General features: G+C 36.2%; 2 protein-coding genes and 2 non-coding genes across 4 annotated transcripts in view; 2 read left to right on the forward strand and 2 right to left on the reverse strand.

Moving 5' to 3' along the window:
• Nucleotides 1-18,487: 18,487 nt before the first annotated feature.
• Nucleotides 18,488-18,594, reverse strand: LOC141669778 (small nucleolar RNA R71). The gene has a single exon (XR_012554038.1). It is a non-coding gene; the product is annotated as a small nucleolar RNA R71 (small nucleolar RNA).
• An 8,803-nt stretch (nucleotides 18,595-27,397) lies between these two features.
• Nucleotides 27,398-27,504, forward strand: LOC141670104 (small nucleolar RNA R71). The gene has a single exon (XR_012554351.1). It is a non-coding gene; the product is annotated as a small nucleolar RNA R71 (small nucleolar RNA).
• Nucleotides 27,505-67,847: 40,343 nt separating this feature from the next.
• On the forward strand, nucleotides 67,848-69,801 carry LOC141666556 (uncharacterized). Its single transcript, XM_074472621.1, has 4 exons — nucleotides 67,848-68,143; nucleotides 68,326-68,583; nucleotides 68,669-69,463; nucleotides 69,612-69,801. The coding sequence occupies exons 1-4, from the start codon at nucleotides 67,987-67,989 to the stop codon at nucleotides 69,653-69,655; spliced, it is 1,254 nt and encodes a 417-aa protein (XP_074328722.1). The 5' UTR covers nucleotides 67,848-67,986; the 3' UTR covers nucleotides 69,656-69,801.
• Nucleotides 69,802-70,043: 242 nt separating this feature from the next.
• Nucleotides 70,044-72,089, reverse strand: part of LOC141666555 (ribulose bisphosphate carboxylase/oxygenase activase, chloroplastic-like) — a 4,028-nt gene continuing 1,982 nt past the window's right edge. The window contains exons 5-7 of the mRNA XM_074472620.1: nucleotides 71,646-72,089; nucleotides 71,279-71,560; nucleotides 70,044-70,380 (exon numbers count right to left, since the gene is read on the reverse strand). The exon at nucleotides 71,646-72,089 is cut by the window's right edge and continues 32 nt beyond it. Of these exons, the coding sequence (XP_074328721.1) occupies nucleotides 71,280-71,560; nucleotides 71,646-72,089 (725 nt within the window). The 3' untranslated portion in view covers nucleotides 70,044-70,380; nucleotide 71,279. The remainder of the gene's footprint in view (nucleotides 70,381-71,278; nucleotides 71,561-71,645) is intronic.

Here is a 72,089-nt window from a genome sequence, read left to right on the forward strand (position 1 = left end):
AAATTTCAGATTATTATTCTAAATTTTAAGGGTATTGTGAAGATATATGGGCCTAATGGTGCAAGTGAGAGTCGGCTTTCTTACTTTTCTTCAATAGTCCAAGCCATTTCAATGAGAAGAGACCATCTGCATTGTATAGCATTCTTTTATATTTAGTTGTATATTGTTTAGTCATAAATCATTAATATATTCAAGAAATTATATTAAATTTCCCGCTGCTGATAAATTTCAACAGTAATGTAGTAATAATGAATAACACAAGTCTGATAAAATTGAAGATGAAATTGACCCCTCTCATCCTCTCCACTCTCCACTCTCCACTCTCCACTCTGTAGGTGTAGATTGATAAATTTACTGGTATATCTTATTATATAATTTTATTGAGTTAATTGCATTTTGCAACCCCTACCTTTCATTCAATAATAAAACTATATACTTACTTTTAAAAATACAGTTTGCAACCCCTAAATTTCGACATCAAATACAATATGCGTCCCTTTAACCATTTTGTTAAAAAAGTTATATTTTGAAGAGTAAAATTGAAATTTAACAAAATATTTAAATAATAATTTTATTTTTTTAAATTAAACTAAAAGTTAGAATTTCAAATTAATATTAATATCAATTATTTTATATTTTACTCAGTATAATTTTTAAAATTTTAAAATATAAAAATATTTAGAAACTTTAGGATTTTATATAAAAATATATATTTTTCTTGATAAATATATTTTAAGTATTTAGCATTATGATTAATTTAGAGCATTACTAATGGAAAATAGCTATTCCCTTATTTTTTACTTACTTTTTCCCGTGCTTGGCACGCATTAAGGCTACTACAAAATATATTCTATAATTTATTTTTAAAATTTTCTTTTTTTATGTAAAAATTTAAACATTATATTTTTATTTAAAAGAAAAAATAATTAAAATTATTTAATTGTGCATACTTTACGGAAAATTTAAAATTCGTGCCGATTTTCTGTCACCAAAGTAAAGAACGAGTGGGGTATAAATTTTTTTAATGTAAAATATGCATTAAAATAAATATTTTTATTGATTTGAAATTTAAATTATTAATATTAACATCTCAATCTCAATTTTATAATCGGAAGGGATGCATGTTGAAGTTAATATTGAAAGTGAAGGGTTGCAAACTGTGTTTTACAAAGTAGATATACTATTTTGATTTTAATTGAAAGGTGGATGTTACAAAGTGTAATTAACTCAATTTTATTGATAATAATGAATTTTTATAAATAACTTTTTTGTTTATATGGCCATTGGCCAACTGATATACAAAACATCCCCCTAAAATATATAATAGAGGGTCAAATATAAAGGCACCAAATATATCCACATTACACTCCATTCAACCAAAATCTTTCTATGTACCTGGCTAAACTACAACAGGAACCGAATACTTATAACGACTCGTATTTTTGTATTATTGTAAGTGTAAATATAAAATTATTAAATAAATAAAAATGTGTATTGGTTCTGCGAGCTGTGTGATGCCTTATTATTAATTGTGTGTGACATGTTTGTGTTCGAGAATTGTTATGGTTAATTGTTGAAGTGATGTTTTGTTTTCATTTTTTTTAAAAGTGATTTTACTGAAAATTTATTTTCATAAATATTTAGTTTGTCTCTAAAATTATTTTTATGATTTTATAATTTCAATAATTATTTTTAGGAATTTATGAAATTTAGAAAATAATATTTCATCGATTATTGATCTCAAAATGATTTTCTGATTATCTTATAGTGTAAATTCATTATTAAATTCCAGGATGTTTCAAACATTATGAAATTCATAATTTATTAACTTTGGAATATTTCGAGAATTTTAAAGTTATTTTGGAAATTTTTGGGATTAAATTCACCAGCGGGTTTATTCGTTAAATAGTTAAATGCGGGTATACGTTGCGTTTCAAAAATGGTCTAAAAATTATGAAAAATTTATTTTATTAGTTTTAAAATATTATAGAAATTTTAAAATTAGTTTGGGATTTTTTTTCAAATTTTATTTATCCGCACGTTGTCCTTCAAATTGCAAAATGCGAAACAGAATTAAGCTGCCTGGTGTTAAATTTCATACGTGTTAAATTTCCAAGAGTTGTTGGCTTCGTGTATTGTTATGATTTGCTGTAAATTAATAAGGATATAGAAAAAAAAATTAACAGCAACCCACCCCCACCCCTGTTGCTTCTCTTTCTCACATTCCTCGTCTCTCTCTTTCGTTTTCAATCTTTGCCCTGTACTCTCTCTTACTCGCCCCATTATCTTTTCTATTCTTGCGATTCCCGTGAGTTCCCCTCCCCCACGTGGTTCCTCCCCGTTTTTTTCTAGTAATTGTCGCTTGTGTTCTTATTTTCCCTCGCCGCCGGTGTACTTTTCCGGCGAGGGTCGATTGTGTTGTTATATGTGTATGTATATGCGTCTGGTTATTGTTGATGTGATGTTTCTTTTGATTTTTCCGGTGTTTGCCTTTATTCCGGTGACCCTGTCGATTGTTACTTGGTTCCAATTCTTTTTAATTTCCAAATTATTATGTATATATTAATTTGGGAATTTCTTATATTTTTTTCTGCCAGAAATCATTGAGTAAACTTAGTGATATAAAAATATTTCATGTGGGAAAATTAAGTTAATCGGTAGAACTCGTTAGGAAACCTGATTTTATCGGGCACCAACGAATTTTGCCACCGTCGACGATGAGCCTCGGTGAGTCGGCGGTGGACGGTGATGAACATTTCTGAGTCCTACGAATAAAAACATAAAATACTAATAATTAATAATTGATTTACATCGATGGTTGGGAATTTTAGAATTGTGGATTATTGTGGTTGTTGTTGTGTATTGACGTCGATTTTGGCTCGACGGGATGGTACGATAAATAGAGGAAACGCTGCCCGATTTCCAAGCAATTAAATTACGGAAATACGGGGACGTATCCTGTAATCATCGTGACGTCGAACGATTATATATATATATATAAATCTTATAAGAAATCTGATTATTTATTGTGGTGAAATATTTTGCAAAAAATACCCAATAACCCTAATTTCCAAAAATAACGGGTATACGTATTTTCTAAAAATGAAGACCAAACCGACTTTCGATGATGTGAGCCCTAAGTGATACATGTATTATAATAATACGTATAATTACAAGTTGGGATTTGATATTGAATTGGTAGGTTTGTTAACGAGGATATGTCGAGCTTAACCGAATGTCTAAATTATGGTGTTTCGACTCTGTAGGTTTTAATCGGAAAACCCAAAGTTGACGTCGGACTAAAGATAGCCTAGTGATCAGTCGACAAGCTCAGCGAGGTTCCAAGCGATGGAACTGAGTGTTGAAGTTGGATCCATGATAGTTTAATAGTTAGACGATTTAGCCGAGCGTCCAAATCGGTTCAAGGTTAATCAGAGTTAGTTGTAAAGATCTGCAAGGCAAGTACCCCTGAACAAATCTTTTACAGTTCAGTATATATGAATAATTGTTGATTTAATTTACGTAGTGGAACATAACGTTTGAAGTTACTTATCCCATGTATTTAAAAATATTCGTTCATATTGTGTTTTGGGGAAAAGTAATTTCTGAAAATGTCTATCTCTAGATTATGATTAAAACTGGAAAGGTTTTGGATATTGTGTTGTGATATAATTGTTTTAAAAGAGATAGGTGAAAATTATTTTGGAAACTGGATAAAACAGATCAGATATTGGATGGTTGTGTAAGAGGCCCGTAACAGCCCAGCGGGTTTGCGTAAATGGCTAAGTCGGTTGCGCGCCTTATTTAAACCACTTAGTCCAGCGTGGCAGAGACCTAACTAGTCTATGAGTTTCGGAACATGATTGTGGTGGGATAGACTGATCAGCTGTCCCTAGGATTCGTCCAAATATATATCTAATTTTGGGTTTAGTGGTTCCCGTAGCGGAACAGATGATTTTGTATTTCCTGTAATAGAATAGTAGATTTATAAATGAAAATAGCATGCTAAAATTGGACTCTGGTATTCACACAACTGATGATACATTTTTATAGAGCATGATAGTTGTTCATATCCAGTTTATACCTGTTTTACTTATTTTGTAACAAGTTATGAATTATGTTCCTATAATTGCTTTGTCATAAACTGTTTTACTTGTTATTCATATAGTGGTACTGCTGAGCAATTGATTGCTCTCCCTTGCAGAATGTTTTGTATATTCATTGCAGATAGCTGGGGGATCTTGTCATTATAGTCAGGGCAGGATTCCAGATCCTTCCGCACCAGGCTCCTCCGAGGTAGTTGTGTCAGACCAAAGATGGTCTATTGAGTTGCTATATTAAGTTAGTTATGTCAGGACTGTTTGGAATTATGTTGGTTGGTAATAAAAGCTGTAACCTAAATCATACTTGAACCTGGCAAAGATTTTGGTAAGAAAGGGGTCGCGTTTATGTATTAATATTCAATTTGGAATATATTATGTTTGTCATTATTATTGTTGGTGACGTCAACTCCTGACCCCGGGTTGAGGCCATCACAGTTGGTATCAGAGATACAGATTTAAGTCCCTGATTTAGGTTAGGAATAGAGTCAAAAGAGTGTAGGAAAGTTTATATAATGGTGTGAGTCAGCAACTCAATTAGAGGAGCGAGTCTAATAGTTCAGTTGAGGGCTTCGAAGGCGTAACCCTGATGTCCATTGAGGATTGGCTGGAACTGCCCTAGCTTTTAGAATATCTCCTTCGTATATATGTATTATTGGTAATGTCCGATAGAGATTCCTAGTTCTTCCTCTCGAGGAAATGAGTTTGATTGCGAGAAGTCAGCATCTAAGCAGACCCTTGATGTGTCGGCTGAAGAGACATCAATGTTATTCCTAAATATCGTATTTTTTGTGTCAAGTAGTGTTGCTGGACCGAGTGTGCGACCTCGGTGAGTGAGTTCAGATGGAATGATAGTAGTCAGCGGCTGCTATAACAACCAAGTCTCATGGTGTAGATGGATCAGTATTGTTGTTTATATCTTGAACCCTTACACGCATTTCTTGAGACGTATTTTATTTCCAGTGAAATTGTTCACTATCCAGCAAGTTGATTGTTTTCCCCTAAGAATGTCAAATCTCGAATTAAGCAACTTAAGGTTCTGTTGATTTCATCATAAATTAGATTTCCCCTTCCTATTTGTGAATTCTCTATCCAAACATTATTTCTTTCCTCGGTGATTCTATCAGTTGATTGGGGTAGACAATGCATATGATTTGACCATTTGTCTGTGTAACAAAGGAGTCTGGTGGGACGCCACCGAATTATGTGTTGTAAACTCTGCGATACTAAGACTTGCCATCTTATGTACTTTTATGGTTGCTCTCAGTCATATTTATATCTTCTTCACCTTTCCTTCATCTATAATTGATTCCTTGATTCTGAGATTCCATTTAATGTCCCGTGGCAATGAATCTTTTCAGTAATTTCTATAGTTAGACAATCCTAGTTATTGAAAGTAAACCATAGTCGATGGGCAGAAGAAATAAAGGCTCTCTACTAGGTTGCTATTTCAGAATGAAAATAGCAGTAAGGATTTAGGATCTAAAGGTGAAGGTTGCAGTTTTAGAAAAGTAACCTAATGGTTAACAAGTTGCTTGCAGGTGATAGGAAAATTACCTTTGGAGGAATGATTGGTTGAAACTCAGACTAGTAGGCCCAGTAGGGTCCAGAATTCCTTAAGTTTAATTTGGTGGGTCAGATTATCCTATGCAGTCTGTGGCTAGTTTAGTCAGCCAAGTTTTTCTTGTATATTGGAATAGTTACCTGTGGTATTTGAGTGGTGGTGAGAAGTTAATTAGTTGTTGTTATATTAGGGAGTCATGCTACGGTATTTAGTGTTTTTATATTTCAGTTTTCTGCTATATAGTTGATTCTACTGCTGTCATTGTTGCTATTATAGTTAGTGTTGTTAATCTAGATATCTTTTATAAATGGACCCCGATAATTAAGACATGGGTATTCTGTTTGGGCAGCATTTTCCTGATACACGTGCACCGTTTAAAGGGTGATATTTCTATCATACATTCTTGTTATGTTTTTGAATAAATCCACTGCTATATTTCAGGAAAATGCCACCCATTCTAAAGAAAATAGCATTGGTTGTGTTGAGGGTCCAGTTATAAACGAAATTCTAGATTTGTTATGCCAGCATCAGCAACAACCACAGCAGTTAATTCAACAGATCCAGCAACAGCAACTTCTGTTGTAGTAGCAACATCAAGGAGTGAACTGTTCTGTTAATTTTAAAACCTTCCAGAAATTAACCTTCGGGGAAAAAGAAAGTAAGAAACGGAAATTGGGTGTTGTGGAAGAAAAACAAAAGCAAGGGATTTCAGAAAAAGTTTGGAAGGAATAGAGATAAGGGATTTGGAAGACAAAATCTTTCTCAGAAAAATTTTAATAACACTTCAGTCAGTTCTAATCAAATCAAGATGACCAGGTCATAAGTAGCGGAGTGTAAGCATTGTGATAAAAGACATGGTGGAAGGTGCAAAAAGGATGTTCAATGTTTCAAATGTGGACGTAAGGGTCATTATGTGTCGGAGTGCAGGCTGGAAAATTCAGGAGTTACTTGTTTCAACGGTGGAAAGGTTGGGCATATTGCGAGAAGTTGTAGAACAACTACTCAGGGTACTGCATCCCAAGGACCAGCATCCAGCACAGTCAGGTCCAGAACCTTCAAAGCGATCAAGAAGTCCAATGCCTAGGACTTGGACGTAGTCGTAGGTACGCTTTCTCTCAACTCCATACCTGTTAAAGTTTTATTTGATTCAGAAGCGTCTCAGTTCCTTATATTAAAAGAACGTGTGAATAAAAGTAATTTGATATTGGAAGATTTAGTCGAGCCCTTGACCATAGGAATGGCGAATCAGGATAGAGTTTTAGAGAGCAATTTTGTCTTAAGTGTTAATAAGAAATCTACGGGCATTCTTTTTCGGCTGATCTGATACCCTTCGAGCAAGGAGAGTTCTATGTGATTCTAGGAATGGATTGGTTATCCCAATATAAGGAAAGTATTAACTGTAAGAGAAAGAAGATTGTGGTGGTAACAGAGGATAACATCAGGGTAAATTATCCAGGACAAAGGCAGGAAAAGAAATTTCTCTCAATATTGAAGGCCAAGAAACTGTTAAGGCAAGGATGTAAGGCTTACTTAGCCACATGGTAGACATTGAGAAGGAGGCACATATCCGGATGAGGTTCTAATAGCCAGGGAACTTCAGGAGTCTTTTCAGGTGAGTTACCAGGATTGCCAGCAAATCATGAGATTGATTCTTCTACTGACTTACTATCCGGAGCCAAGCCAGTGTCAAGGACTTTATATTGTATGGCCCAGTAGGGATTGGAGGAATTAGTTAAGAAACTGCATGAGTTATTATACATGGGGGAATGATAAGACCAAGTGTACCCCGTAAAGTACACCAGTATTGTATATGGAAGAGAAGAATGAACGTATGGGATTATGTACCGATTATCGAAAGTTTAACAAGTTGACGGATAGGAATAAATAACCCCTATATAGAACTGATTACTTATGTGACCTAATTTAAGGAGTGTGTTATTTCTTGAAGGTTGACTTAAGATCAAGCCTGAGGACATATCAAAAACTACGGTTAGAACGAAATATGGGCATTACGATTTCTGGTGATGTTGTTTAGATTATCAAGTGTACAAGTGATTTTCAAGGATTTAATGAACATGAAGTATAATGAGTACTTGGATAAGTGTAATTATATTTATTGATAACATCCTCGTCCATTCAAGGACTAAGGAAGACCAAGTCGAACACCTGCGGATATATCTGCGAGGTTTTGGAAAGCAACAACTATATTCTAAGTTTTCAAGGTACAATTCTGGTTAAGATTGATTAAGGACTACAATTGATCTATTAAATTACCACCAAGCAAAGCCAATATAGTGGCAGATTCATTGAGTAGAAAAGGGAGAATAAATACGATTAGAATTGCTGAAGAATCAGCAAAGGAACTAGAGAAGTTAAAAATTGAAGTTCGAGTGCTAGGACGTAATAAGGAGCAATTATATGAAATCACTTCTCAACCAGAATTAATGGAAAGAATTAAGAAGTGTCAAGAAGAGATCATGAATCAAGGATTGAGCAGTTTGACTGAAGAAGAAATATGTACTCAAAAAGGAAGCAAGGGTATATTCAGGTTTCCTCGAGGGTATGGATTGCCAATATGATTGAGCTAAAGAATGAAATTTTACGAGAAGCCTATAATTTCAAGTTTTTTATCCACCGGGGAGCACTAAGATGTGCCAGGACTCGAATCAGAACTTTGGTGACTGGAAATGAAAAAGGAAATAGTGGATTGAATTATAAAATGTTACACTTAACAAATAGTAAGGGCAGAACATTGAAGACCAAGTGGATTGTTACAACTCTTAAAGATACCACAATAGGAATGGGAAGAGATTGTGATGAATTTTGTAATAAAATTTCCAAGGACTAAATCGAATTGTGATACTATTTGAATGATTATTGATAAATTGACGAAATCTGCACATTTCTCCCTATCAATGGAAAGTATTCTTTGGATAAGATAGTGAAGTTGTACTGGATGAAATTCCGAAATGGTTTGAGCACTAAATTGAAAGTAAGTATTGTTTGTCATTCCCAGACAAAGAGTCAAAAAGGAAGAACAATTTATGTAACTCCCCCAAATCCGGGGTCAGAGGATTTGGTCGTTATTATAAAACCTCAATCCAAAATAACCTGTTTAACCAATAAATAAATGCTAGCAGAAGATATTTAGCATCTATGACCCCAAACTAATCCAAGATCTTTTAAGGTTACAGTTCTAGAAACAGTAATTCCAAATTCCACAAATGAATTTTTCACTTTCTTTCCTTTTAAAACTCTTTTCAACAAATTCCAATTCAATACTAACCCGCTAGTATAACTTCGAAAAGAAGTATACTAGGCCCAACTATAAAATAACCCAATTATAATATAATATAAACAACTTTTCATAACAGAACTTATACTAGCCCGCAAACCCTGGACTAACCACCTTCCAAGAGCTTCTTCTTTGCTCTCTTGAATTACGCGGCTAAACAGCACAAGCTAATCCTTACTGGAGATTAAATTTAAAAATAGGCAAGTATGAGCGGAAGAAATGCTCAGCAAGTTCATTATAGCATATATATATATAGTTTTTTATATATAAAACCGACATCTGCACTAGGGCAGAACATTTTAAATCATAATTACTGAATCAAAAAATTTGTTAAGGAATCCCAGAATTGGTTACTTGAATGTATTCAAAACCATCTTGATATTTTTGAGCGAAATGCTTCAGCAATACTTTAAATCTCGATGAGAATAAAACTTATAAAACAGTGTTTACAAAATTATCGTAAACAATAATTTGAATATCAACACCAATTTTTAATGTAAACCATGCACTGACAATTTATGATAAATCATCTATCTATGATTATCAAGAACATGATATATACGAAAACAAAAGCTATCACAAGCTATCATAAGCTTAACGATTAAATGATAAGTTTTTAGATTGGGAATCACAATATTCCGGTGGATGCCTTATCACATGCTGATCAGCCACTGTGATAGAGCTAGATCATAATTCGTAGAATTTAGATCACAAATATGAGTACTCCACAAAGCTACATACCGGCCATAACCGATACATACTTTAATAAAAAGGCACATTGTGGCCAAAAGACAAAATTGTATTAACATATTTCAGTTAGCACAACGCCCTAAATGCTGGACCGTCCGCCCTGGCCACTTACGCATCTTCCAATCAAAATAATTTTCCTTCATAAAGGAATCGAATCAATCGATATCCTATCATAATCTACTCCCCATTTCTCATGGTCCGGAGTAATCTCAGCAATTGATGGCGAAATAACTAGAATGATTAGTTATTCGCTAAATATCTATATCAAGTTCTACTGTATAGAGTGAAATGAGATAGCATAGTTATTCACTATCTATTTTGAAATGAATTATATGCTAGAAGAACAATTGCTAGAATAACACGACTTCAATAATCCCAATGATTATATGCATGCAATGTCTTCCAAAAGCTTTATAAAACAGTTTTATCCAGATCTATAAACATTTAACTATTCTGGAAGTAGAATAGCGTATAAAAACTTGTATAATCAAAATCAATCATTTTGGTGTCTAAAACATATAACTATTCTTGAATTTGAATAGTACAAGAAAACTTGCCTTTGGTTTTTAGCAGTTAAGCACACTCGCAGTAACATAAAACATCTCATCCTGACTTCTCATGACATCACTGTCTTCCTATTTCGATAATTCACTGATATGCTGCTCCGGTGATTGCTAGAAGCCTGATTTGTATTACTGTTCAACTTTACTCTGGATCTCAAAGTCTCGTCTTGATCTTCTTGAACAACTCGCATCTATAATTAAAAAGATACAGTCTTAATTGTCTACACGATAATTACTCGACGAGCTGCACATAAAACTCTATCGTTTACCCAAACAATAACCCGCAAATAAAGAAAAGAATTAGACACAAGACTCTTGGCCCATATATGCACGTAGACATGTTTCAATGATATATAAACTGACAATTAAAACAAGATAATAAATAAAATAAGATTAATTCAATTAATAATAATATTGATTGAAATTTAAATACCTTTAAATAATTTTAAAAGCTCAAAATAATTTTAAAATATTATTTGGCTCAATTATAAATAATTACACTTCATTCAACTAATTATAAATAAAATTAATCGATTAAATGAATTAATCAATTAATTAAATTAATAATTAATTAATCAAAATGAATTATAAATAATTAAAACAAATTATTATTTCGAAAATAATAGAAGATAATAATTTGAAATTAAATAACTATTTTACAAAAAAAATTGGAATAACGTCTTTATAAAACGGACTTTTCCCGGGGTCAGAACCTCTCAAAATCAATCCCAAACAATACAATCCAATTGTACTCTAATAAAATCAATAAATTTAAAACACACAATATGTTCTATCAGCACATATAAACACGCCAGAAACGAAAAATACGGTCAAAAGCGACTTCTACAAAAACTTCTAAAAATTATGAAATAAATATATAAACACTAACATGTTATAATATACATAAATACGAAGGCGGAATTTTGAATCGTTACCCAAAATAAAATTCTGATCACCCCGAAGTGAATATTTGATGTCCGGTAAATATCTCCAGAAAAATCCGAAATTCATAGCCATAGACATATACACACTGAGATGCTATATGGAGTAATCAACGTCGTCAAATTTCTTTTATATGCCCCGAAAATAAATTTAACACGGAAATATGCCACACAAATTATCTTCTCAAAACCTTGCAATATATATACTTATGCATAAATATCGAAGCACTGATCGTTTATATATATAATAATTGAAATTTGGATGGACGGTTGAGAAGATATGAATTTTTAAAAATTAAAAATTTAAATTAGAAGGGAGACGAAGAGAGACAGAACAGTATTGTGAATATTGTTTTTGCTTAACATGAAATTGGGGGGTGGTGTTTTAACGCGGGGGAGGGGGTTTGGTTTTCCAGGTGGGGTGGGGGTTTTCTACCACATTTTCTTCTCTTTCTTTTTTTTATAAACTAAAATCAAAACAACATTTAAACAATTATACCAAAATTAATAATTAGCGGGGAATGATATTTAATTAAATAAATATAAAATTTATACCAAAATTCCCTAAAATTTATGGATATTTCAAAAATACAAAAATATAAAATATTTGGAAGTCCCGCGATTTATAAAAATAAAAGTCTGATTTTTGTGGGGTTTTACGACCCGAAAGGGGCCCGGTCCGATAATTTTTATGAAACTAAAATACTTCTAAAATTCTTGGAATATTTAAAAACTAATAAAATAAAATTTTCATAATTTTTCAAATATTTTTGGATCGCGCATCAGACCCGCATTTTACGATTTAACGAATAAAAGTACGGGTAAATATAATCCAAAAAATTTCCGAAATAATTTTAAAATTCTCAAAATATTCAAAACATAAGAAAATATAAATTTCATGATTTTTGAAACATTTTGTAATTTAATACTGAATTTACACTTATATATCGGATCCGAAAATAGATTACTTAGCCACTAAGTAACTATAAAAACGATACAATTTAATATCAGATTTAGATAATTATCAAAACCAAATTTCTTATAAAACATCCAATGAGAAAATAATGTAAAAATATCCCGTCTCTCGAGAATACGGATTTTACTGATCTACCAAAGTGATTATCACATCGAAAATTTTGCGCCGGGACTCGTACGGGTCAAACCGTACTCCAAATCGAAAAAGTCAAAATACGGAAAATGTTCAGAATAATGAGATTAGGTTAGAAAGGAGTTTTCTGAAGAGTTCCGAGTTGTAAAAACACAACAACGGTTGAAGTTGGACGATTCCCGGATATTACAAAACAATTTCAATTTACCGATATCAATAAGATCGGCTTTTAAATAACATTTGAAAATAATACATTTAAGTAAATATTTTCAGAAATTAACAAGGATCGATATAACACTTAACAATTAGCATATTACCATTTAATAACACCAACTCGTCAAACAGGGATAAAATATCCACCATTTTATTCCTTCCAAATCAGAAAATCACATAAATATATTCAAATAATAATAATAATGATAATAATAATAATAGTTGAAAATCCGGGATATCACAATTTAGACGATAGTAGATATGTTGAGAGTATGTGCTTGGATTTTAAAGGAAACTGGGATGATCATTTGCCATTAATCGAGTTTTCTTATAATGATAATAATCATGACAGAATAAGAATGCCATCTTGTCAAGCCTTGTATGGACGTAAACATAGAACCCCGCTTTTTTGAGATAAAGTGAGAGAAAAGAAGTTATAAGGTCCTGAATTAGTTTAGCAAACCTAGGGCGTAGTGATATTGATCCGGACAAGGTTAACAAAAGCTCATGATAAATAAAGAAAGAGCGCGGACTTATATTGAGAAGATATGAATAGGGGAATAAGATTGTTGGTATTGTTGGGGATGTCACTTTGAAAAGGATTGGTCAGGTTTGGACAGACTGAGTCCTAGATATATCGGACCGTTTGAAGTATTAAGAAAACAAGTTAAGTCGCCTATGAGTTAGCGATGTTGCCACAGCTACAACATACTCATAGTGTATTTTAGTCTTTGTGTCAAAAAAATATATCCTTGATTTGAACCAAGACAATGTGTATGAATCAATCTAGCTCCTAGATCGTAAAGCGAGACCTTTGGAATACATCTATTCCTATAGTGAGTATGCTTTGAAAGAATCCTTGAGTAGAAGGGTCTACTTGGGAGTTAAAGTGAGGTATGCTTGACAAATATCCTCACTTGTTTAATTAATTAAGATTCCGAGGACACAATCTTTTAAGGGTGGAAAGATATAACGACTCGTATTTTCGTATTATTGTAAGTGTAAGTATTGAATTATTAAATAAATAAAAATGCGTATTGGTTTTGTCAGCTGTGTGATGCCTTATTATTAATTGTGTGTGACCTATTTGTGTTTGAGAATTGTTATGGTTAATTGTTGAACTGTATGTTTTGTTTTCATTTTTTTAAAAGTGATTTTACTGAAGATTTATTTTCATAATTATTTGAATTTTCTCTAAAATTATTTTTATGGTTTTATAATTTCAATAATGATTTTTAGGAATTTATAAAATTTAGAAAATAATATTTCATCGATTATTGATCTCAAAATGATTTTCTGATTATCTTATAGTGTAAATTCATTATTAAATTCCAGGATGTTTTAAAAATTACGAAATTCATATTTTAATAACTTCGGAATATTTCAAGAATTTTAAAATTATTTTAGAAATTTTTGGGATTAAATTCACCGGCGCGTTTATTCATTAAATCGTTAAATGCGGGTAAAAGTTGTGTTTCAAAAATGGTTTAAAAATTTTGAAAAAATTATTTTATTAGTTTTTAAATATTCTGTAAATTTTAAAATTAGTTTAGAATTATTTCAAATTTTATTTATCCGCACGTTGTCCTTTAAATTATGAAATATGAAACAGATTTAAGCTTCCAGATGTTAAATTTTATACGTGTTAAATTTCCAGGAGTTGTAGACTTCGTGTATTGTTATGATTTGTTGTAAACTGATAAAGGATACAAAAAAAATTACAGGAACCCACCCCCACTCCTATTGCTTCTCTTTCTCACATTCCTCGTCTCTTTCTTTCGTTTTCAATCTCTGCCCTGTATTCTCTCTCACTCGCCCCATTCTCTTTACTATTCTTGCGATTCTCGTAAGTTCCCCTTCCCCCTGTGGTTCCTCCCCATTTTTTTCTGGTAATTGTCGCCTGTGTTCTTATTTACCCTCGCCGCCGGTGTACTTTTCTGGCGAGGGTCGATTGTGTTGTTATATGTTTATGTATACGCGTGTGGTTATTGTTGTTGTGATGTTTCTTTTGATTGTTTCTGGTGTTTGCCTTTATTCCGGTGACCTTGTCGATTGTTACTTGGTTCCAATTCTTTTTAATTTCCAATTTATTATGTATATATTAATTTGGGAATTTCTTATATAGATTTTTTTCTGTCGGAAATCATTGAGTAAACTTAGTGATATAAAAATATTTCATGCGGAAAAATTAAGTTAATCGGTAGAACTTGTCAGGAAACTTGAAATTATCGGGCACCAACGAGTTTTTCCGCCGTCGACGATGAGCCTCGGCGAGTCGACGGTGGACGGTGATGAACATTTCTGGGTCCTACGAATAAAAACATAAAATACTAATAATTAATAATTAATAATTGAGTTGCATCGTTGGTTGGGAATTTTAGAATTGTGGATTATTGCGGTTGTTGTTGTGTATTGACGTCGATTTTGGTTTGACGGGATAGTCCGATAAATAGAGGAAACGCTGCCCGATTTTTGTGAGCAATTAAATTACGGAAATACGGGGACGTATCCTGTAATCATCGGGATATATATATATATATATATCTTATATGAAATCTGATTGTTTGTCGTGGTGAAATATTTTTCCAAGAATACCCAATAACCTTAATTTCCAAAAATGACAGGTATACGTATTTTCTAAAAATAAAGACAAAATTGACTTTTAAGGATGTGAGCCCTAAGTGATACGTGTACTATAATAATACATATAATTACAAGTCGGGATTTGATATCGAATGGGTAGGCTTGTTAAAGAGGATATGTCGAGTTGAACCGAATGTCTAAATTAGGGTATTTTGACTCTTTAGGTTTTAATCGGAAAACCCGAGAGTTGACGTCGGACTAAAGATAGCCTAGTAATCAGTCGACAAGCTCAGCGAGGTTCCAAGAGAAGGACCTGAGTGTTGAATTTGGATTCAGGATAGATTAATAGTTAGACGATTAAGTCGACCGTCCAAATCGGTTTAAGGTCAATCAGAGATAGTTGTAAAGCTCTGCAAGGCAAGTACCTCTGAATAAATCTTTTACAGTTCAGTATATATAAATAATTATTGATTTAATTTACTTAGTGGAACAAAAAGTTTTAAGTTACGTATCCCCTATATTCATAAATATTCATTTATATTGTATTTTGGGGAAAAGTAACTTCTGAAAATGCCTATCTCTAGATTATGAATAAAACTGGAAAGGTTTTGGATAGTGTGTTGTGATATAATTTTTTTAAAAGAGATAGCTATAAATAATTTTAGAAACTGGATAAAACGGATCAGATATTGGATGGTTGCGTAAGAGGCCCGTAACGGCCCAACGGGTTTGCATAAATGGCTAAGTCGGTTGTGGGCCTTATTTGAACCGCTTAGTCCAGCGTGGCAGAGTCCTAACTAGTCTCTGGGTTCTGGAACAGGTTTGTGGTGGGATAGACTGATCAACTGTCCCTAGGATTCGTCCAAATAAATTTTTGATTTTGGGTTTAGTGGTTCCCGTAACGGAACAGATGATTTTGTGTTTCCTGTAATGGAATAGTGGACTTATAAATGAAAATAGCATGCTAAAATTGGACTATGGTATTCACACAACACACAACTGACGATACGTTTTTATAGAGAATGCTAGTTGTTGATATCCGGTTTATACCTATTTTACTTGTTTTGTAACAAGTTATGAATTATGTTCCTATAATTGCTTTGTCATAAACTATTTTACTTGTTATTCATATAGAGGTACTGCTAAGCAATTGATTGCTCACCCTTGCAGAATGTTTTAAATATTCATTGCAGATAGCTAGGAGATATTGTCATTGTAGTTAGGGCAGGATTCCAGATCCTTCCACACCAGGCTCCTCTGATGTGTGTTAAGTGGCAATTATATCCACTTAGAACATCCTATAAAGGCTTGAATTGGTGTTTTGTACTCACGTTATTTCTGTTTTTGATGTTTTTTTGTAGTGTTTTTGCATTTCAGGCATATATCAGGGATCTAGGTAATTTAGCATTGCTTTGATGCTAAAATGGTGTTTGGAAGGTGTCATGAAGTTCGTTTGTGCAAAGACCATCAAGAACCAGCAATTAAAGAGAAGCAAAATCAGAAGTTTTTCCAGAAGAATGTCGCGCCCGCGCTGGGCTAGCGTGCGGCCGCGCAAGAAGTACAGAAGGTCAGCGTGCTCGCGCTGGTGAAGCGTGCGGCCGTGCCAGGTCGGGATGAAAGAATCCTGATTCTCTTACAATTCTGATTTATGGGCTTCTAATCTGCATGGGCTACTATATAATAACAACTTAAGGTTGTTTTTCAAGGAGGAGACATAACAGAGCTTAAGGAGAGATCGACGAGAAGACCTATAGCACAATTCAACGAAGGCGAAGAAGACCTAGTTTATTCTTGTGATTCTTTCTTCTAAGTTGTAATATTGGATGCTCGTTTCTTACTTTGTTGAACCTATACTCTTGGTACGTACTTGGTTTATTATGTATACAGTATAAAGACTACGTTTATTATACCATGCTTTCATCGGAACTCACGTTGATGATGAGTCCGATTATGGGCTAATCATTATCGTGGGGTTCTAGCGGATTTACTTATGGATTTCTTTAGTTAATCTTGTTTCGATATCTTAATGTGTGTTGATTGTATGATAACCTAGTATTGGTTGTGCTTATTCGTCTTATGAGCGTTGCGAACTTATAAGATAGCGTGTTAATCTCTATTGAAGTGAAAATGAATATAGGTGTTTAGAACTTGCCATGCTAGCATAGGTTCATATATTTGTTATGTATGATTCGTAGGTAATTTTAACCATCTTACTTACCCTATGTAATCAGGATAGATAACTTGTGCATTAAATCATTATGTTGTCAAATTCTATAGACATATGGGGTCTCAATATAATTTGTGTCTATTCAGCTTCTATCTCTTTTGTGGATGTCTGGTAGTAGGGTATTCGTACAACGAAAATTGGCGTTTACTAGTTTCGTGTTATCTGATTAGTACCATCACTATTACATGCTAAGGTTAAGAATAAGAAGGTTATTGAATGAAGTAGTAATGAAGTTGGAATCCTATGTTTGTGTCATATAGTAATCAATCCATTTTAATATCTTAGTTAATGTTCTTTAGCATAATCTCTTAGTTAATCGTAGTTATAAACAATCTCAATTTGTTATTCGTCTTAGCATTGAATAATAACCATACCATTGTTGCATAAGTGCATTGATCGAAATTAACCTAAACCAGTCTCTGTGGGAATGAACTACAAATAATTCTATATTACTTGCGTGAATATTAGCGTGTGTTTTCATTCTAACGAGTTTTTGGTGTCGTTGCACGGGACTCGGTGTTAATTTTTAGTTTATGTGTTTGTCATCATTGGTCGTTAAAGTTCGTTGACTCAGACATTGTTACTTACTTATTTCCTTGTCATGTTTCAGGTACTCTAGATAGCGTGTATGCATACGCGTTCTCGGTCTCGTAAGAGAACACTGGATAAAGCTGAGGAAGAAGTGGTAGTAGCTAAGAAAGTTTTTGAAGAAGTTCTTGTCGAGGAGAAAGTTGAAGAAGAAGCTCTTATTACAATGGGAGAACCAGAAGCGAATACGAATGCTTTGATGGATTACTCTCAACCGAAGATTAATGATATTCAGTCTAGCATTGCCCGACCAGCCACCTCGGCTAACACCTTTGAGATCAAGTCAAGCACAATTTAGATGATACAGAACTCAGTTCAGTTTGGGGGTTCTCCGACGGAAGACCCCAACATGCACATCATAGATTTCATCGAGATCTGCGACACTTTCAAGTTCAATGGAGTTTCAGAAGATGCTATTAAGTTGTGGCTTTTCCCATTCTCTCTGTGAGATAAAGTAAGAGCTAGTTACATTCTCTACCACCAAAGCCTATCACCAAATGGGAGGATCTTGCTCAAAAGTTCCTAACTAAATTCTTTCCTATGACGAAGACTGCTGTAATCATAAATGCACTTACTCAATTTGTTCGGCAATCTGGAGAATCTTTATGTGAGGCTTTGGATCGCTACAAAGAGATGCTTAGAAAATGTTCTTACCATGGGATGCCTGACTGGATGATAATTAACTGCTTTTATAATGGTTTAGGTGCAACTTCTAGACCCATGCTTGATGCAGCATCAGGAGGAGCCTTATGAGCTAAAAACTATGATGAAGTTTATGAATTGATTGAGCTGATGGTTTCCAATGAATACCAAAACCCAACTTAGAGACTACCTCAAGGCAAGGTAGTAGGAATTCTGGAGGTGGATGTAGCTACTGTTATAGCTGCTTAACTTAAGACTTTGACGATGAAGGTGGATTCTTTGGCTAATTATGGAGTGCATCAAATTACTAGTGTTTGTGAGCTTTGTGCTGGTGCTCATGAGACATAGTAGTGTGCTATTTCTAGTGATAGTGAATCGGCTCAGTTTACGAGCAACCCAAGTTATATTGAGACCCCATATGTCTATAGAATTTGACAACATAACAGTTTAATGCAAAAGCTATCTATCGTGATTATATAAGGCAAGTAAGATGGTTAAAATTACCTACGAATCATGCATAACAATAATACATGAAACTATGCTAGCATGGCAAGTTCTAAACCCTTAAATTAACTTTCGCTTTATTAAAGATTAACACGTTATCTTATAAGTTCGCGACGCTCATAAGATGAATAAGCACAACCAATACTCGGTTATCATACAATCACCACACACTAAGGCATCGAAACAAATTAACTAAAGAAATCCATAAATAAATCTGTTAGAACCCCACGATAACGATTAGCCCATAATCGGACTCATCATCAACATGTGTTCCGATGAAAGCATGGTATAATAAACGTAGTCTTTATACTGAATAAATAATAAACCAAGTACGAAACAAGAGTATAGGTTCACAAGCAAGAAAACTAGCATCCAAATTTATAACTTAAAATAAAGAATCACAAGAATTAACTAGATCCTCTTCGCCTTGGTTGAATTATGCTCTACGGTCTTCTTACTTATTCTCCTTAAGCTCTGGTACGTCTTGTTATAAAAAACGACCTTAAGTTATGCCTATATAGTAGCCCATGCAGATTTGAAGTCTTCTAGATCAAAATCAGAGGAGAATCAGGATTCTGAAATCCCGACCCGGCGCGACCGCGCGCTTGACCAGCGCGAGCTTGCTGTACTTCTACCATCCTGGCGCGGCCGCGCGCTTCTATAGCGCGGGCACGCTGACTCTTTGGAGAATTTTCTGACTTCTTCTTTTCTTGCTGATTTGAGCTGGTCTTTTCATGAGCTTTTATTCTAGACACCATCCTAACACCATATTAGAATCAGAATAACGCCAATTCACATGTATTCCTGTTAAATGCCTGATGCAAAAACACTACAAAACACGTTAAAAATACCAACAACTCGAGTACAAAACACCAATCCAGAGCTTTACGGAGTGTTATAAAATGACATATATGCCACTCAACATACCCCAAACTTGAATTGATGCTTGTCCTCAAGCATAAATAGTCTTAAAAAATAAGAAAGAAAAATGCATGAATGCAAACTATATAAATGCAACGATCCCTATAGAATAACTAAACCAATCAACAAGCAACATCTCAACAAATGCAGTTATTCACACAAAGATCAATCATACCCCGCAAATCAACTTACAAGCCAGAAACGTGCGTGTGTGCAAATGCTTACATATAAACTATCACAACTAGATCAATAATCATGACTCACTACTCATCAAAGCAATCGCAAAGTTATAAATAGAATAAAAGCTAAACTCAAAATAACTTACAACAGTTCAATTCTTATATCGGAGTTTTAAATGGATTCATGCTTTTATTCAAAACATAAAAACAACACAAATATGTTTATTTGACCGTGCAATGAGTGAGGTCCACAAAAGACTTATACAATAATACCCATGTAGTGAGCGTAATATTAGTCGATCCCAGACTATAAAAAGCCTTAGGTCACTAGGCACAAAGTCCCCTAAGAACTTAATAACTCGAGTATTAAAGAGCCCACTCGTGATCAATTATGCATCAACACATATATTTTTTCTTTTCTTTTTTTTCCTTTTCTTTTTTTTCACAAATTTCTGAAAGAGTGTGTTTCGCTCCATCTCGCTCAACCCTACACTACTCATATAAAATGAGCCATCTACTAGCCATTTGACGCCTAGCCACAACAACTAGCAATGAAATTCAATTTTCTCCAATTTTTGTATTTCCATGTTATTTTATCATTAAGAGAATATCCTAAATTCTAAATATAAATAAGCGCCTAAACCTCAACAAACAAATAACCCATGACCATGATCTATCCCTCAAGCAACCTATAAGACTTAGTGAAATACAATTGTCTCTAGCATGCAAATCAACTCAATAAGACTTAACATCACTAAGCACGACATCACTACACTAGCATCAATATCAGGAATCAATCGGAAAAATCATCTAAGGGATCATGTTATTATGCAAATGCATGAAACTATATGAATAAACTATCATACAAAAATAAAAAAAAAACTACTACATGGAAAATATGCAACTATATGAACTAAACTAGCATGAATATGCAAACTATATGTGACTCACACAAAACACATAATACTTAACTTTTACCCCCAAACTTAAAATATTCACTATCCTCAGTGACGGTAATATCAAGGAATCAAGAATACCTAATCAGAATCAGGATCATCACCCTCAAGGGGTGGAGTGTCAGGAGTGTCTAAAGTGTCTGGAGGAGGATACACAGAATCCTCACTGAATACTGGCCACTGATGTCAACTCCTGTGGCTTTGAATGCAGTCCCCAATGCATGGGTGAGGTCATGTGCAAACCTGTTATCGATGTCATGCATCACATCCATCCTCCTTGCTAAATGCCTATACTGCGTCTTACAAAACCAGCACTGCCCTGCACTTTTTCATGCTGCTGCTGCTGCAATCCAGAAGGACCAGCCTCCTCTCCCAATTGAGCTCTCCAAGCGGCTCGATGGGCCTGCGAAGTCCCACCAACATATGTCTGATCCGCTGGCCTTCCACCTGGCAGATGGTCATAAAAATATCCAAGCCTCTCCGGATCGGGCTTCCCACCATACCACTCTGTCATATTCAATATCGTTAAACTATCAATCAGAGCACTAGGGAGCTGCAGATGCTCATGTGCGGGCCAATGAACGCCAACCGCCATACACAGCTTCGTCACAATGGGTATTAAACCCGTAGTACTCCCTCGTAAGAACCTCAGAATACCCTGATGAATCACCATCCCAAGATCCACATAGTCTCCCTGCCGAATGCCCCACAACAAACGTGCACGCTCCACAGTAACATCATACACGTGAGAAGATGGCATGATGTTAGCACAAATAACAAGAATTCCATGCAAGTGCAAACTTGTTCATGCATGATGCAGGGAAAGTGTCATACTCGTTCGTGCCCTTCTTGAACTTCCAATGAGTTTCAGGCACACACAGGGTAGCAACAATCAAATCGAAATTAAACTCCTTCGGAGTCTTCTCGTTCCAGTTCTCCTGATATGGCCTTCTCTGAGGCTGCTCAATCTCCCTACGAAAAGCCTCAGTAATGTACTCCACTATCATCCCCCTAACCACCATGAAAACGTTCTTCTCCACCTTAGCATTCGCATAAAACTCACGCACCATACTCATGGGCACAAAGTGGGTGTATCACAAAAAGCAACCCACCCCATCTCTAAGATCATATTCAATAACTTACCATCTTTCCCAGATGGCAGAATACCATGCTCGTAGGCTATAGGCTTTGAAAGAAGCCTCACATACTCCACCTCAGCCTAGGGAGTTGAAAGTCTAGGCCTCACACCACCTATACTCGAAGAATTAGTGGTGTTGCTTCTTACTTTGGTTTGCTGTCATTTTGGTGCCATTGAGATTGAATAAGTTTGAGAGAATAGAAGTTTGTAAGAGAGATTTGTGTGTTTGAGAGTTTGAGAAGTGATAGAGAAGTTTGTGTATATGTGTATGTATATATAGGAGTTTAGGAATAGAATTGGTTATGGAAAAGGAGTGGGAATTGATTATGGGAATAATGGGAATAATGGGTCTGATTTGGAGAGGGAAATTTAGGATATGGGTGAGTAAAATTCGGGTGAGAATTGATTTTGTATTAAAATCCCCGAATTTCTCTTTAATCTACCTATATTTTTTCGCAAACGGTGACCCAGCGCGGCCGCCCCACCTGGCAGCGCGGGAGCGCCGTGCTTCTGGAAAAGCAGCGCGGGTGCGCCGTGCTACTGGAGTTTCAGTGCGGCCGCCCCGCTTTTCAGCGCAGGCGCGTCGTGCTACTGTAGTTGGCACTGAATTTTTCTGATTTTTTGATTTTTTTTGTGTTTTCTCCTTTCTTTCTTCTTCCTGTATCTACTAATGTACAACAAACTTGGGTTGCCTCCCCAGAAGCGCTTGGTTTATGTCGTTAGCTTAACGTAGAATCTCGAGATCAAGTAGATAAAAGAACGGCTCTAACAACCTCACAGTTTTCCGTATCTCCATAGTAGTTCTTCAACCTCTGATCATTCACTTTGAAGGCTTGGCCTGGATCATTCTCAAAGCTCCATGCGGAAACACAGTTTTGATTATGAAAGACCCGTACCATATCGACTTCAATTTACCAGGAAAAAGACGGAGAAGAGAGTTAAATAATAGAACTTGTTGTCCCGGCACAAATAACTTGAGCACTAGACCCCTATCGTGCCGCTTCTTGACTTTCTCCTTATACATTTTGTTGTTTTCATACGCTTAAGCTGAAATTCATTGAGTTATTCAATTGAAGCATTCTTTTCTTATCAGCTGTATCCAAATCAAGGTTTAACTTCTTCAAAACCCAATATGCTTTATACTCGAGCTCCACAGGAAAATGACACCCCTTACCATAAACCAACTGAAATAGCGACATGCCAAGTGGAGTCTTGTATGTTGTTCTATATGCCCAAACAGCTTCATCAATCTTTAAAGACCAATCCTTCCTTGATGGACACACTACTTTCTCTAGAATACTCTTGATCTCTCTGTTAAACACCACATCTTGCTCATTAGTCTGATGCCGGTAGGCTGTAGCAAATGGATGATTCACATTATACCTTTGCATCATAGCAGAGAACTTGTGATTACAGAAATGCGATCCCTCGTCACTGATTATGACTTTTAGAGTCCCAAATCGTGTGAATATCAGCTTATGAAGAAAATTAAGCACTACCTTCACATCATTTATCGGTAAAGCCTTGACTTCAACCCATTTTGACACATAATTGACCGCCAACAAGATATACTGATTATTGCAAGATGAGATAAATGGCCCCATGAAGTCGATTCCCTAAACATCGAAAACCTCAACCTTGAGAAGCACATTAAGAGGCATCTCATCCCTCTTAGACATATTACCCACACGCTGGCATCGATCACACTTCAAAACAAAGTGATGTGTATCCTTAAATAATATAGGCCAGAAGAATCCCGCTTGAAGGACACGAGCTGCTGTCTTCTCTCCACCATAGTGGCCTCCGTAAATAGTTAAATGACAGTCTCACAAGATTCCCCCCGTTTCGCTGTACGAAATACATCTCCTGATGATTTGGTCAACTCCTTCCCTAAACAGATATTGTTCATCCCAAATGTACCACTTGACCTCATGAAGAAACTTCTTGAGCGTACGACAAGTCTGGAGGCATGATATTACTCACAAGGCAGTTCACAATGTCTACAAACCACGGTTCTTCCTCTTGCACTCCAAACAGCTGCTCATCGGGAAAAGACTCATTTATCAATGTCTTATCCTATGAAGTTGCATTTCGATCTTCCAAACGAGAGAGATGATCAATGACTTGATTCTCAGTACATTTTCTGTCCTTGATCTCAAATTCAAATTCCTGAAGCATAAGATCCCATCTAATCAATATAGGCTTCAAGTCCTTCTTCGAGACGAGATATCGAATCACAGCGTGATCAGTGAAAAATGTCACCTTCGTCCCAAGCAAATAAGATCGAAACTTCTCAAAACCGTAGACAATGGCCAAAAGTTCTTTCTCCGTAGTAGTATAATTCAGTTGAGCACCATTAGGGTCTTACTAGCATAGTAGACCACATGAAATATGTTGTCCTTTCTCTGCCCAATAACTGCTCCAACTGCATAGTCAATTGCATCGCACATCATTTCAAAAGGTTCATTCCAATCTGGTGCAGTTATGACAGGTGTTGTGATCAAACTCTTTTTCAAAAACTCAAAAGTAGCTAGGCACTCATCATCAAACTTGAACGGGACATCCTTTTCTAGAAGATTGAACAAGGGTTTAGATATTTTTTAGAAGTCCTTGATGAACCTCCTATAGAAACCCGCATGACCAAGAAAGTTACGAACTCCCTTAACAGAAATTGGTGGAGGAAGATTTTCAATGATCCCCACCTTGGCTTTGTCCACCTCAAGACCTTTACTAAACACCTTGTGACCAAGAATAATTCCCTATTGCACTATAAAGTGACATTTCTCCCAGTTGAGAACCAGATTGGTCTCAACAAACCTTTTAAGAACATCGCCAAGATTTTACAAGCATTCGTCTAAAGAATCACCAAACACAGAAAAATAATTTGTGAACACCTCCACATTTTGACCAATCATGTTAGAGAAGATATCCATTATGCATCTCTGAAATGTAACAGGTGCACCACACAAACCAAAAGAAATTCTTTTGAAGGCGAAAGTACCAAATGGAAAAGTGAAAGTAGTTTTTTCCTGATCTTCTATAGCAATGCAAATCTGATTATAACCCGAATAGCCATCCAGAAGACAGTAGTAGTCATGCCCAGCCAACCTGCCAAGCATCTGATCAATAAACGGCAGAGGGAAGTGATCATTTCTCGTGGCCTTATTCAGCTTTTTGTAGTCCATGCAAACTCTCCACCTCGTGACTGTTCGAGTATGAATAAGCTCATTCTTCTCATTAGCTACAATGTATATGCATCACCTAAAAAAACATACCTTAAGTGTTCAGGCAATGGTTTAAGCTCAAGTGTAGGAGCTTCCTCAATAGATGGCTTCAGGCGATTTAGAGATTTGTTCAGCTCCTCCATTATAATAGATTCAAAAGGCATATCCATCTTCCTCTTCCAGGGAGAAGCATTCAGATATTGCAACTGCTCATCACCTTCATCCTCTTCACTATCTTAATTCCCCAACAAGGCCTTTTCCAAGGCATCTGACCTTAGCAATTGATCAAGTTCTGAAGTAACCACAAAATCGACCAACTCTACCTTTAAGCACTCCTCATTTTCCATAGGGAATTTCATGGTATTGAACACAATAAAAGTTACATCCTGATCCAGCACTCGCATGGTGAGCTCACCTTATACACATCAATCAAGATTCGGCTAGTAGCCAAGAAAGGTCTTCCCAAGATTATGGGAATCTTCTTATCCTCCTCGAAATCAAGAATTACAAAATCAGCAGGAAAGATGAGTTTATCCACCTTGACCAAGACATCCTCCACAATGCCTTGTGGATCTGTAATAGAACGATCGGCCAACTGTAGGGTCATATAAGTAGGCTTTGGATCAGGTAAGTCCAACTTCTTGAAGATTGACAAAGGCATCAGATTGATGCTAGCTCCCAAGTCACATAAGCATTTGTCAAATTCATATTTCCAATTATGCAAGGAATAGTGAAGCTTCTAGGATCTTTAAGCTTCAGAGGCAACTTCTGTTACAGCACAGTACTGCATTCCTCCATGAGAGCAACAGTCTCTAAGTCATCAAGCTTCACTTTTCGAGAAATTATACCTTTCATAAACTTTGCATAACTAGGCATCTGTTCAAGAGCTTCAGCGAAAGGTATATTAATATTAAGTTTCTTGAACACCTCCAAAAACTTCTCAAACTGCTTATCCAGCTTTTTCTTCTGCAGCCTTTAAGGAAAGGGAGGTGGAGGATAGATCTGTTTCTCCCCTGTATTACCCTCAGGATAAGTGTGTTCAATAGTAGTCTTCCTTGGTTCCACTTCAGCTTCCTTCTGCACTTCTTCTTCGGCTACATCTTCTTCATCCGAAAGTTGAGAGTGTTCGGGATTCGCAACCTTCCCAGACCTCAATATAATTACCTTTACGTGCTCATTGGCTTCCCTCTTTCCTAGCACTTCAGTTTCACTAGGGACTGTACCAGGTTGATGATTTAGCAAGGCATTGGCAATCTGTCTAGTTTGATTTTCCAAGGTCATGATAGAAACTGCTTGGCTCTTGCACATGAGCCTCAACTCCTCCAATTCAGATTTTTCATTAGATTGTTACTGCCGGAGTTGTGTCTTGGTGTATATTGTGGTTGCTGAAAATCAGGGGGTTGTACTGCTTTGCTGGATACTGTTGATAAGGCTACTGAACCGCATTCTGAGTGTTTCTCCAGCTAAAGTTAGGATGATTACGGTTATTGGGATGATATGTGGCTGGTATAGGCTGTTGCGACCTCTGAAAGTTGCTCACGAACTGAGCTAATTCACTAGAAATAGCACACTGCTCCGTCTCATGGGCACCAGCACAAAGCTCACAGACACTAGTGATCTGATTAACTCCATAATTAGCCAAAGAATCCACCTTCATCGTCAAAGCCTTAAGCTGAGCAACTATAGCAGTAGTTGTATCTAACTCTAGAATTCCTGCTACTTTGCCCTGAGATAGCCTCTGAGTAGGATTTTAGTATTCATTAGCAGCCATCAGTTCAATCAATTCATAAGCTTCATCATAGCTTTTAGCCCACAATGCTCCTCCTGATGCTGCATCAAGCATTGGTCTAGAAGTAGCAGCCAAACCATTATTGAAACAGTTAATGATCATCCAGTCAGGCATCCCATGGTGAGGACACTTTTGAAGCATCTCCTTATAATGATCCCAAGCCTCACATAAAGATTCTCCAGATTGCTGAGCAAATTGAGTAAGTGTATTTCTGATCGTAGCAGTCTTCGCCATATGAAAGAATTTAGTTAAGAATTTTTGAGCAAGATCCTCCGATTTGGTGATAGACCCTGGTGGTAGAGAATGTAACTAGCACTTTGCTTTATCCCGCAGAGAGAATGGTAAAAGCCTCAACTTAATAGCATCTGCAGAAACTCCATTGAACTTGAAACTGTCACAGATCTCGATAAAATCTCTAATGTCTATGTTGGGGTATTCTATCGAAGAACCACCAAACTAAACTGAGTTATGTATCATCTGGATCGTGCTCGACTTGATCTCAAAGGTATTAGACGAGATGGATGGTCGAACAATGCTAGATTGAATATCATTAATCTTCGATTGAGAGTAATCCATCAAAGCATTCAAATTCGCTTCTGGCTCTCCCATTACAATAAAAACCTCTTCTTCTTTCTTCTCAACTAAGATCTCTTCTTCAACTTTCTCCTTGACTACAACTTCTTCCTCAGCTTGATCCAATGTTCTCTTACGAGACCGAGAACGTGTATGCATACACGCTCGCTAGATTTCCTGAAACACGACAAGGAAATAAGTAAGTAACAATGTCCAAGTAACTGAACTTTAATGACCAATGATGACAAACACATAAACTAAAAATTAACACCGCAATCCCCGGCAGCGGCGCCAAAAACTTATTAGGGCTAGAACACGCGCTAATATTCACGCAAGTAAAATAAAATTAATTCTAATTCGTTCCCACAGGGACTGGTTTAGGTTAATTTCAATCAATGTATTTATGCAACAATGGTATGGTTATTATCCAATACTAAGACGAATAACAAATTGAGGTTGTTTATAACTAAGATTAACTAAGAGATTATACTAAAGAACATTAACTAAGAGAGTAAAGAGAGTTGAAATTATATGACACAAACATGGGATTCTAACTTCATTAAATACTTCATTTAACGGCCTTTTTGTTTGTAACCTTAACATGTAATGGTGATGACACTAATCAGATAACACAAAACTGATAAACGCCAACTTCGTTGTACGAATACCATACTACCAAACATCCACAAAAGATATAAAAGCTGAATAGACACCAATTATATTGAGACCCTATATGTCTATAGAATTTGACAACATGACAGTTTAATGCACAAGTTATCTATCGTGATTACATAGGGCAAGTAAGATGGTTAAAATTACCTACGAATCATGCATAACAATAATACATGAACCTATGCTAGTATGACAAGTTCTAAACCCTTAAATTCACTTTCACTTCATTAAAGATTAACACGCTATCTTATAAGTTCGTGAAGCTCATAAGAAGAATAAGCACAACCAACACTACGTTATCATACAATCACCACACATTAAGGCATCGAAACAAATTAACTAAAAAAATCCTAAATAAATCCGTTAGAACCCCACGATAACGATTAGCCCATTATCGGACTCATCATCAACGTAGGTTCCGATGAAAGCATGGTATGATAAACGTAATCTTTATACTAAATAAATATTAAACTGTCATGGATCAAAAAGTAAGGTATAATAATTGTTGTATTTACTATTAGAGAACGTGAGTTTCGAGGCTCGATTTGACTTCTCTTGTGTTTCGTGACTCAATCTACCTTAACAAGATTCTTACGTACATTGCTGTGTGTCAAGGATCAAGTCAAAAAATGTAGTTCTGATTTATGGGGTGAGGCCCCCTTATATAGATGTTGGGAGTCCTTGAATTGGACTTAGGTTAGGAGACTTGGTGGTCAAGTCTCAGAATTAGAGTGGACTTTGGAGTCCTAAGAGGTAAGAAGCTGGTTCCTTATCCCACGAGGTTCCTTGGAGGCCAATCCACAAGGATTTATTTCCCCATGACTCATCTTATCAGCTGACTTATCCCTTATTAATTAATTACGAAATTAATTAATATTCAGGGTTTTGGGCCCTCTCAAATGGGGCTAACTTTCAGCCCAACTCTGATATAATTTAATGCAACAATAATTACATACTCAGGCCTTATTTTATTCCCTATCATTTGCCCCCCAACTTTTGGGAAACGGTGACAAGGTTTCGCAGAAGTTAAGTTTATTCGTTCCTTTACAGAGTATCATTTTTGCGTAAAGTGTGGAGCGACCTACACATTTACAACGATTTGACTTTATTCTAACTATTTTAGGAGTTATTTTAATTTTTAGGAATTTTTCCCTTAATTCTGGGTTTTTTCCTTAATTTCCAGGAATTTTTCCTTTAATTCTGGGATTTTTCCTTAATTTCCAAGATTTTTTCCCTTAATTCTAGGATTTTTCCTTAATTTCCAGGAATTTTTCCCTTAACTCTGGGATTTTTCCTTAATTTGAGGAATTTTTCCCTTAATTCTGGGATTTTTCCTTAATTTCCAGGAATTTTTCCTTAATTTTTCCAGGAATTTTTCCCTTAAAAATATGAATATTTTTTAAGGAAAATTTTAAGGAATTTCTGCAATTTTCCATAATTTTTTCTTATTTTTCTTTTTCTCTCTTTTTTTTATATAAGGTTCGACCAGGAATCCTGTTCGACCAGGATTCTGGTCGAATTATCCTCCATATTGCCCAGGTCGAAGCTTTTTCGAGCAGGAACCATTCGAGCAAGATCCTGGCCGAATTTCGGTCAGAATTCTTCATTTTTGGTGATCAGGATTCTACCCCCTTTCAGTCAAGATTTTATATTCTTGACCGAATTAATCATTCTTTCCATCCCTGGTCGAAGTTGTTTTCCAGGAGAAGTGTTTGATCAAAATTCCAGGTCGAAGTTCGATCAGGAATTTACACCCCCCCCCCCTTTTTCTTTTAAATACATCCTTTTTTCAACCAGGGATCCTTATTCGACTAGGATCCTGGTTGAATTAAGGTTTAGTACGCTCAGGTCAAAGTTTTGTCGGTTTAAAATGGGAGAATGGGGACTGGGGCACCCTCTTCAGATCTTCCTTCGGGAAGGTTAGCGATGGTAGCCTCAAATCCATTCTCCTAAACCCTGAAGAAACTATCATTTATGATGAGCTCACCCGGGATAATGGTGCCACTATTAGCTGGACTCTTTTAGAGAAGTTTTCCCTTATTCACGTGGGGCTCTCCTCAATTTCTCAACGGGGTACTTTTCTTCCATTCTTATTTTTACTCTCTTCCATGCATTATTAACACCACTTATTTTTTTTCTCTTGTTTTTGCAGCTGTTAAGGAAATTAATGAGGATAACGTGCCTGTTGTTGAGGATATCGCGAGGATGAAGAAGGCTCGGCTTGTGGGACTAGACACCCAGGGAAAGGCTACAGAGCCTAGCTTCTTAAGGAAGCATAAGGAGCCCATGGTGGAGGTTTCTGTTGAGGGAACTGAAGCCCAAATGCCCCTATCTCTGCTGCTACTCCTGCCTCTGCTGCTACTCCTGCCTCTGCTGCCACTGGCACTTTCCAGCCTCTGTGGTGATTCCGCCGAGGGGATACTGTGGTTGGATCCACAAAACATGCCTGGGATTGGTCTTACCACGGTGTAACCCCCAAGGACTTCACTGATGTTATGGCTGCCCCGGACCTGGAGAGGATAAAGCTCATGGGAACTCAGTCCTTGGCCTCGATACATCTCTTTCTTATAACTTTATTTTCTTTCTACTTGTAGCATTTACTTTCCTTATATCTTTGTTTATTGTTTCGTTTCATTCTAATGCCTACTTCCAAGGTGCTGTGAGGCAAGCTGAATCATGGAAGAGGGCTTCGGACAAGGCTGACAATGCCCTCAGAAAGCAGCAGAGGAAGTACACTTCTTTTGAGCAAAAATTGAAGCGTAAGGAGGAAGAGCTCGGAGAGTCCAATGCTGAGCTAGTTATGCTGAGGGCTGAGAAGTACAAGGCGATCGACAACTACTTGGACTCGGAGGAGTTCACCCAGTCTATGCGGGTGAGGGACGATTCGCTATTCCCTGGGTTTTTTAGGACTGGCTGGAACACAGCCCTTGGGACCGTGAACAAGGCGTGTCCTGATATTAATCCAGCGGACTATGTATGCCCTGACAACGAGGCTTTACTACAGAGGTTTCGTACCCGAGTGGTTGTCTCGGATCGTACCCCTCAGGACCCGCTTCTTCCTCCTCCTGAGTCATCTTCTAGGCCATCTACAAATGATAGCTCTTCTTTCTCCGGGACCACTGAGACATCCAGCGAGGGTGGCGGGGACGATGATATGGATGCCGAGGGCACCTCTGCTCCTTAGAGCTTTTCTAGCCCTGCGTGGCTTATTTATTTTACTTTGCCTTTGAGACTTTATTTATTAGACTCTGTACTATTTATTTGAACTAGTTTTATTTATCAAACTTTATACTTTTGTCTCATGCACTTAGTTTACTTGCCATGCCACAGGGATTTAAATATATTTCGAAAAACTTTCTAAATTTCATAAACTATTGGAATTCATCCCTTACACAAGTCTTAATAAACCTAAAAATAAAACTAAAACATTTAAATCCTAAGCAAGCAAAGCTTCAAGGTGATTTTCAACCTACTTGTCACCTTGACAAGTATGAATCGTGCTCAACATTTTACACATAATAAATCTTCAGGTTTTGTGGATGCCAAGTTCTCGGGACTTCAAAACCATCCATAGTCTCCAGTTTGTAGGTTCCTCTTCCTTGAACACTTTTGACCTTGTATGGTCCTTCCCAATTTGGGGCAAGTTTCCCTTTCTTCCCAACACCAGAAGCTTCCACCTTCCTCAGAACTAGGCCGCCTTGCTTGAAGAACCTTTCATTAACCCTTAGGTTGTAGTAGAATGAACCATTTTTCTAATATTCCACTATCTTCGCATGTGCCTCATCTCGTACTTTATCAATTAGATCTAGGGCTAATCTTTGCCCTTCCTCATTTTCCTCAGCATTAAAAGCTTGAATCCTGGGAGACGAATGTGATATCTCTACAGGAACAACTGCTTCTGCCCCATAAGCTAATATGAAAGGAGTTGCTCCAGTCGTGACTCTACAGGTAGTCCTATAGGCCCATAATATTGGGAGTATTTCATCCACCCAGTTATTCCTTGACTTCTCGATCCTCTTCTTTAGTCCATCCAGGATTATTCGATTTGCCACTTCCGCTTGCCCATTGGCTTGTGGGTGAGCTACAGAGGTAAATCATAACTCAATCTCATTCTCCTCACAATACTTCTTGAATTCCTCATTATTGAACTGTGTTCCATTATCGGTAACAGGATACGGGGGATTCCATAACGGCACATGATGATTTCCCACAGGAATTGTGCAACCTGCTTAGTTGTAATTTTGGCCAAAGGCTTGGCTTCAATCCATTTAGTAAAATAATCAATGGCTACAATCAGGAACTTCCTTTGTGCCGTGGCCATGGGGAAAGGTCCAAGTATATCCATTCCCTACATGGCAAAGGGGATGGGAGTGTTGATGGAGGTTAACATCTCGGGGTGTTGTCGAACGACAGGTGCATGTTTCTGACAGCGATCACACCTCTTCACATATTCTTTGGCAGCGGCCATCATCTCTGGCCAAGAGAAGCCTAAACGGGTTATCTTATGAGCCAGTGCTCTTCCCCCCAAGGGTTTCCCATAGATACCTTCATGTACTTCTTCAAGAGCCAAGCGTGCCTCATCGGGCCTAAGACATCTTAAGTAAGGAACTACATAAGATCTTTTGTAAAATCCCATCTATCAAGGATTATCTCAGTGCTCGAACAGCCAACTTCTGTGCTTCAGTCAGGTCATTTGGCAGCCAACCAGTTTGAGTATGGGCTTTAATGGGATCTATCCATGACATCCCCAGCCCTATAGGAGCTACAAGCTTAATATCAATGCTCTGTGTCTTCAGAACGCGGAAGTATACACTTCCTGAACTTTCCTTTATCTCAGATGAAGTAAACTTTGACAATGCATCCACCATCACATTTTCCTCCCTTGGGATGTGCTCAATGTGGCATTCATTGAATTGGGTCATCACAGCTCTTAATATATGGACATACTTAGCCATCGTATCATCCTTTGCCTCAAACTCTCCCTCCACCTGGGATATGACCAACTTTGAGTCTCCACAGACCTTCAAGTTCTTGACTCTTAGTGTCCCTGTTAGGCCAAGGCCAGCTATCAAAGCCTCATATTCTGTTTCATTATTTATGGTTGGGAAGTCTAACTTTATAGAATATTCAATCAGGAACCCATCACGGCTTTGTAAAACTACTCCTGCTCCACTAGAATTTGTTTTTGATGCTCCATCAAAATAGAGGACCCAATATTCCTTTTCCTTGACTTCCTTCTCTTTGTCCCCTTTATCGACTTCTGTGTTTGGAGGTACAGTATCTTCCTGCCCCCCGACTTTTTGGATGGGTATGGTACATTTCACCACGAAGTCAGACAATGACTAGGCTTTTATTGTCGTTCGTGGCTTGTACTTGACGTCAAATTCTCCCAACTCTATTGCCCACTTGATCAGCCTTCCACTAGCCTTGGGACTATGATTAATATTTCTCAGGGGCTGATTCGTTAGCACCTCAACTTGATGAGCCTGAAAGTAAGCACACAACTTTCTTGAAGCCATTACCAAGGCTAAAGCAAACTTCTCAATAGTTGAATAATTCAACTCAGGTCCATGCAGAATCTTGCTAACATAGTATACGGGTTTCTGGACTTTAAGTTCCTCTTTAAGCAATACGGCGCTCAAGGCATTTTCTGAAACGGCCACAAGTATAAAACTTTATTCAAAGCTGGCTTGGCCAACAACGGGGCTTGGACCATATATTTCTTTAGTTCTTTGAATGCCTTTTGTCTTTCCTCACTCCATACAAAATCCTTAACCTTCTTCAAGGACTTGAAGAACGACATGCACTTATCCCCAGACCTGGAGATGAATCGCCCCAATGCAGCAACCCTTCCAATGAGCTTTTGAACATCTTTGATAGTTTTTGGTGGCTCCATGTCCAGGATTACCTTTATTTTATCGGGATTGGCCTCGAGTCCTCTCTTGGAGACCATCAATCCCAAGAAATTTCCACATCCCACTCCGAAAGTACACTTTGCAGGATTTAACATCATCTTGTGGTATCTCAGGACTTCAAAAGCTTCCCTCAAATGGGTTATATGGTTAGTCTTTACTAGACTCTTGACTAACATGTCATCGACATAAACCTCTATGGTCTTGCCAATAAGATCCTTAAAAATCTTATTTACTAACCTTTGATAGATGGCTCCTGCATTCTTGAGACCAAATACCATAACAAGATAACAATAAACACCAAATTCAGTGATGAATGATACCTTTGGGATGTTGTCCTTGTGCATCGTGATTTGATTGTATCCACTAAATCCATCCATGAAACTCTGTATCTCATGTCCAGCAGTAGCATCTATTAATGTATCTATCCTTGGCAGCAGAAAATAATTCTTGGGGCATGCATCGTTCAAATCAGTGAAATCCACACACATCCTCCATTTCCCATTAGCTTTCTTTACCATCACAGGGTTTGCTAACCATTCTGGAAATTATATCTCCTCAATAAAACCAGCCTCTAAGAGCTTCTCTACTTCTTGTTTTATAGCTTCTTGCCTTTCTAGAGCAAAACTTCTTTTCTTTTGATTTACTCTCTTTCGATTTGGATCCACATTCAACTTATGAGTGATCAATTTTGGGTCTATGCCTGGCATATCGGCTGCTGACCATGCAAACACATCACTATTTTCTTGCAAAAATTTCACCAACTTCCCTCTAAGGGGCTCCTCCAATGTGGCTCCAACGAAAGTCAATTTCTCAGGATCCTTGGGGGCTAAAGGAACCGAAACCAAGTCTTCTGTTGGCTTCCCTCTTTTCTCATCATTCTCTCGGATATCCAGGTCTTCAATAGGCAGAACCTTCACCCTAACTCCATCTTCCCTCAGAGAGGCCATATAACAACTTCTAGCCATTTTTTGATACCCTCTCTCTTCTCCAATCCCATTCCGGGTGGGAAATTTTATAACTGAATGGTACGAAGAAGGGACTGCCTTGAAGGCATGTATCCCTGTTCTTCCCATAATTGCGTTGTAAGTTGAACTAGCCTTCACCACTACAAAGTCCAACATCTGCATTGCTTGCCTTAGTTTGACCTATGGTTGTTAACAACTTGATTATCCCTTCCACGGGGCATTCTACTCCCGCAAATCCATATATCGGCATATCGGTTGGGGTCAATTGAGAATCATTATAACCCATCCTTAAAAAGGTGTCATGAAGCAAGATATCCGCTGAAGTACCATTATCTACAAGGACCCTCTTCACCGGGTTGTTCCCTATTATTGGTGTTATGATCAGTGGGCCGTCATGAGGAAATTTCATACCCTCTAAGTCAGAATCATCAAATGCCATTGTTACTCCAGTCCTGGCCCTCTTTGGGGCTTCCCCAACAATATGCATAAGCTCTCTGGTATATGCTTTCCTGGAGTTCCTGAATAATCCAGCAGTATTTGGTCCTCCAAAAATTATGTTTATCACAGGTCCTCGGGATCACGGCCTTCCAAAGATTGTATTTATCACTGGTCCCCTAGGTTGGGGATTCCACCCCTGATCATCTTGGTCCCTCCTATGACCTTCAAAATTCTTTCTCCCATTATTATTCCTATCTCCTCCTTCCCCAGTGTACATGCTCAATCTTCCTATTTGAATAAGGAACTCTATTTTATTTTTCAATTTCCTGCACTCACTGGTGTCATGACCAGCATCTTTTTGAAATCTGCAATATTTGCTCTTATCTAGCTTGGTAGGATCAACCTTCAAGGGTTTAGGCCAATGAATATCTCAATCTTTCTCGATTTCCATCAAGATCTGGCTTCTAGGAGCATTCAGCTTAGCATATTCAGCGAACTTTTGCCCAGGTCCTCCCTTCTTTGGGGTTGAATCAGGGTTTTGCTCAGTTCTAGGATATTTGTCCTTAGCGATATATTCCAGATTAGTTTTGTGTTTCTTGCCTCCAGCGGGCTCGTTACTTACTACCGTCTTCCTCATGCTCTCCTCCACTTTGATATACTTCCCGACCCTATCTTGGAGCTGCAACATGCTTTCAGGGGGCGCTTGGCCAAGGACATCTTGAAGAACTCATCCCTAGTTCTCTGTTGTAGTGTTATCATAGATACCTTGTCATCAAGGTCCGGGACTTTTAAAGCTTCCTTTGTGAAATGATTCAAGTAGTCTCTCAAGGATTCCTTCGCTCCCTGTATAATGCTCATGAGGGATGCTAAACTTTTCTCATGAACTCTCCCGCTGATGAATTGCTTAATAAAAGCCTGACTTAATTCTATGAAGGACCCAATAGAGTTCGGGGGTAAACGACTATACCATCTTTGAGCCATTCCCGATAGGGTTTGAGGAAAGGCCTGACACTTAATAGCGTCATTCACGGGCTGCAACAATAGTGCATTAGAGAATGTCCGGACATGATTAGCGAAATCTCCAGTACCATCATAAGCCTTGATAATGGGCATCTTGAACTTTCTTGAGATATGGGCATTCATTATCTCTTCAGTGAATGGTAGATTAGGATCATCAGGATCTCCAAGGGCAAGAAGATTGCTTGGATCAGCTCTTGGGACTACAGTCCTTCTTTGTGATGGACCATCTAGGTCTATGATTGGAGGAGGATTTCTCCCCCTAGGAGGTAGTGGGGGTCTAGGGGCCTGGTGTGCCTCCAAGTCGTGCTTCAGCCTTTGAATCTCAGCCTCGTGAGCCCTGATTCTCTCCTGCACTTCTTGGGGATTCGTCACTCGGGTGCTCCTTGGACGTTGATTACCAATAGGCATTGGCTCATTGCCTGCACGCCTCCTTTTTGGGGCAACTTCGTCATTCGAATATTCGGAGTCTCTTTCAGTATAAGGACCAGAAAATTCCTGATCTTCCAGGATATGAGCCAAACCTTTAATCTACTAATTAATAAGCATAAACCCCGATTAGCTACTAACAGGATCAAACGGGATAAAGTATGAGACAAAATTACAACTACCAATCTTAAAATATAACTTACAACCCAAAAGTAAAACCATATATACATAGTCGATCCCGGCTTGGACCGACATATAACCCATTGTATCTTTATAACTCTCTGGCTAAGCACTTGCTCACTCAAAAACTTTACTACCTGCTCTGGCAATCAGAAGCCCTCAACACGATAGGGACCACCAGGTATGCTATTACGAGCAGTGCGCCTAAGCCTGGCCATCTTCTTGCTTAACTGCCATGGTTAGATTAAAACAAAACATATGAGTATAAAACTCAGCAAGTAACTAAACAGCACTTCTACAATATAAAATCCACAATATACTTTACTGATCTCAGGGCATTCTACTTTACCAATTCTAGGTGGCAGATTTCTATCTTTCAGGTTATAAAAGGGGTTATGAAGAAAATTTTGGGCTTTCAAGGAACAAGGCTCAAAGCAGGGTGAAAGCCAACATTCATCACAAATCATTAACAGGATCATGAATGATCTTTCAAAGGGAAAGCGACAATCTTTTCATTATAAGGAATCAATCATATGATCAATAGAATCAAAATCAGGGTTCACAAGCTGCAAGCTTCATAATATCACAATCAACTCTTTACAAAGCAACAAACCTTTTTAATTTTTCAAAGAATCAATTACTGAATAGGAAATTTCACTTCCTTTTAAAATCATTAAAGAACCCTTGATTGGACCACTTTATCTTTCATTTCATAATAATACGGGTGATCAGCCCGTACCGACCTCCATCCGGTCTTTAAGGTACCAATGGCATAATTTCAGCCTTAAACTAGACTAGCCCTGCTAGCCTCTTACTATGACTGGACTAGTCCCGCTAGCCTCTTACGTCCCAATCCAATCCATCAGGAATTCGTTTGGAAAACCTTGAGTTGGAAAAAGGTAGGTTTATTAAATTTATTTTATCATTACCAAGAATATGAAATCATTCGGACTCTTTCAAGTCAAAACTCATTCTTAAGTTCAATTTCAGGAATTCAAAGTTAAGGGAATGAATCAGGGATAAGCAAAGTTCAATTCTAGGGATCTTGATCAATGATAACATGGTACTCAAGTTAGGGAAATCAAAACCGTTTCAAGGATCAATAGAGGATAAGGTAAAAAAGGAATGAAGCATCATTACAAGGGGTTCGTAAAGGTACTTATAGGGTTTATAACAGTTCATGGTTTAACAAATAATCAGAATAGGAAAAAGGGGTTACCAAAGGGTTGGATCAATAAGCTTATCAATAAAAAAATCATAAGATCAATGATAGGGTATCAATAACAGGGTTATATTACTTTAATAGTTCAATACACTACTTGGCATGAAAAATATTCTCTCTGTAACCATTTACACAAGTAAATAGAGTTCCTTGCCTGAATTCGCTTTCCTGAAGGTTGAACTACTGCCACCTAGTAAACCTTTCCCTTTCCTAGCCTGAATGCCCTCACGCTCCGAATCTACAATTCAAAACCAAAACCTTAATTACTTTCTTAACTCACATTCCCGGAACGCTTAACTTTCCCCTTAAACGTAATACCCTAAGGGTATGCATATATATATACTCTCACCATAAACATATATACGTATATACCAACACTCGCATATCCAAACCAAATAGACTTCGGATCACGTATTGTAATACAAATATGACATATAACATTTAATCCTTGTATATTAAACTATATACTCGAGTTATCATATCAATACATAATCTCGTATCAAAACGACTCAAAAACCTTCTTTTTACATCACTTAATTCGAACTAAACAAGCAAATAATCCACATTATTCTTAGAAATCTCACATGCATCCACTGTAGCATCAAATCATTCATTCTATAGCCATAACCCATTCGGCTTCAGCAGAAAACACCAACAAAAGATCCAATGATCCTTTTAGACTCTAATCTTGTCAATTACAACCTATATCTTAACATGCAATTCTTATTTCTTTCAGATATATCTCCAATTTATCATAGAAACACACAAGCAACACTTTAAGCACATAATCCATCAAAATTTCTATAAATCCAACTTATATCATTCGAATTTCTCAAGAATCATCACACGCAACATCATAATTTGACATGCAAGTATAGGGATCATTTACACTCTTTAGTTTATACCAAAATTCATCCTTTAAAACCTTTTTCAAAGAAATTCGAAGCAAAATTAATCCCTCAAACCAAAACTCTTTATAAGCTTGAATCGAAATCAAAAACCCATTTTTTAAAAGTAAAAATTCAAACTAAAAACTCTTTTAATCCAAACCAAAGATTCTTTGATTCTTAAATCTTAAGCACTTTAAGCAAATGACTACTCCGTTCCTTTTTACTCAAAAATTCGAACCAACTCTAGCACAAAACCAATCAAGTCACTTGAAACCAACTTAATGCTACCATTCATACTATCACACAATAAAAATTATCCTTTCCCCTTAATTTTTATAAAAATTCGAACCTAGCAAAGGTTTAAAAACAAAAGAAGCCTAAAACATTGACATGCAATAACTTTTAGGGACATGCATATGGATTCTTATGACATGCATACCATTTTAATCATCTAAACACCAAGATCAGTTACTATTAGACCTTACATACAATCTTCTAAACATAACACTTCATTTACCAACAATACTTCAAGAAATCATCAAATATCAAACATGCAATTAGTATCTTAGCAAGATCATATTATAGCACTTGGAAAATCACACTTTGAAAGTCCACCGGCTCTCCTTGGATCATGGTCGGTGGTAGTCGAACTTAAGAGTGCCCATAACGGGTCTCCTCTTGAGTTTTAAACCACAAAATCACTTTAAACTTCTCTTATGATCATATATCAAGAAATCATATTTCCTTGAACACAACCATGGAGATTGAATAATGAAATCTACATAGACACTTACATGCAAATGGTGTTTGAGTAGTATATCGTAAATAGAAACTATGGATGGTGAAATGTTTGAATTTGGATGAGTATTTGTTGTTGCATGCAAGAGAGAGAAGAGAGATGGGGAGAGAGCCGAGAGAGAGTGATCGAGAGAGAGGGAGAAAGAAAGAGAGGGAGAGAGGGGTGCTCATGGGAAAGAAAAAGAAATAAGGGGGGATGAGCTTGTATTTGTATTAGGGGGCAAGGGTAGTTTAGTAATTCACTAATCCTTTTCTTTGTTTGATTTACTCTTTCTTTTTACTCTAATAAAATAGAAACGGAATATTAAATATATCTCTCTCGGAAATTTGAAAATTATTGTGAATGACAATTTTAAAAGTAGATCTCGAAATTAGCTTTCCAACCATTATTCATAATAAACTTTTGAGCGTACGATTGATTTTATATGATTTTACAAATTTATGCTAATAATAGCATTTTAACATATAAAAATCATTTTAAAATGCAACGAGCATGAAATAAATCCGTCTATCAGTTTTAAAAAGTCTCTAGGACTATTTTGAAGATATCAAAACAAATATCATGCCTTTACCTTACTCAGATAATTTTATAAAAATGTGCAAAGGTTAAATAAACCTTAATTAAATTGAATAATACCCTTATATCCATAAAAATATTAACAGATCACGTAATCACGTATACAGACCAGCAAGCACATTTACTCACACATCATAACTCATGTCTGATCATAAAATTTTCCCTTTTTAGTATTATTCCCCTTTACGCGTACCGGGTCACGTTCTACCTAACGGCCCGATGCTCAGCATTTCAATTACGCTTCACAATATCATTATCGACCGACACGTCACTAGAATGCAATACTTTACTTAAACATTCATTTCACATAATAACACATAATTCACATTTGAAATACTTTAATCCCTTTTGAGGACGGGTTCCGTTCTACTTGTCGGCCCGACAGCACAACTTAACTCCTAAGCTGACTCTTTAAATTGGAACACTTCTATTTACGCTTCCAGATACTTATATACAATAAAAAAAATTAATCAACACTTAATCACATAATTTATAATCACAGCACATAAATCATACTTTATTTACTTAATTACATCACAAAATTCTCAGTCGTCACAATCTACCCTCCTTAAAAGGATTTTGTCCCCAGAATCTAGTCTAAGTAAATAGATGAGGATACTTTTCTTGCATTTCAGTTTCTAATTCCCAAGTTTATTCTTCCACTATTGAATTTCTCTACAATACTCTAACTAGAGGTACAACTTTATTCCTAAGTGTCTCTCCTTTCGGTCTAAGATTCGAACTGGTTGTTCCACATAAGACAAATCTAGTTGAATTTCCACTGGTTCCAATTCGATCACATGGCTCACATCAGCATTATACTTCTTTAGAAGAGATACATGAAATACATTGTAAAGATGTTGCATTTGCGGAGGTAGCGCTAATTCATATGCCAGCTTTCCAACTTGTCGGAGTACTTCGAATGGTCCAATATACCTAGGACTCAACTTCCCTTTCTTTCCAAATCTGGTTAAACCTTTCCAAGGAGATATCTTTAACAAGACTTTATCTCTAGGTTCGAATTGCACATCTTTTCGTTCTCGATTTGCATACTTCGTTTGTCGATCTTGAGCAGCAATTAATCTTTTTCGAATCATTTCCACCTTTTCTTTGGTTTGTTGAACTAGCTCTGGGCCAATTAATTTACGCTCACCAACTTCGTCCCAATACGTAGGGGATCTACATTTTCTTCCATACAACGCTGCATAAGGCTGCATGCCAATACTTGCGTGATAACTGTTGTTGTAGGAAAACTCAATTAACGACAAATGATCGTCCCAATTTCCTTTGAAATCTATTGCACAAGTTCGCAACATATCCTCAATTATCTGAATTGTCCTTTCACTTTGTCCGTCGGTCTGTGGATGATATGCCGTACTCATTTTCAGCTTAGTTCCCAAATGATCATGAAACTGTCGCCAAAATCTCGAGTTAAACCTTGGATCTCTATCAGACACGATAGATACAGGTACTCCGTGACGCATCACAATTTCATCCAAATATAATTTGACCAATTTTTCCAACAAAAACCTTTCATTTATCGGCAAGAAATGTACTGATTTCGTCAATCGATCGATTACTACCCAAATCCTACCACGAAATCCATCGCGATATGCTCCCATTTCCATTCTGGTATATCTAGTGGTTGAAGCAATCCACTTGGTCTTTGATGTTCCGCTTTTACTCTTTGACATGTGTAACATTTACTTATACATTCCGCAATTTTCTTTTTCATATTTGTCCACCAATAACTCTCTTTTAAATCCTTGTACATTTTCGTACTTCCACGGTGAATTGAGAATCTCGAGTTATGCGCTTCATGCAAAATTACATGCTTTAGCTCCATAACATTAGGTATCCAAATACGTGAATTAACATGATATATTCCTCTTTCATCCTTTTGAGCTTTGATTTCTTCTCCTGATAACTTATCCTTTTCGTGATTCATCACTTGCTCTTGACAACATCGAATCTTTTCCAAAATTTCAGGTTGAAATGACATCGCATATATTGCTTCACCTCCAAATTATGGAGTTTGTACTTCTATTTGCATCCTTTCAAAATCCTTAATCTATTCCTCCGACGACGTTAACATATTCAATCTATCCTTGCGACTTAGAGCGTCTGCTACCACATTTGCCTTTCCAGGATGATAGTTTATCGCATAATCATAATCTTTGATCAATTCTAACCATCTCCTTTGTCTCATATTCAACTCCCTTTGAGTGAAAATATACTTTAAACTCTTATGATATGTATAAATCTCGCACTTTTCCCCGTTTAAATAATGTCTCCAAATCTTAAAGGCAAACACAATTGCTTCCAATTCTAAATCATGCTTGGAATACTTTTGTTCGTGCGGATTGAACTGCCTTGACGCATATGCTATTACCTTCACGTGTTGCATTAACACACATCCAAGTCCTTTATATGAAGCATCACTAAATATCACAAATTCTCCTTTTTCATCAGGTAACACCAACACTGGGGTGGTTACCAACCTCTTCTTTAACTCTTGAAAGCTTTCTTCGCACTTTTCCGTCCACACAAACTTCTCGATCTTCCTTGTCAATTTCGTTAATGGAACAACAATCTTAGAGAAATCTTGCACAAACCTTCTATAGTATCCAGCTAATCCCAGAAAACTTCTGACTTCCGTACGAGTCTTGGGTCTTTCCCAATTTATTACAGCTTCTATCTTGGCTGGGTCTACTTTGATTCCCTCTTTATTAACTACATGACCAAGAAATTGCACTTCCTTTAGCCAAAATTCACACTTCAAAAACTTAGCGTACAGCCTTTCTTTTCTCAGAATTTCCAAAAAAATCCTAAAATGCTCCTTATGATCTTCTTCCGTCTTGGAATATATCAATATGTCATCAATAAACACAATAATGAACTTATCCAAATATTGCTTGAACACTCTGTTCATAAGATTTATAAATACGGCTGGCGCATTAGTCAAACCAAACGCCATTACCAAAAATTCGTAGTGTCCATATCTCGTTCGAAACGTTGTCTTGGGTATATCCTCCGCTTTAATCTTTAATTTATGATACCCAGATCTTAAATCAATCTTGGAGAAACACGAAGCTCCTTTTTAATTGATCAAACAAGTCATCGATTCGCGGTAGAGGGTACTTATTCTTAATTGTCAACTTATTTAATTCGCGATAATCAATGCACAACCTCATACCTCCATCCTTTTTCTTTACAAACAATATCGGTGCATCCCACGGGGATACACTCGGGTGAATTACTCCTTTGTCCAATAACTCTTGCAACTGCGCTGCCAATTCCTTCATCTCGACTGGTGCCATACGATAGGGATCTTTCGATACTGGTTCCGTTCCAGGAGCCAAATCAATCGTAAACTCGATCTCTCTATCTGGAGGTAGTCCAGGAAATTCATCGGGAAACACATCAGGAAAATCTCTTACTATTGGAATATTTTCAATCCACACGTATTCTTTTTCCATGTCCATAACATGAGCCAAATAAACTTCACATCCTTGATGTAATAATCTCCTTATCTCGATAGCCGTTAGGAATTTCTTCTCTTGTCTTTTCCCTTTAAAAATCACTTCCTCACCCTTCTTAGTTCTTAACTTCACCTTCTTAATTTTACACTCTATTTGCGCCTCGTGGTTTGACAACCAATCCATTCCTAATATAACCTCGAATTCTCCTAACTTAAACGGAATTAAGTCCGCAGAAAAGTGTCGACCTTCTATAACCACATCACAATCGGGACAAACCTTATTAACAATAACTTTCTCTTGATTTGCTGCCTCTATAATCAAATTAGGTTCTAGAGATTACGCAACACAATTTAGCTGATCAAGAATACTTTCAGAAATAAAAGATCTAGTTGCTCCAGAATCCATCAATACTTTTACTTCTACTGAGTTTATAACGAGCTTACCTGCCACCACGTCCACATCTTGCACCGCATCTTTCATTGTCATATTAAAGGTCCTAGCTCTGGGTTGAGCTGACGGTTCTGGGAGAGACGGCGGTCCAGCACTCCTAAGAACATTGGCCTTCTGAACAGGCTCCTTGCAGTTTCTGGCCATATGGCCCACCTTTCCACATTTGAAAAAAGCCAAGTCAGGCTTCTTTGCTCCATTTGGACATTCTTATGAGTAATGCCATTTCTGGTTACACTTGAAATAGGTCACGTCCAACTTATTACACCTTCCCGGGTGACTCTTTCCACAAACCTTGCATTCTTGAATCTGGGGTCTGTTATCTTTTCCCGGTTGTCCTGCTTTCTGAAAATGGTTTTTCTGGGCTCCGTTACCGGGTTTAAACTTCTGAAACTTTTGGTTCTGACCTCCACCATTCCTACCAAACTTTCCTCTAAACTTTGAACTTCCTTGCTCTTGCTCTGAGCTTTCAAACTTCCTTTTCCTTCCTTCATTTTCACTCTTCGCAGCTTCACGCTCTCCTTCTACTATCATTGCCTTCTGCACCAAGGCGGCATAATTCTTAATCTCCAACAATGCCACTTGACTTCTAATCCATGGCTTAAGTCCCTATTGGAACCTTTTAGCCTTCTTTCCCTCCGTATTTACATACTCAAGTATGAATCTAGACATGTCCAAAAATTTCACTTCATACTCCGCTACCGACATATCTTGTTGTCTAAGGTCCAAAAATTTCATCTCCAACTGATCTTGCATATAACTTGGCAAATATTTCTCCAGAAACATTTCAGTAAACTTCTCCCATAATAAGTCCTTTCCTTCCAGTAACGCCTTCGAAGATTCCCAGCAGAAGCTCGCTTCATCTTTAAGGTAATCACTCGTATACTGGGCTTTCTTGTCATCCTTAACTTCTGCTAACTCAAATGCTTTTTCCATTTCTCTTAACCACGACTGTGCTTTAATCGGATCTTGCAAACCTAAGAATTCTGGGGGATGAACAGATTGAAAGTTTTTGAAGTTTCCAACTTTAGGGGCCACGAGTTGTTGCAAAAGTTGAGCAAGTCAGCTCATCATTGTGGTTTCTGGATTCACTTCTGGGTCTTGGGTTTGAATTTCTTCTTCTTGGTATTCTGGTGAGTTGGCCATTTCTTACAAACCTGATTGAGCAATTATTTAGAAATACGATAGTATGGCATATATATCAACATTTATTATGAAATCTCTTTTTGCGGGTTTTAAACTTTATCCAATTTTGCACATGCAATCATATTACTACATAATTCTCATATTAGTGTTGTTTTCTCATGGCATAGGGTATGATATTATGGGATTTTAAATATGGTTGTATGAAATCATGGTATTCAGAACAGTTTATGCGGATCTTTAGGGTGCATAATAAAAAACAAGATATATAATGGATTCATCAAACCAAGGGTACATCAATAAAAATCTGGTTATCACAAGTTCAAGAATAAGGTACAATATTATAACAGGGTTAAACAGAGGAAAAACTGGAAAATATCCCCCTATCTACCCCTAACTTCTAACAATTACTATTATAAAGTTCCGAAATACGATACAACAAATGAAAAAGGGATCCTGGCATCTGACCAAGTATCCCAAAGCCTATCGGCATTGAGAAACAACAACTACAGGCTCAACCAACAGTCCCGCCTAACAACTAATCATCCAGAATCTCTCTCAACACAACCAACATCCAGCGAATGATCTTATGCAGCCTCCGGGCCTCAGCATCAGCACCACTAGTGGATCGTCCCTCATCCAATCTCCTCCGGGCAACCTGTTCCACCAACTGAATCCTAGCTCTCCACTCCTCCATCAATACTGAAGTCCTCTGCCTAGAGTCTCGAATCAACCTATCCACCAAAGCTCCCAACTCGGGAATACGGGAGTAAACAAAGTCTCGGTCCTGGGCTAACTTGCCATCTACACTGACAGTCACAATCTTATGCATCTCAGACTCTGACTCAAGGGCATAGGTCTCTGAATATGGCCTCAGGGGTGAAACCTGTATAGGGATCTCACTAATCTCAGAAGGATCCTCCTCTGCATCTGAAGTAATATATACAGGCTCCTCTGAAGAGGGTGGAATGGGGTCCACTGGGGTACCAGTCAAACTATTCTCTGAATCGGAATCACTACCACTACTGGGATCCTGAGAGAAAACACAAAACAGCAACCAAGAAACAACGTTAGGGTTAAATAAAGCTTCTTGCTAACTCACGCCCTAACTCTAGTCACCACTTTAGCTAATACACACTCTTCCTTAGACTATACCTAATAGTCTAACTCAACTCTATATGAGTCGAACTCTCTCGCGATAAAGATTTATCCAAATTACCCTTTTTAATCCTAACTTGTCTCAGGGACTAGATCATGTAGCTCTGATACCAAACTTGTGATGCCCTCAATCTCGGGGTTAGGAAATGAGGATCCACACACCTTTAATCTACTAATTAATAAGCATAAAACCCGATTAGCTACTAACAGGATCAAACATGATAAAGTATGAGACAAGATTATAACTACCAATCTTAAAATATAACTTCCAACCCCAAAATAAAACCAAATATACATAGTCGATCCCGGCTTGGAACCGACAGATAACCCATTGTATCTTTACAACTCTCTGGCTAAGTGCTTGCTCACTCAAAAACTTTACTACCTGCTCTGGCAACCGGAATCCCTCAACACGATAGGGACCACCAGGTACGCTCTTACGAGCAGTGCGCTGAAGCCTGGCCATCTTCTTGCTTAACTACCATGGTTAGATTAAAACAAAACATATGAGTATAAAACTCAGCAAGTAACTAAACAGCAGTTCTACAATATAAAATCCACAATATACTTTACTGATCTCAGGGAATTTTACTTTATCAATTCTAGGTGGCAGATTTCTATCTTTCAGGTTATAAAAAGGGTTATGAAGAAAATTTAGGATTTCAAGGAACAAGGCTCAAAGTAGGGTGAAAGCCGACATTCATCACAAATCATTAAAAGGATCACGAATGATCTTTCAAAGGGAAAGCGACAATCTTTTCATTTTAAGGAATCAATCATATGATCAATAGAATCAAAAACAGGGTTCACAAGCTGCAAGCTTCATAATATCACAATCAGCTCTTTATAAAGCAACAAACCTTTTTAAATTTTCAAAGAATCAATTACTAAATATGAAATTTCACTTCCTTTTAAAGTCATTAAGGAACCCTTGATTGGACCACTTTATCTTTAATTTCATAATAATACGGGTGATCAGCCCGTACCGACCTCCATCCGGTCTTTAAGGTACCAATGGCATAATTTCAGCCTAAAACTGGACTAGCCCCGCTAGCCTCTTACTATGACTGGACTAGTCCCACTAGCCTCTTACGTCCCAATCCAATCCATCAGGAATTCGTTTGGAAAACCTTAAGTTGGAAAAAGGTAGGTTTACTAAATTCATTTTATCATTACCAAGAATATGAAATCATTCGGACTCTTTCAAGTCGAAACTCATTCTTAAGTTCAATTTCAAGAATTCAAAGTTAAGGGAATGAATCAGGGATAAGCAAAGTTCAATTCTAGGGATGTTGATTAATGATAACATGGTACTCAAGTTAGGGAAATCAAAACCATTTCAAGGATCAATAGAGGATAAGGTAAACAAGGAATGAAGCATCATTACAAGGGGTTCGTAAAGGTACTTATAGGGTTTATAACAGTTCATGGTATAACAAATAATCAGAATATGAAAAAGGGGTTACCAAAGGGTTGGATCAATAAGCTTATCAATAACAAATTCATAAGATCAATGACAGGGTATCAATATCAGGGGTATATTACTTTAATATTTCAATACTCTACTTGGCATGAACAATGTCCTCTTTATAACCATTTACACAAGTAAATATAGTTACTTGCCTGAATTCGCTTTCCTGATGGTTGAACTATTGCCATCTACTAAACCTTTCCCTTTCCTAGCCTGAATGCCCTCACGCTCTGAATCTACAATCCAAAACGAAAACCTTAATTAGTTTCTTGACTCACGTTCCCGGAACGCTTAACTTTCCCCTTAAATGTAATACCCTAAGGGTATGCATATATATATATACCAACATTCGCATATCCAAACCAAATAGACTTCGGATCATGTCTTGTAATACAAATATGACATATAACATTTAATCCTTGTATATTAAACTCTATACTCGAGTTGTCATATCAATACATAATCTCGTATCAAAATGACTCAAAAACCTTCTTTTTACATCACTTAATTCGAACCAAACAAGCAAATAATCCACATTATTCTTAGAAATCTCACATGCATCCACTTTAGCATCAAATCATTCATTTTATAGCCATAACCTATTCGGCTTCAACACAAAACACCAACAAAAGATCCAATGATCCTTTTAGACTCTAATATTGTCAATTACAACCTATATCTTAACATGCAATTCATATTTCTTTCATATCTATCTCCAATTTATCATAGAAACACTCAAGCAACACTTTAAGCACATAATCCATTAAAATTTCTATAAATCTAACTTATATCATTCGAATTTCTCAAGAATCATCACATGCAATACCATAATTTGACATGGAAGTATAGGGATCATTTACACTCGTTAGTTTATACCAAAATTCATCCTTTAAAACCTTTTTCAAAGAAATTCGAAGCAAAATTAATCCCTCAAACCAAAACTCTTTATAAGCTTGAATCGAAATCAAAAATCCATTTTTTTAAAAGTAAAAATTCGAACTAAAAACTCTTTTAATCAAAACCAAAGATTCTTTGAGTCTTAAATCTTAAGCACCTTAAGAAAATGACTACTCCGTTCCTTTTTACTCAAAAATTCGAACCAACTCTAGCACAAAACAAATCAAGTCACTTGAAACCAACTTAGTGCTACCATTCATACGATCACACAATAAAAATCATCCTTTCCCCTTAATTTTTATAAAAAATCGAACCTAGCACAGGTTCATAACCAAAAGAAGCCTAAAATATTGACATGCAATAACTTTTAGGGACATGCATATGGACTCTTATGACATGCATACCATTTTAATCATCTAAACACCAAGATCACTTACTATTAGACCTTACATACAATCTTCTAAACATAACACTTCATTTACCAACAATATTTCAAGAAATCATAAAATATCAAACATGCAATTAGTATCTTAGCAAGATCATACTATAGCACTTGGAAAATCACACTTTGAAAGTCCACCGGCTCTCCTTGGATGATGGCCAGTGGTAGTCGAACTTAAGAGTGCCCATAACAGGTCTCCTCTTGAGTTTTAAACCACAAAATCACTTTAAACTTCTCTTATGATCATATATCAAGAAATCATATTTCCTTGAACACAACCATGGAGATTGAATTATGAAATCTACATAGACACTTACATGCAAATGGTTTTTGAGTAGTATATCGTAAATAGAAACTATGGATGGTGAAATCTTTGAATTTGGATGAGTATTTGTTGTTGCATGCAAGAGAGAGAAGAGAGATGGGGAGAGAGTCGAGAGAGAAGGAGAAAGAAAGAGAGGGAGAGAGGGGTGCTCACGGGAAAGAAAAAGAAAGAATGGGGGATGAGCTTGTATTTGTATTAGGGGGCAAGGGTAGTTTAGTAATTCACTAATCTTTTTCTTTGTTTGATTTACTCTTTCTTTTTACTCTAATAAAATAGAAATGGAATATTAAATATATATCTCTCGGAAATTTGAAAATTATTGCGAATGACAATTTTAAAAAGTAGATCTCGAAATTAGCTTTCCAACCATTACTCATAATAAACTTTTGAGCGTACGGTTGATTTTATATGATTTTTACAAATTTATGCTAATAATAGCATTTTAACATATAAAAATCATTTTAAAATGCAACGAACATGAAATAAATCCATCTATCATTTTTAGAAAGTCTCTAGGACTATTTCGAAGATATCAAAATAAATCTCATGCGTTTACCTTACTCAGATAATTATATAAAAAGGTGCAAAGGTTAAATAAACCTTAATTAAATCAAATAATTCCCTTATATCCATAAAAATATTAACAGATCACGTATTCACGTATACAGACAAGCAAGCACATTTACTCACACATCATAACTCATGTCTGATCATAAATTTTTCCCTTCTTAATATTATTCCTCTTTACACGTACCGGGTCACGTTCTGCCTGACGGCCCGACGCTCAGCGTTTCATTTACGCTTCACAATATCATTATCGACCGACATGTCACTAGAACGCAATACTTTACTTAAACATTCATTTCACATAATAACACATAATAACACATAATTCACATTTGAAATACTTTAATCCCCTTTTAGTCAGTGTAATATCCGGGATATATCGTGTAATTATTTTTGCTATTAAATAATTATTATGTGTGTTCAGTATCTATTCTGTGAATTAATTGTTAAGTGTTATTGGTGTTTGGATATTTAAAACTATTATTAATTGAGTATTTTAATTTTTATATGTCCAAAATAAAATATAGATAATTGTCATATCTTCCTAATTATTTTTATGTTGATTTATGAATTTATATGAATCATATGAAATTGATAAAATCTTTTTCTGAGTATTTAAAATCTATTTTATAAAAAACAGGAACCAATCGACGTCAACAAATGTTACATTTTTGGAACCCGAAACTCTTCCGAGAACTCCTTCCTAACCTAATTGTAATATTCCGAGCATTTTCCATGTTTCGACTTTTTCGATCCGGCGTACGGTTTGTCATGCGCGGGTCCTGGCGCAACATTTTTGATACAATATTCGTTTCGGTAAATCAATAAAACCCGTATTTTCGATAAACGGGAGCTTTTTATTAAACTATCACAATTATCACTTCGAAATACGTGTAACCAGGCACTGAGACCAAGACCGCAGTACAAATTGTACTAATTTGGATAATTATCCCGAAAACCGATACCGTTTGGATCAGTTTTTACAAATAAACGTACCGTTTTATATCCGGAATGATCCAACGGGATACTAATTTCCCGTAAGTATAAATAGCCTTTTACCGTATTTTATTTCGTATCAAAATCAATTGCAGACAGATAATTATATAATTTTACGGAGAAAAATCATATATTCATAAACCTTTCTGAGAATCAAACCACAAATTCAACGTGTTAGTGAAATCCGTTTGAAAAGTTGGAGTAACCAATTTGAAGGTCTCAAGGAGTACTATCAGATTCCAGGACATGTTTTACTGCAGAATCAAAGGTTGATTTTATATAATTTTAATTATTTTCGAATTATTTTTATGAAAAATATGAATTTTTGTTCGGATGAGTGTTTGTATGATTTGATGATTGCATGTGGTAGAGCTTGTTTTCCTGATGATTTTGATATATTATACGTCTGATTTGGAGTTCAATAACATGCTCAAAAGTAGGTTTAATTTTCGAATTTCAAAATTAGGGTTTATAACCCGTATGAATGTTTTCAATTGAAATTTGGGGGTTTTTGATCTAGGGGTTATTAGCTGTTGATTTATAGTGGGTTGTGTTCCTTATGAAATTTGCAATCGATTGGTATATAGCTCGTTAACAGAGGATTAATGGATCGAAGGGAGTTGTGTTTTGAAAGTTTTCGATGTTCGCCGGAAACCGGCGATGTTCTTGGCCAATTTCCGGCCAGAACAGAGATGATTATTGAGTTTTGATTGCACGAATAAGTTGCTGGTAACCTGTAGATTAAATCTGGACAGTTTGGTGGCCTGAGGTGGCCGGAATCGTGTTCTCCGGCCACACTCCGGCGAGTCGACGGCTGGGCTGGCAAAATTGCAAACAGGCCCCTGTAGTTTTGTAGATGATGAAGTTTAGTCCCTGTAGTTTGCAAAGTTTTCAAAAATAGGATCCCTGTTTATAAAATGTTTAAAAATCATATTTCCTATTTATTTTTATTATAAAAATTCATTTTTAATTTCTGAAAATTCTAAAAATTAGTATTTTAATTCCGAAAATTATTTTTAATTCAAAAATAAATCTGAATTAATTAGTTAATTAATTTCAGTTGATTTTTAATTGATTAATTGGTCAATTAATTCAAAAATTAATTGATTAATTGATTTATTTAATTATTAATTGAATTTAATTAATTATTTAATTAGATTTAATTATTTAAAAATGATTTAAAAATTCCGAAAAATAGTTTCGAGCTTTAAAATATTATTCTAAATTATTTCCAAGGCTCGATAATTATTACAAAATTGTTTCGGAGCCAGAATTGGCCAACCGAACCCTGTTTATTAACCTGAAATTGATCCAACGACCCGTATTAATTCTGAAAAATATTTTAAAAATCATTTTAAATACCCGAAAGCATATTTATTACCCGAAACTTCTTTATAAATGATATGTCATTGATTACATGATGTATTATGTGTTATACGTGACTTGTTGATTGACTATCGGGCTATATATTCGGTGTTTACTTGGTTATTGCATAACTTTCAATCCGTTAATCGGATTTGGGTGAAACGAAGGGTAGATAGAAGTATGTGTTGAATAAAATCCTGTGAGTTGATGATTGATAGATGCTTATCATATGTGAGCAGAAGAGGCAAGACGTAGGAAAGGGAAACAGGTAGTTGAGGAGTAAGACGAATGTGATCGGAAGCGAGTGCAGGATAGTAAGCTAATACCAGGCAAGTGTTCTGAACTTTCTCGAGATATTGTAGTACTTGATAGTCCTGTTGATATTGCAAGTGCTTTGAAGCACTGAAACCTAAACCCTGATTTCAGTTATTGTTCTTGAGCCATGAACCTTATTCTTTCTAAACCATTTATTATTGTATACCCAAACATGAACCATAAATCTACGATACTACTCCATAAGTACATACAAACTAAATACCAAACACTAAACTGAATTGCTTATATACTCAACCCATGATATCTTATGCTTTGAAAGACTAAATCCTTGAAACCCTGAAACGTTGATTCCTTTGTTATCCAATTCTTTCATTACCCAGCATCCAAGCTTTGAAATCACCTAATTGATCCTTACAAGGGTTGAAACCCTTTCATTGTTAAGTATTCACTGTTTTTAATGATTCTGATTATTGTTATTATTGTTCATTCTGTTATTATGTTAGAATTGGATTGCTTTTATAAAATTGTGGACCAGATTCGTGGTCAGACCATTTAATGGTCAAGTTAGGCCAATGTGTGCCTTGGATCCAGTAGTTAGAGCAATGATGTGTGCTTTGCTCGGGGTTAGTGCGTGACTGATCAGCAGCCTAACCTTGGTTTTTAAAATAAAAATATAGTATCCAATTCTAAATCATAATCCATTGTTCACTTGGTCTCATAACCATATTCACTTGATGATCATTATTCTCAGTTTTATCATTGTGACTTGCTGAGCTAGTTAGCTCATTTGTGCGATGTTGTTTATATTCTTTCTAGTTAAAAAGGAACCAGTTGGTAGCAAGGATCCCCAGCCCAGTGCGAGAGCTAGGTATTAAGGCTGTTGGAGCTGAGCTAGTAGGCTTCTTTTGGAATAATTTAAAATTGTAAAAGTTTGCAATAAGTTTAATACTCAGTTTGAGTTTGAATGGTTGGGATTTGATCGGTATGTAATATATTAGTGTGTTTGGCTTGTGTGCATACTTTAACCTGTTGCAATCCGTGGTAGTTGGTAAGTAGGGTCATTGCATATTATTATTATTATTATTATTATTATTATTATTATTATTATTATTATTATTATTATCTTTAATATTGTTATAAGCAGGTTATAAATAAGGTATGTGTGTGGACCCCAAACTTCTGACCCGGGTTTGGAGGGCGCCACAGGTTTGGTATCAGAGCCACAGGTTATAAGTCACTGACATAAGCCTAGGTTGACGGGAATGGGTAGGGGGTTAGGATTAGAAGTAAGGCATAGGATGATAGAATGTCGAGAGGTTGAGTGTTATGGTATAACCGGTATTAGTATAGTTCGCGCCGTGGTTCGAGATTCTTATATTGCAATATGATTTCAGATAGCAGAGATGGCCGACTCTTTTATTCCCGTATCAGCTGATCACACAGAGCCTTCAGTTGGAGCACCAGCATCGGATCCACGTCCTGTTATTCCACCAGCATTGGCTATTCTACCTCCACCGGTGTTGCAGCCCGTACCACTGCAGGCTATTCCACCTCCAGGCATGAGGCCACCTGTCAGAGGACCCCGACCTGCTGACTCAGGTTTTATTGGTCATTCAGTTACAGGAGTACCTTTTCAGTTCTCTTCCTATCCTGTCCCATATCATCAGTTTGAGGCTTGCCTTATGGAGCAGCGATTCCTTCAGGGTCAGATTCAGGAGTTACTACATATCATGCGTACCAGAGAGGTTGGGAGTGGTGAGAGGTGACTCAGAGAGAGGCTACAGGCGTTTCGTAGGATAGCTGCAGTGAGGATTGCTGAGGCTACATATGAGGACATTACCCCTGATTTCCTAGTAGAGTGGGCTAAGTGGGTTCTAGAGGAGCTTGAGGAGATTGGAGGTCCAGACTTGCCATAAGTCAGAAATCCAGAGACGAAGATGCTAAGCAGTGTTGTTATGGTTGTATAGTACGTACAGTAGTGTGTAGTGTGTATCAATAGACTTTTGAGTTGTAATTATAGACTAGCTATGCTGACTAGTGAGTAGGTTATTGTACCCTTTTTGCTTTTACTTTCGAAGCGTCTTTACGCTTGTACTACCCTAAAACTTTTGATCTATATATCAGTACCTTTTCTTTTCCAGCACTGTCATTTACTTTATCGCACCTGTTTTACTTTACCTTATTTATTGCACCAGTTATACCTTGTGATACCATGTACCCTGTTTTCCATAACTGTTTATATTCTGTAAAGAAGCATGCAATTTACTTAGTTACAACTTTTTTCAAAAAGAGATATTCCTGTTTTATAAAACTTTTCCTTTACGCAAAGATTTGATTCAAAAGCTAAATAAATTGTTTGATTCTTTACAGAAAATACCTCCTAGAAGAAATACCCGCACCAACACCCCGAATGAAGAAACCAACAACAACAACAATAATAACCAAGATGAGACAAACCAGAATGTGAACCCAGGACCCATAGACCCAGCAATAGCCCAGATTCTCCAAATCTTGGCCCAACAAACAGTTCACCAGGCACAACAACAACAAAGACAGACCAATCACCAGGTAACTTTCAAAACTTTTCAGGCAGTAAACCCACCAGAATTCAAGGGTTCCCTAGAGCCGATTGAAGCAAATGTGTGGTTAAAAGAAATAGAGAAGGCATTTGCCTTAGTGAAAGTGAAGGAGGAACAGAAGGTTGAGTTTGCAAGTTACTATTTGAAGAATGAGGCCACCTACTGGTGGGAGATGGTGAAGATATTGGAAGGTACAGATGTTATTACTTGGGAGAGGTTTAAGGAATTATTTCTAGAAAAGTATTTTCCTCAGTTTGTTCAAGATCAGATGGAGCTGAAGTTTTTAGAGTTAAAGCAAGGAACTATGTCGGTGGCAGATTATGAGAGTAAATTTGAAGAATTGTCAAGGTATGTGCCATCGTATGTTGATACTGATAGAAAGAAAGCTAAGAGATTCCAGCAAGGCTTGAAGCCATGGATCAGAGGGAAGGTAGCTATTTTTGAGTTGGAGACTTATGCAGGGGTTGTACAGAAGGCTATGATTGCGGAGACCGAAAGTGAGATGTCGCAGAAAGAGAAAGAGAGCAAGAAAAGGAAGGTTGAGAGAAGTGAGGGTCAGTCACAACCAAGGAAGTTTCCAAACTTTAAGAAGGGCAAGTTCCAGCCAGGGAGAAATTTTAATTTCAGGAGACAAAATGCAAGAGACGGAGGCCAGGGCAACCATCCAGCTAATGTGATTCAGCCGAATCAGTTGAGATTAACTTTTCCAGATTGTCAAGTTTGTGGAAAGAAGCATGGAGGAGTTTGTAATAAGTTGAATGTGGTATGTTTCAAATGCAACCAGAAAGGGCACTATTCGAGGGAGTGCCGAAATCAGCCAGCTAGAGAGCCAGCAAATAAAGATCAGCCTATCCGGAATCCAGCAGTAAAGGTTCCAGCCATTGGATTTACGTGCTTCAAATATGGAAAGCCAAGACATATGGCCAGGGATTGTAAGACATCAGCCCCAATCAGTAATGCATTAAGAATTATGGGATCTACCCCAACAGTGAATGAGACTCCAAGGGCTAGAGTTTTCGGTATGTCAGTGAAGGATGCTATCCAGGATACGGATGTCGTGGCAGGTACGCTTAATGTGAATTCTTTATGTGCCAAAGTGTTAATAGATTCGGGAACAACTCGATCGTTTATTTCACAAGATTTTGTTAGTAAGTTAAATTGTCCAGTTGAGTATTTAAATAAAATAATGACTGTGGAATTAGCAAATCAAGAACGTGTAACTGTGAATCAAGTTTGTGGGAATTGTGTGGTTGAGATTTCTGGTAGTAAGTTTTGTGTAGATTTGATACCATTTAAGTTAGGAGAATTTGACGTTATATTAGGGATGGATTGGTTATCTAAGCACGATGCCCAAATAGATTGTCGAAATAAGAAGGTAATGGTGAAGACGCCTGACGAAAAGATAGTAACGTTCAAGGGATAGAAGCAAGTAAAGAAGTTCTTAACAATAATTCAAGCTAAGAAGTTATTACGGCAAGGATGTGAGCATTTTATAGCATTCGTGATTGACAAGAGTCAGGAGCCAGCAAAACTTGAAGATATTCCAGTAGTGAATGAATTTCCAGACGTGTTTCCCGATGAATTGCCAGGACTTCCTCCAGATAGAGAAATTGAATTTGCGATCGACTTAACACCTGGAACAGAACCAGTATCCAAGGCCCCGTACAGAATGGCGCCTGTTGAGATGAAAGAGCTAGCGAAGCAGTTGCAAGAGTTGTTAGAGAAAGGAGTAATCAGACCCAGTGTATCCCCAGTATCCCCGTGGGGAGCACCGGTATTATTTGTTAAGAAGAAAGATGGAAGCATGAGACTATGTACCGACTATAGAGAGCTCAACAAGCTTACGATCAAGAACAAGTATCCGTTTCCCAGAATTGACGACTTGTTTGACCAATTGAAGGGAGCCAAGTATTTCTCCAAAATCGATTTAAGATCGGGATATCATCAACTGAAGATCAAGCCAGAGGATATACCAAAGACCGCTTTTCGAACAAGGTATGAACATTATGAATTTCTAGTAATGTCTTTTAGATTGACCAACGCCCCGACATCATTTATGGACCTGATGAACAGAATTTTCAAGGAATATTTGGACAAGTTCATTATTGTATTTATAGACGATATTTTGATCTATTCAAAGACGGAAGAGGATCATGCGGAACATTTAAGGACAGCTTTGGGGATTTTAAGGAAAAAGAAGTTGTATGTTAAATTCTCGAAGTGTGAGTTTTGGTTACAGGAGGTTCAGTTCTTAGGACACATAGTTAGTAATGAAGGGATCAAAGTGGACCGGGCAAAGATCGAGGCAATTACGAATTGGGAAAGACCGAGAACACCCACCGAGGTAAGAAGTTTCCTAGGATTGGCGGGATATTATCGTCGATTTGTTCAAAATTTCTCAAGGATTGCCACACCATTAACAAAGCTTACACGGAAGAATGAGAAGTTTATATGGAACGACAAATGCGAGAAAAGTTTTCAGGAATTGAAGCAACGATTAATCACGGCACCTGTTTTGTCACTTCCAGACGATCAAGGGAATTTTGTAATTTATAATGATGCTTCTCACAAAGGATTAGGATGTGTTCTTATGCAGCACGACAAAGTGATTGCGTATGCATCAAGGCAATTGAAACCACACGAACAAAATTGCCCTACTCATGATTTGGAGTTAGCAGCCATAGTATGTGCTTTGAAGATTTGGAGACATTATATGTATGGAGAGAAATGTGAGATTTATACGGATCATAAAAGTTTGAAGTATATATTCACCCAGAAGGAACTTAATATGAGGCAAAGGAGATGGTTAGAATTGATCAAGGATTATGATTGCTCGATTAATTATCATCCCGGTAAATCGAACGTTGTAGCAGACGCGTTAAGTCGAAAGGAAAGGTTGAATGTGCTATCAGTACCTGAAGAGATATATAAGGAATTTCAGAAATTGGAATTGGAGATTAGAGTTTGCAAGCCTGAGGAAGCTAAAGTGTACAATATGACTTTCCAGCCGGAATTGTTGGAGGAAATAAAGAAATGTCAGGAAGATATAATGGATCAAAACATAAATCGTTTGGTAGGTGAAGAATTGTGTACACAAAAGGATGATCAAGGTATTTTGAGGTTTTTTTCTAGAATTTGGATTCCACCAGTAACGGAGCTGAAGAATGAAATTTTGTAGGAAGCGCATAGTTCAAGATATTCCATCCATCCGGGAAGTACCAAAATGTATAGAGATTTAAAGAAGAATTATTGGTGGCCAGACATGAAAAGGGAAATTGTGGAATGGGTTAGCAAATGTTATACCTGTCAGAGGGTTAAAGCAGAACATCAGAGTCCAAACGGATTGCTACAGCCATTGGAGATTCCAGAATGGAAGTGGGAACATATTGCCATGGATTTTATAGTTGGATTACCAAGGACAAGGGTTAATCATGATGCCATTTGGGTTATAGTGGATAGACTTACCAAGTCAGCTCATTTTCTGCCTATAAATGAAAGATTTTCGCTCGACAAGTTGGTCCATATGTACCTAAAAGAAATTGTAGTTCGTCATGGAGTTCCAGTGTCTATCATATCTGATCGAGATCCAAGGTTTAATTCAAGATTCTGGAAGAGTTTTCAAGAATGTTTGGGAACAAGATTGAATATGAGTACGGCCTATCACCCGCAGACGGACGACCAAAGTGAAAGAACGATCCAGACAATCGAGGATATGCTACGTGTTTATGCTATTGATTTCAAAGGAAGTTGGGACGAGCATTTACCCCTGGTAGAGTTTGCTTATAACAACAGTTATCACGCCAGCATTGGGATGCCACCTTATGAAGCCCTTTATGGACGCAAATGTAGATCTCCAGTATATTGGGACGAAGTAGGAGAACGCAAAATACTCGGACCTGAATTGGTGCAGCAGATAAAGGAAGTTATTGAAATTATCCAGAAGAGATTAATAGCCGCACAAAATCGTCAGAGAAAATATGCAGACCAGTCAAGGAAGGATATGGAATTTGAAGAAGGAAGCTTGGTATTATTGAAAGTATCACCATGGAAAGGACTAACGGGGTTTGGGAAGAAAGGGAAGCTAAGCCCAAGATATGTCGGACCTTTTGAGATTTTAAAGCGCATTGGCAAAGTAGCTTATGAGTTGGCATTACCACCGCACATGGAGCACATTCACAGTGTTTTTCACGTATCAATGCTTAAGAAGTATAATCCAGACTCCAGGCATGTAATAGAATATGAGCCAATAGAGCTTCAGACAGATTTGTCATATATAGAGAGTCCGATAAAGATTCTAGAAGAGCGAGAGAAGGTATTAAGGAATAAAGTGGTAAAGTTAGTAAGAATATTGTGGAGAAACCCAAAGGTTGAAGAGTCAACCTGGGAATTAGAAAGTGGTATGAGAAAAAAATACCCTCATTTGTTTTCTTAGGAGATTCTGAGGACGGAATCCTTTTAAGGGGGGAAGGATGTAATATCCGGGATATATCGTGTAATTATTTTTGCTATTAAATAATTATTATGTGTGTTCAGTATCTATTCTGTGAATTAATTGTTAAGTGTTATCGGTGTTTGGATATTTAAAAATATTATTAATTGAGTATTTTAATTTTTATATGTCCAAAATAAAATATAGATAATTGTCATATCTTCCTAATTATTTTTATGTTGATTTATGAATTTATATGAATCATATGAAATTTATAAAATCTTTTTCCGAGTATTTAAAATCTATTTTATAAAAAACGGGAACCAATCGACGTCAACCGTTGTTACGTTTTTGGAACCCGAAACTCTTCCGAGAACTCCTTCCTAACCTAATTGTAATATTCCGAGCATTTTCCATGTTTCGACTTTTTCGATCCGGCGTACGGTTTGTCCTGCGCGGGTCCCAGCACAACATTTTTGATACAATATTCGTTTCGGTAAATCAATAAAACCCGTATTTTCGATAAACGGGAGCTTTTTATTAAACTATCACAATTATCACTTTGTAATACGTGTAACCAGGCGCTGAGACCAAGACCGCAGTACAAATTGCACTGATTTGGATAATTATCCCGAAAACCGATACCGTTTGGATCAGTTTTTACAAATAAATGTACCTTTTTATATCCGGAATGATCCAACGGGATACTAATTTCCCGTAAGTATAAATAGCCTTTTACCGTATTTTATTTCGTATCAAAATCAATTGCAGACAGATAATTATATAATTTTACAGAGAAAAATCATATATTCATAAACCTTTCTGAGAATCAAACCACAAATTTAAGGTGTTAGTGAAATCCATTTGGAAAGTTGGAGTAACCAATTTGAAGGTCTCAAAGAGTACTATCAGATTCCAGGACCTGTTTTACTGCAGAATCAAAGGTTGATTTTATATAAATTTAATTATTTTTGAATTATTTTTATGAAAAATATGAATTTTTGTTCGGATGAGTGTTTGTATGATTTGATTATTGCATGTGGTAGAGCTTGTTTTCCTGATGATTTTGATATATTATACGTCTGATTTGGAGTTCAATAGCATGCTCAAAAGTAGGTTTAATTTTCGAATTTCAAAATTAGGGTTTATAACCCGTATGAATGTTTTCAATTGAAATTTGGGGGTTTTTTATCCAGGGGTTATTAGCTGTTGATTTATAGTGGGTTGTGTTCCTTATGAAATTTGCAATCGATTGGTATATAGCTCGTTAACAGAGGATTAATGGATCGAAGGGAGTTGTGTTTTGAAAGTTTTCGATGTTCGCCGGAAACCGGCGATGTTCTTGGCCAATTTCCGGCCAGAACAGAGATGATTATTGAGTTTTGATTGCACGAATAAGTTGCTGGTAACTTGTAGATTAAATCTGGACAGTTTGGTGGCCTGAGGTGGCCGGAATCGTGTTCTCCGGCCACACTCCGGCGAGTCGACGGCTGGGCTGACAAAATTGTAAACAGGCCCCTGTAGTTTTGTAGATGATGAAGTTTAGTCACTGTAGTTTGCAAAGTTTTCAAAAATAGGATTCCTGTTTGTAAAATGTTTAAAAATCATATTTCCTATTTATTTTTATTATAAAAATTCATTTTTAATTTCTGAAAATTCTAAAAATTAATATTTTAATTCCGAAAATTATTTTTAATTCAAAAATAAATCTGAATTAATTAGTTAATTAATTTCGGTTGATTTTTAATTGATTAATTGGTCAATTAATTCAAAAATTAATTGATTAATTGATTTAATTAATTATTAATTGATTTTAATTAATTATTTAATTAGATTTAATTATTTAAAAATGATTTAAAAATTCCGAAAAATAGTTTCGAGTTTTAAAATATTATTCTAAATTATTTTCAAGGCTTGATAATTATTACAAAATTGTTTCGGAGCCAGAATTGGCCAACCGAACCCTGTTTATTAACGTGAAATTGATCCAACGACCCGTATTAATTCTGAAAAATATTTTAAAAATCATTTTATATACCCGAAAACATATTTATGACCCGAAACTTCTTTATAAATGATATGTCATTGATTACGTGATGTATTATGTGTTATACGTGACTTGTTGATTGACTATCGGTCTATATATTCGGTGTTTACTTGGTTATTGCATAACTTTCAATCCGTTAATCGGATTTGGGTGAAACGAAGGTTAGATAGAAGTATGTGTTGAATAAAATCCTGTGAGTTGATGATTGATAGATGCTTATCATATGTGAGCAGAAGAGGCAAGACGTCGGAAAGGGAAATAGGTAGTTGAGGAGTAAAACGATTGTGATTGGAAGCGAGTGCAGGATAGTAAGCTAATACCAGGCAAGTGTTCTGAACTTTCTCGAGATATTATAGTACTTGATAGTCCTGTTGATATTGCAAGTGCTTTGAAGCACTGAAACCTAATTCCTAATTCCTGATTTCAGTTATTGTTCTTGAGCCATGAACCTTATTCTTTCTAAACCATTTATTATTGTATACCCAAACATGAACCACAAATCTACGATACTACTCCACAAGTACATACAAACTAAATACCAAACACTAAACTGAATTGCTTATATACTCAACCCATGATATCTTATGCTTTGAAAGACTAAATCCTTGAAACCTTGAAACATTGATTCCTTTGTTATCCAATTCTTTCATTACCCAGCATCCAAGCTTTGAAATCACCTAATTGATCCTTACAAGGGTTGAAACCCTTTCATTGTTAAGTATTCACTGTTGTTAATGATTCTGATTATTGTTATTATTGTTCATTCTGTTATTATGTTAGAATTGGATTGCTTTTATAAAATTGTGGACCAGATTCGTGGTCAGACCATTTAATGGTCAAGTTAGGCCAATGTGTGCCTTTGATCCAGTAGTTAGAGCAATGTTGTGTGCTTTGCTCGGGGTTAGTGCGTGACTGATCAGCAGCCTAACCTTGGTTTTTAAAATAAAAATATAGTATCCAATTCTAAATCATAATCCAATGTTCACTTGGTATCATAACCATATTCACTTGATGATCATTATTCTCAGTTTTGTCATTGTGACTTGCTGAGCTAGTTAGCTCATTTGTGCGATGTTGTTTATATTCTTTCCAGTTAAAAAGGAACCAGTTGGTAGCAAGGATCCCCAGCCCAGTGCGAGAGCTAGGGATTAAAGCTGTTGGAGCTGAGCTAGTAGGCTTCTTTTGGAATAATTTAAAATTGTAAAAGTTTGTAATAAGTTTAATACTCAGTTTGAGTTTGAATGGTTGGGATTTGATCGGTATGTAATATATTAGTGTGTTTGGCTTGTGTGCATACTTTAACCTGTTGCGATCCGTGGTAGTTGGTAAGTAGGGTCATTGTATATTATTATTATTATTATCTTTAATATTGTTATAAGCAGGTTATAAATAAGGTATGTGTGTGGACCCCAAACTTCTGACCCGGGTTTGGAGGGCGCCAAAGTCAGGGTTCCGTTCTACTTGACGGCCCATCATCACAACTTAACTCCTAAGCTGACTCTTTAAATTGGAATGCTTCTATTTATGCTTCCAGATACTTATATACAATAAAAACAATTAATCAACATTTAATCACATAATTTATAATCACAGCACATAAATCATACTTTATTTACTTAATTACGTCGCAAAATTCTCAGTCGTCACTGTATAAAACAAACGACAGCCTTAATTTACATTACATCGTACCAAATCCCAACTAGTTAAACTTACAACTTATAACAAAATATTCTTACAAACTTGAAAAACTCATAAATAAAGCATAATGCTCCTACTAGCTCATTCCGACACTCAACCTAAATCCTAGCTCGAACACTGGTCCGAGACAGTTTCCTTTTTAAGTGGAAAAGAACATAAAAGGATCGCGAGAATGAGAGCTAACTAGCTCAGCAAGTCATATTAACAATAAATGAAGATAAGCAATAATCAAATGAAATGATTCAGAGGAATCAAGTTTCTTTTTAAGCAATTATTAGAATTGGATATTCACTTTTAGTTTTAAAAACCAAGGTTAGGCTGCTGATCGGTCACGCACTAGCCCCGAGCAAGGCACACAACTCTACTCTATATACTAGATCCAAGGCACGCATTGGCCTAACATGACCACGAATCTGGTCCATATCACTATCCAATTCTTTAACAAATCAATATGATAAACAATTTAATTCAATAAAACAAGATCATAATCAACATTGATAAGACATTTGTCTCAAAGAATAATGTAATTCATGAGTATCGTAAAGGTTTATCAAGATATGTATAAATAATGGCTTCAAGTCTGTAGAAGAATCAGGTAATAAATGAACAATGGTTTAATGGTTATACAAGGTTTGGTTCTCTGATGTTACAAGGTACTGTAGAGAGAGCATGGGTGATTATATGTTAAAAAAATCTATTTCAGTGATTGGTGTATAGTGTGAATGTATTTGTGGAGTAGTATCGTATTCAAGTGGTTTAGCATCTAGTAATTCAACAATCAATGGTTATCAAAAGATAAGGTTTACAGTTCAAAGATCAAATGATCTGACCAGGGTTCAGGGTTAAGCAATTTAACTAGCACATGATATCATATGATAAATCTCAATTATATCCAAAGCACTTGCAATATAAAATAAGAACTGTTTATGGTAGTTGCAATATATCTCAAAAATGTTAGGATATACTTGCCTTATCTCATATGATTTCCAACTTCATTTACACTCGTCTATCGATTCTACTCATTGACCACTTGATTTTCTTTCCTAAGCCTCGCTTCCTCTGCTAGATATCATAAGTATCTATCAATACTCAATCTCATATCATTCTAATCGTGACACAGACGTCACAAGCTTTTATCTACCCTTCATTTCACCCAAATCCGACTCACGGATTGAAAGTTATGATTAAAACAATCTAACAATGATCACATAGGCATATAACACATCAATCAGATAGCACATAGCACTTAACACATAAGGTATTCGATAAAAATAATTTTTCAACGAAGGTTCGGGATTAAAATAATTTTTCTGGCATTTAATAAGAATTTTTGAACATTTTTCAGAATTAAAACGGGTAAAAGAATCATTTTGTAATACAATTATATGGTTCGAATACCCAAAACTAGCTTTAAAATCATTTATAAATAATTATCAAGCATTCAACATAATTTAGAAAAATATTTTAAAACTCGAAACTATTTTCCGGAATTTTTTAATCAAAAAGAATAATTAATTCCAAATAAATATTCAAAAAAATTAATAATTAAATAATTAAATTAATTAATTAATCAATTAATATTTAAATTAATTGACCAATTAAATAAATAATTATTATTAAAAATTAATTAATTAAATCAATTTTTTATAAATTTTTAAATAATAAATAGTATTTTTAGAATTAAAATAGTTAATAAAATTAATTTTTAAAAATTATTTTCCAGGGGGTAAATTGTAAGTTTTCGAAACTTTGGTCATAAGGTTAAAACTGTAAAAATTGCAAAGTTTAGAAAATAGTGGAAAGTTTAAGAAAATAGGGGGGCTAAACTCTCCGGTGGCCGAACTCAATGACTGCCGCCATGGAGCCTTTCCAGCAACCTAAAAAACGAACCAGATTTCATAAAATTAATAGTAATTAATATGTAGCTACCCAGGAACGTATCTATGGCAACAAAACACACAAACAATCCCTAGACAAGTCGGAAAACCGGCTCGAAGTTTCCCCCGCCGCCATTGTTGCATTGTCCGGCGAGCTCGAACCCGGGATCCAATACCACAATTAAGCACATGAATCGATTCTATTTTAAATGATCCACAAGCTACTATCAATTAATTTTACTAATAACCCCTAGAAAAAACTCCAATTTCCAATTAAAAACATTCAAATCATATAAACCTTAATTTCTTAATTTTGAAAATCAAACTCAATTTTGAACATGTTATTGAATTGCAAATCAAGCATATAATATAACAAAATATTCAGAATTTAATTTTCTACAACCTGCAATCATCAAATCATATAAACAACATCAAAATCAAAAAGCCCTAATTTAATTCAATTAAACTTAAATGTAAATAAAATATAGAAAATTACCAACTGAATATGTAGTTGTATGGATTGAAAAACTTGATTCTACCTGTCACGAGCTTCGATTCGACTACTTGCACGCCAAAATCGGAGTTCAATAACGCTTTCGAATCATTGTTTGATTATGAAGATCACGATAAATAAATAAATAAATATATATATATATATATATTCTCTCGATATTTATATAATTTACTATATATTTGTGTTTATCTGGAGAAAATAAAGTATAGTAACAACTATTTATATATACAAAATATTGGTACCTCGCTGGATCATATCAGATATAAAAGTAGAATACTTAATAGCTAAGTATTAATAAAATTGATCCAATTCGATAACGGTTTTAGGATAAAAATCAAAGTCGGGCTTTTAAAAAACATTTTGGGGTTCCGAGCCCCCAGATGAACGTACTTTATAAAAAATCCGTACTCTGGATCCAAAAGTCAAAACATGAAAAATACTCGGGATAATCAAATTAGGCTAGGAATGAGTTTTTCCGTAACTTCCAGATAGTAAAAATGTAAAAACTGTTGAAGTTGGACGGTTCCCGAATAATCAAAATAATTAAAAATTAAATCAAAAAATAATTAATTAAATCTAAAAATTAGTTATAAAATCATATAATAACATATAAATTATTAGAAAAAAATCAAAATAATCTATACCTCATTTTGGATATATCAGAATTAAAATTCAGGAATTTTATCACATACAAACAACCAACACATATATCAATTAACACATAATTCACCAAAAATTCATATAATCTTAAAATAATATCCATTTATTGTCAAAAATAATTACACGGAACAGATATTACAAAGATTGTCACGATCAAATATAAAAATATAATAATAACCAGACATGTAAGTAGAAAATATTTAAGAAATTTAAAAATATATTTAATAAAATATATGTGTTACAATTTAGAGAAGTAAAGAATAATTATTAACTTAAAAATTTTTATAAAATTTTTTTTATAATCATGCCGCACCAACATAAAGCTAGTAATCTTTGAATGTGAAGCACCGAAGAATATGGACTTGTAACTTGTATTGTTAAGACGACCAGGGGGTGGACCATAAATCTTGGAAAGGGGAGGCAGTTTGCCTCTAGACCAGGTCAAATATGTGTATGTAATAATAAAGCCCATAGGATTTAACGTTCATTCTCCAACTTCACATTGTTACTGCGCATGCCATATTTTTGTTCACACAACCACCCGGAAAGTAATGCATCAAATTCGATGGTTCCCAGCAAACTCTTCCGGGTTTTATATCAGTGCTACGAATAATATTTAAATTTTTTTTCCCCATGAAGAAGATAGTTTAAAATGGCTCAGCTAGATGGTACACAATTTTCATCCTTCTCAAAAACTCCAAAAGCTCAAAACTCCCCCAGCACAGCAAAATCTCAAAACTCCCCTGGTACAGGAACCTTCAAAACTCCTAAATCCATACCTTCCCCTACTTTTCAACAGCTTCTTCAAGGTAATTTTTTTTTTTACATATGTGTAGGATACATTTCAAGTTCTTTATTTTTCACCTGATATTGATTAGAATAAGCAAGTGTGTAGAGGTAATGTTTCAGCATATCTTACATGCTTCAGACGTAATTCCATTAGCGGGATTTGCTGTTGACATAGAGTTTTGTACTTTATGTTTTTTTGAAGCTGGGGATGCCACAATATGGCCATCAAGTCCATTTGCAAAGCATACTGATTTTGAAGGCGCACAGTCTCCTACAAAAAAATCAACAGTTCTCTCAAGAGTGAAGGAAAAAGCAAGAAAGTGGCGGCATACCCTCAGCATCAAGCGAAGACAGGGTCAAACTACCAACTCACCTAGATCCCAATTCACCCGGGGTGTTAGCTTGGATGATCATGAGGATGAAGCGGAGGAGGAGGATCCTGAATATCTTGGTGCCCCAAGTAATTAAATTTAGTTAGCGTTGTTTCCTTTCCTTTTAATTTTCTATAGATGTTTACTATAAGCTTAGTAGTGTTCTTGCTTCAGTGTACGAGTCAGAGCTGGCACCTGAGAACTACAAACAGGCTGCAAAGCAGAAGCCTCGTTCAGTTCCCGTGGCATCCGAGAAGCATATCTTAGAGGGAAGCGTTGGCACTAGTTCTAGCAAAACAATGACAGAGTCAGTGACTGACAAGATGGCACCAGCATATGGTGCAGTATCTGATGCAACTCAGACAATTGCTTCTAAAATTGCAGACTTAAGTTGCAATACCTCCGGGCTAACTTTAGAAGATGGCAGTATTGGAACGGACAAAGCAGAAAGCGGTATGGAAGGAAGAGTTCATGGTCAATCTAATAGCCCAAGTAATTGGAGTAAAGGTGTTTCAGTCACGGAGTATTTGATGAAGAAGCTTGAACCCGGGGAAGCTGAGAAGGCACTTTCTGTTGTCATTACAGAGAAAATTACTCCCACAAGATCTCCCCGTGGTGATCAGGTGGGAATGATGGAAAGACTAAAAGGGGCCGTAACTTCATTTCTTTTAACAGAAGAACCGGCCTCCTCAAATATAGAAATTAAGACAAACCTTCCCCCAGTAAATGCTCCCAACTCTTTCTCAGAAGCTTCCACATCCATCTCTCCTACTAAAAAAACTCCATCTCCGCGCAAACTCGTTTATAAACCACAAAACCCCAGCTCTCCCAATTATAAAGGGAACTCATCATCGAACAATTCCAGGTCTATTACCACAGAAAAGTCAACGTCACGTGCGAATCGTAAATCTGATCCTAAGAATACAAACTCATTGTCGCATGTTTCAATGTCTAACAGTGCTCATGCAGGTCAGTAATTTTAAATTTCTTCAGCTCAAGCACATAGAACATTAACAAAATTGATTACATCATTACTATATATCTGCAATTATTTTGGCTTTACGATAACTTCAGGGTTTATTTAACCGACACCATATCTCTAATTTCTATTGTGTAGTTTCCCAAAAAGATAACAGCGAAAGGATACTTCAGAGCAACTAAGTACCTGTTGAACTGACTTCTGGCTACAGTGTGTACAAATATCTATGTATTTTAACTCTTGCTACCTTGTGTACTTTCAACACTTTTCCTCATGTATGTCAGTACTCAGTAGTAAACATATTTTTGCACATTGGTATTTATCTCAATCTCACTTTAAAATAACTATTGGACTGATACATAAGATGATAAGTAGGCTTCTGCCATTTTATTTAAACCTCCGCTCCTAGATATATGCGAGCTAGCAGCAAGCTTAAGATTTTTGCTATGAGCAGGGTAAATTTGTGTCTTTATAACAATGTAGTTATTTGTCTTCAAGCAGATTAATGAACTTCCCAAGACTGGAAGAATTCCAACATCAGTAATTATATTCATTATTTGGAACTCTTCATCGAATGAAAGCCCGAACTCTGGGTATATATTCATTATTTGGCAATCATAAATGAGAGGAGACAAGATGAGTATAAACATCAACAGGACAACTGGATCACTGGAGATTTTGTAGAGGACATACTTGATCATGCCCAGATGAAGTTTTGGTAGACAAACAATAAAGTAAATGTTCATAATCCTGAAACAGCGTGTCCTAACAAAGACAAAGAAAACCTATTCTTGGTACATGAAGCTATGATTGTCACCCTTAGCTTCTAGACCCTCAGGGGATGGAACACCAACTTGTCATTCTGTCTCCACAAAAAACCAAATCTTGACATCTAATTTTTCGTTTCCTGTATCCGCAAAAAAAAAATTAGATTTCTTATAGACATAAAAATAAATCAATAAAATCAATGTGCAGATCATAAGAGCAGTTCCAATGGAGTGCCCAACTCCCCATTGGGCCAGGCAAACTGACATGGACACATAAGATATACATAGGGGGAATTGAAATGAAATGGGCAGACCCACTTTCCCGGGCAGCTTCAATTGTTTATGATAATTTAATGTCTTTTTGTCTTATTTTTACTTTTTACTTTTGCTGTTTATATTTTGTTTGTTACTTTTTGTTTTATAACTTGGCATGCATACACTACAGTAATATGACCGTTTAATTAACAACGTAAACAATCAACGGTTATATAACTTGACGGATATATTTTGTTCCTATGTATATCTTATATTTTCATATCCCATTTTTCATACTTTCATTTTCTTAAAAAATTTAGTTTTTTCTCTACCAAAAAATGAATCCAAATAAACCTACAGCTCCAAATTCTCAAAATCCAAATCCTCAAATTCCATTTCCATATCCATATCCAAATCCATATTTTACAAACCCTCAAAATTTTTGTGTGAGATGTTTTTAAATTACTTTAATTTTATTACTATAATTGCAACATAATAAAATTAAATTAAACTTGAATAAAAATATTTAATTACTTTAATAAAAATTAAATTATTTGAAAATATAAATAATATGAATAAATTGGATCCTACACATTAAAGGAAGTGGGCATGGCATTGGAATAAGTTGACCATTTATTTCACTTGACCAACCAAATTTGACGTGGCACATGCGGACCCAGGAAAAGGTCAGTTGGGCGGCCCAAGATTGGAGCTGCTCTAACTAATAGCATGAGGTGGATATTAAACTTATCTATAAAAGAAAATGTAACTATTGTGTCTAACCTTAAAAATTTCCTTGACTGATAGCATCCTCATTTGCTGCACCAAGAGAAGCTTCATTTAAATATTTTTCAGCCAATTGCACTCTCTTAACATTGTCCTGTTCCTGAACCAGCATATGGCCATACTCGAGAAGCTTCTCGAGAGTCATTTTGGGTTGCTCAAAAGTTGGGGGTCCTTCTATTGAGTTAACAAGCTTCTTTCCGATACCTTCAATTCCAATTCCTGAGATCCATTTCCTTACTTCATCATCATACACTCGAGCTCGAAGAGCACCAAAGAAATCTGCATATAAGCATTAATAATTAATTTAATCAAAACCTGTGTTTTATTTTGGATCCCTGAAAATAATAATCATACTTTTCCTTACCAATAGATTGCCCAGGGAAAGTGTCAACAATCTTGACAACAGCCTCATCAGAAATATTGTCAGTCCTAAAAATCCCAATGCAAACACCGATGCGATCCTCTCTAGTTGGAGCCCAGTAAAATTTCTCCATACGACCATCACGGATGAGAGGAGCATACAGTGTTGAGAAATCGTTTCCTGTGACTATAATTGGTACACGCATGTTTTCCTCCTTGTTGTACATACCAGGAAGCTGGACATTGGTAGGGTTATCAGCTATGTTCATAAGCGTTGCATTCACCATCTGGTTGTTGACCGTATACTGCGTGGTACCGCCCATTCTACCAGCTCCAGCGTCAAGATCATTGATGAATAGACAAGACATCTTTCCTTTCTTCTTGATAATATCTGATGCTTCACGATATCTTTGTCGGATTAATTTCGCGGGTTCTCCTGCATTTCCAC

This window comes from Apium graveolens, chromosome 6 (assembly GCF_009905375.1).
Source record: "Apium graveolens cultivar Ventura chromosome 6, ASM990537v1, whole genome shotgun sequence".
NCBI classification, from domain to species: domain Eukaryota; kingdom Viridiplantae; phylum Streptophyta; class Magnoliopsida; order Apiales; family Apiaceae; genus Apium; species Apium graveolens.

What these genes read in the sequence shown, in the direction of transcription:
- LOC141666556 (XM_074472621.1), top strand. Translation starts at nt 67,987, where the DNA reads ATGGCTCAGCTAGATGGTACACAATTTTCATCCTTCTCAAAAACTCCA. An exon ending in TTTTCAACAGCTTCTTCAAG is followed by an intron (nt 68,144 to 68,325) that starts GTAATTTTTTTT and finishes GTTTTTTTGAAG; the next exon opens with CTGGGGATGCCACAATATGG. An exon ending in GTCTAACAGTGCTCATGCAG is followed by an intron (nt 69,464 to 69,611) that starts GTCAGTAATTTT and finishes TCTATTGTGTAG; the next exon opens with TTTCCCAAAAAGATAACAGC.